The sequence below is a fragment of the Carcharhinus amblyrhynchos genome, unplaced genomic scaffold, assembly GCF_965287045.1.
Source record: "Carcharhinus amblyrhynchos unplaced genomic scaffold, sCarAmb.v2.hapA scaffold_38, whole genome shotgun sequence".
In the NCBI taxonomy this organism is placed as follows: Eukaryota; Metazoa; Chordata; class Chondrichthyes; order Carcharhiniformes; family Carcharhinidae; genus Carcharhinus; species Carcharhinus amblyrhynchos.
The window spans coordinates 4,157,985-4,230,073 of NW_027649779.1; the positions used below are offsets into that span (position 1 = coordinate 4,157,985).

Genomic DNA, 72,089 nt, shown 5'->3' on the forward strand with positions numbered 1-72,089 from the left:
ACAGAGACATGTAATGTTCTACACATTAACACTCAAACATGGAAAATACACATAAACACATTAACAGACTGCACATAGATGGCCAGACAGTCAAACTTTTACATGCAACATATTACCATGCTCAAATAGAACAGAACACCATAGCAGACATTGCTGCACACGGAAGCACAAACATCGTTATGAAGAACTATCAACACGGATATACAGACAGTAACATGTTAACAGACTCGCACACACAAAAAAAGATGGAGGAACAGACTCACACAGAATGGGAAGGAAACCATCCTCGTGTGACAGAAATTAACATATTAAAATAGGCATGAGCACATGCACACATTGTGAGTGGCATGAGTAAACATGTATAGACTTCACACAATAAGAGGCATGCATCCACAATGTCAGCCGAATAAAATATACACAGACGCAGACACACAACAACACAAATCAACGAGCAAAAGCAAATGAACACGTTCATTAACCCTCAAGCACACACATTAACGCAGGACCAAAGGTTAATGCAGACCACGAGATGATCATGCATATGCACACAAACGCAAATTGCATCGATAAACACGTTGAGAAACTGAATTTAAGCTCATGATCTACTAAGCATGTCCACCATCAATGAGAAAAGATCGGAAATTACATCCCGGCTCTTAAACAGCAGCATTCATTGTTTACAGATCAGTAAACATCTGTGAAAACAAGCATTGATCAATGAACGTTCCTTCACATCCGTCATAACATTCTTCAATGCTATGAAATGTTCAAAAATGAACTGACATTCAAGAAAACATCTTCAGTGCTTCTGACATGGACTGTCCAAGGTATGTAAAGAAGAATCAGCTGTGAAAATAATTACGGAGATCGGCTACTGAGTGTCCTGAACTTAATCGTAGATATACACTAAAAATTATACAGATGATATGAAGGAGAACAGGGGAAGAAAAATAACAATAAGATCCCCTGGATCAATAAAGTAATCTAATTTCATTTCCTGGTCTCCATCCCCTAGACTTCACCGATCACATCTGGATTGAAGGCAGTGAGGATAATAACAGCAACATCTGGACAACCGCTTCCACATTCATTGTCCTGTTCTTCCTGAGCATGTGCTACAGCACTGCCGTCACTCTGGTGAAGGTGAGATGATACAATTCACTCACATTTCAAACTGGCAGAATGGATTTGAAAATCTCTCAACGTTTCACTGATTAAAAACTCCAATATTAATGTCCCGCATCGTAAACATCTGCTCCAATATTGTATCTTTCTTTTACAGATCAAGTAATGAGTTGAATTTTGAACGCAGTACGTTTACCACAGATGATTATCAAAATCTCTGGATGACACCGGTACAATATCTGCTCTCATTGACTCTATCAGTAAAAAAAATCTCAGGATGTCATTCTGAATCTGTAACTGAGGTAATGATAGACATTATTTCAGTTTTCAGTGTGAAATGTAAGGGGTATTTTTGTCATAATGTGTGCTTAATAGTTTTAATACCATGTAAAATTAAGAAACTTTTCTCATTCCTCATTCGCATCTGATAATTCCTCTTTCTATTAAGATCCTGTTTTCTCTTTCTGGTGTATGTACCAGATGTACAAATATTGATGGATTCCCTGTGCACGTGTTCAGTTCTCAATGTGAAGCTCGATCGTTATGTTCACTTTTCTAACTTAAAAAAATGTCGCTGTAAAATATTCTCTGAAATTTTTAAATAAATATTGATTGAAATTTTAACCGACTCTGGCTTGGATTAATTCCGCCCCATTTTCCATATTATACGGTTTCCCCTCTTTCCCAGGCAGGGATTTTTCCCAGTCATGTGTGGGATGTGGTTGAACTCAAGACCCTTCAGTGAAAGAGCCACTCTGCCACCCAGTGACCCATCCGTTTAAATACACATTCATCTCTGCCTTTTCATGATAAAATCCAGAGACCTGAGTGAATAATGCGGAGAACCGCGGCGATTTCACGCATAAACTGGTCTGTCACTGACGAGTTTCAGGTAATCCTAAAAAGCAAAATGCCATCTTCATTCGAGACCGATGCAGGACTGTGTTTGGCAGAAGATAGTTTTCTATGCACTGCCTCTTGAAAAAGGCTATCAGTGTCGCTGTAGCGTGGGTTACCAGAGTGTATCTCTCTTTATATCGTCCGATGAAATACTTCCCAGGCAGGCAAACCACAAGCTGGATAGAGGAAACATACAGAACAGATATACAAATCATGACGTGAAACGAAGAAATTGAGGTGTATTTCACTTAAACACATCATCGATTACAAATTTCCAAATTATGACTAGTGTTGTGGGTAATTTGACAATTTGAGATTGTCTTTAACTATAGACAATATAAAACTCACGAGACAGATATCTCTGTGTGAGGGGGTAACATTAATTGAAAACAAAAGCAAAATATACAGCTGCCTGGAGATCACCAAGAGGATTAAGTGGCTCTGGAATAGAGCGGCAAGACCTTTCCTGTGAATCTAACTTGTACAATCAATAACAGATCAATTATAGATGTTCTTACCGATCATTCCCACCTCATATTAGATTAAAACCAATTACATTCTGTCAACATACATCAATAATAATTCCTGACACATTTCTCAGTCAATCACATTTTACATCCCTCTGTAATGAGATCTAATTCGTCCATTTAGTACCAATGCTGACTCCCATTTTGGTTGAACTCACTTCCCTCTGCTGTGTGGCTAAGAACTCTCATTTAGAGGTCAATGTGAAAATACCCGCTGACTCATTCGCAAAACTGGACAAACACGTGATCCTGGGTCCCAGTACGATCTATTCTGTGTGTAAACATTGAGTGCCCCATTCATAAAGTTGCAAAATGTATTCCCTCGCCTGAAACTTTCAGATATTAATTTTGCTAACTACGAAGATTCCCAGGCCATTGGCTGTCAACTCTTCAATTTTACCATCACGTCTTACAGTGACTTGCTTTTGGCTGAAATGAACAACAATTTATTCAAAACATAAATTACATTTAAAGTATGAGCATATATGTTTTATAATCATGACTGTTTATTTAATTCTCCTATTGCATCCACATATGTGTAAAGTATTTCCTTCATTACCTTATCATCATTGTTTCAAGATTTATTTTGTTCTTTTTTTGTAGTGTCTTATGTGTTATGTCAAAAACCTTGTCAATTGGTTAATAATTTCCCCCCCTTCAGTCGTATGTCAGATAAGCACATCATGGATTACAAATTTTCCAATTATGACTAGATTGGGATCGATGGAATTGACCACAGAGAAACAAAAACGCAGACGTTTCAGAAAGCTGGGACCCATTGGATACAAGTAACCACTTATTCTCCGAGACTGGGGCCTTCTGACAAAGATATTTCAGCTTCACATTCGGGTAAAGCAAACGCAGATAGACTTTTTTCTCTTATTGCTCCATGAGATAGGAAAAGACTCCACTGTTCAGAAAACACATTGACTGTCTGGCTGTAACCATTAAACATCCCCCACTGCCTTCTGTTTCTAGTATGCATTTCTCCCTGTTCAGATTCGTTCCCCCTGATACTAATGCCCAGAATTCACTGAACATCACCTTAGGGACCCTCTCTCTGTGTTCTGTTCTCTGTGATACCATCCACCTGAAATCATGGAAATCCCATGGGATCTGCCTCGTTCCCATCTGCAATTTAATGTGCAATACTGTTTTGTCGGTAACTTTTCTTCTGTTACTCCTCATAACCACATGTTAATTCTGAACGTTGCTGTATGAGATTGGTGTTGTCAATGGCTCTATCGTTCTGATGTTAGATGGCAATATTTATTGTCTTTGTGAGAATGGGAGACATTGTGGTGTTATCCTCTGTGTAAGCAAGTCGGGTTTCAAACTTGACTTCTGTCAACAACACATTACTAGTCAGTATCTGGATCATATAATCAGGTTCAACCGAAAGCAAGAGGTGAAAGTGGAGAAAGGGAAAAGCAGAGCCTTCTTCAGTTCATTTCGGAACTTCGTTTGGGCTACAGCATAGATAAAAGAGCTGTTGCATGAACTGAGCAATTGGAGCATGAAGTGCAGGCCATTGAAATCCAGGCTGGTGAAGTAGGCCTCACCCTTAAGTCGCACGAAGAGGAAATCTTCTGTCTTAACTGCTGATGACAGCGGCTGAGTGACAGAATCTCTACGGCCCATATTTGGGTAAGTGTTGTCTTGGCCCGGAGGAGGTGGAGTCGTAAGAAAAGATTCTCCACTCCAGTGCAGTGTAGAAGTTGAAAAAAGAAAACATAAATAAAATCGCGTTAGAACTTATGATCTGAAATCTTTGAACACAAACTTGAGTTCTGAAGGCTCACAGGTGGTAGAAATCTGCACTTTCTAGTTCCATGTCGCGGCCACCAGAGGGCAGGAGGATTCCGTGTTGGGTCCAATGCCGGGAGAATTACAGACTCACTCGCACGGCCAATAACAATATTGAGAGAATGTAATTCGAAGAACAAATGTTGAAACAGAAATATTACATTGGACTTGACAGTAATTTTTTTTTTCACGGAAATATCATTATGAGTTGTTAAACTGTTGATTTGCTGAAACTATTCACGTTCATTGAGCTTGGCGCTCGGCATTCTTTGTGATGTATGGCGGGCAGTATGTGAGCTGCAGACGGAAAAGCGCCACCCATTTCCAAACAGTCGAGTTAGTAACATTGGTGTTTTCAGTTACCAGTGTTTTCAGTCTTCAAATGTTGCGTTTTTTTTTCAACAAGTATATTTTGGTGAAGAATCCGAAAGTGTGGGCTGGTTGTTCTAGCGGTATGATTCTCACTTTGGGTTATTTTGGTCAAAGTGTGAGAGGGTTGAGCCCTTTCATGTTATTTCCCCATTGCCCAAATCGCAGAGTTTACTCATGTCATCCCAGTGCAGGCGGCAGGATTGTTTCACTTGGGGTTTGGTTTGTGAATCTGAGCACAAACTGCAGGTAATCCATCAGCACAACAAACCCGCTTGGAAAACATTTTCAAAAGGGCTGACTTGGAAGGAGACATTTATTTTGTCAACATTCACCTGTTCAAGGGATAGTATAATTGTCCGTTTAGGCAGCTGGCCAAATGTTTCTTTTCATTCATTAACGAGATGTTGGTGTCACGGTTCAGGCCGGCATTTATTACCCATAACTTATCACCCTTCAGAAGATGGTGGTGAGCTGCCTTCTTGAATTGGTGCATTCGATTGTTATAAGTACATCCATAGTGCTGTTAGTGTTTGGTGGGAGTGGGGGGAGGGCGGCGTTTGCCGTTATCCCAGCACCTTGTCCCTGTGACAGAGAAAGAACAGCGATATTTTTCCAAGGCAGGATTCTGATCGCTTTGGAGAGGATGTTCCCCGCGGTAGCGGTATTGAGTTTGGAAAGTGTTATCTCTGGCGCACTTGGTGAAATTGCTATCTAAGGCGTACTAATCAGGCAAGTGGGGAATATTCACTCAGACTCCCGACTTCTCCTTGGAAATGGTGACCAGGTTCGAGGGAGTCAGGATGTGAGTAATTCACTGCAGGATTCCAAGCCTCTTATCAGCTCTGTCACTGCACAAACTGATAAAATGTGTGTTGATTGAAAAATAGGAGCGTTTCCTTTCCTGCGTAGTGTGCAGAGAATTTTCAACACTTTTTTTTTTCTGAATGCATACTGAGACTTATGTAAAATCTAATGGCATATGCAAGCAAAATATTGTGTTCAAGTAATATTCGATTGCCGACTCTCTGAGGGAGTGGTTAGGTCGTCTTACTGTTTTACTGTCACCTGATAAAGAAGCAGCACTCCGAAAGCTCGTGATACTAAATAAAACTATGGACATTAACCTGGTGTTGTGAGACTTCTTACCGTCTTTAGCCAGCAGTTTGAATTCCAACAGAGCGGTTGAACACAGCAACTCAGTTCTATTGCAATTAGGGATGATTGTAAATGAATAAAGACAATCTCAGTGGTGAAACTTTTGTTTACAAGCACTCGTTTTTGACAAAATTTCGGCCCAATTTCGAAGCATCCGACAACATGTAACAACTGGCGTTTGTAGTCATGTGGGCCAGTGGCGTAATGGATAACGCGTCTGACTACGGATCAGAAGATTCCAGGTTCGCAGTAATGAGTTTGGTCGGCTGGAGAATTGAACCTTACAAATCGAAACATAGGAACAACGGAATTCGAAGCCGATGGAGGTAAATTCAACCCTTTGGCCCGGTTCCTCCTCATCTCAGTTTAAAATCTACCGGCCCTCAAATTATACACGTGATCTCTTGTTATAGATTGCCCCATAAAAAGAAAGTTTTGGTCTATCTTTACTTCATCAATTCATCTAGAATTGTATATACCTCGATCAGATTCCCCCCTCAATTCTACCCTTCAGCAGTTTATGAGGCCATTTCACCTCACTATCAATTCCGTGACCCAGCTCAATCCGTGTTGTCATTGGCTGAAGGAGGCAATAATGTTCCATCCAAACAGGACATGTTGAAATAGGAACGTGTCAGAAGTGAAAAAATAAGTTCTGAGATGAAAATAAGAATCAAAGGGATTTGTGTTAAGTCAGTTTGAAAAACACTGTTCACCGATTTCCCTGGTCGTCCAGTGGTTTGTGTTCAGCACTTCCCCACTGATGCGTGGTTTTCATTTCCGCTGAGGAAGATTACAAAAGAACATAAGAACATAAGAAATAAGAGCAGGAGTAGGCCATCTGGCCCCTCGAGCCTGCCCCGCCATTCAATAAGATCATGGCTGATCTGTTGTGGATCAGCTCCACAACGTCGGAGTTGTGTTGCTGACAGGAGGAGACCAGGCTGTAGAGAGTGGGCGGAGACGGTGCGGCTGGGAAAGAATAGCCAATTGAACAAGTTAGACTCTTACTTGCGCTTATTAAGTCATCAAACATATTGTTACAAATAGGTTTCTATGTTATATATACCTCTTGGAGTTAAAATGATGAAGGGATATGGGTAGTAGGTATGATAAGAACATAAGAACATAAAAAATAGGAACAGGAGTAGGCCATCTAGCCCCTTGAACCTGCCCCGCCATTCAATAAGATCATAGCTGACCTGTCGTGGCTCAGTCTCACATTCCCGCCCTCTCCCCATAACCCTTAATCCCCTTGCCTATCAAAAAGCTACCAACCCGCGTCTTAAAAATATTGAGCGAGGCAGCCTCCACCACTTCAACGGGCAGAGAATTCCAGAGATTTACCACCCTTTCAGTGAAGAAGTTCCTCCTCAACTCCATTCTAAACCGCTCCCCCCTTTATCCTGAGGCTGCGCCCTCTAGTCCTACTGTCCTTTCTGAGTGGGAAGAGCCTCTCCACCTCTATCCTATCCATCCCATTCATCATCTTATACGTCTCAATGAGATCTCCCCTCATTCTTCTAAACTCTAACGAGTACAAGCCTAGTTTATTCAGCCTCTCCTCATTGCTCAACCCCCTCAACTCCGGCATCAGCCTAGTAAACCTCCTCTGCACTCCCTCCAAGGCCAAAATATCCTTGCGTAAGTACGACGACCAAAACTGCACACAGTACTCCAGCTGCGGCCTTACCAATGCCCTATATAGCCGCAGCAAGACCTCCCTACTTTTATATTCAATCCCCCTCGCTATGAAGGCCAGCATCCCATTTGCCTTCCTGACCACCTGCTGCACCTGCAAGCTGGGTTTTTGCGACTCATGCACAAGGACCCCGAGGTCCCTCTGCACCGTCGCCTGCTGCAGTTTTTCTCCACGTAAGTAATAATCCTTCCTACCATTATTCCTACCAAAGTGGACCACCTCACACTTGCCAACACTAAATTCCATTTGCCAACTCCTGGCCCATTCGCCCAGCTTATCTAGATCCTTCTGCAGACTCTCCACACCCTCTGCACAATTTGCCTTTCCACCAATCTTGGTGTCATCAGCAAATTTTGACACCATACACTCAGTTCCCTCCTCCAGATCATCTATATAAATGGTAAATAGCTGAGGCCCCAGCACCGACCCCTGAGGCACTCCAGTAGTCACCAACCGCCAATCCGAATAGCACCCATTGACCCCCCACTCTCTGCCTCCTATTTGACAAACAGTCCTCTATCCACGCTAACACCCTACCCCCAACTCCATGTCCCCTGACCTTCTGCAATAACCTCTTGTGAGGTACTTTGTCAAACGCCTTCTGAAAATCAAGAAAGACCACATCCACCGGCTCTCCTCTATCCACCGCCCTAGACACATCCTCATAGAACTCAAGTAAATTTGTCAGACACGACTTCCCCTTAACGAAACCATGCTGCGTCTGCTCTATCAAGCAATTCCCTTCAAGATGCAATTATTTGATCTCAGCAAACCATTAATGATAATCTGATTTACTCTCCGTTCGAAAGTAGATCTACTAGAATCTGCCGAGTGAGATTTGCAAGATTCCAACGGAGCTGGAAATTTCACATGTGCAACAGTTCAATAACAAACACAGAAAGAGAAGGACAGTGATAGACTGCAAAGTACTAACGATTGAGATGATGCAATGTAAAATCTGTGTGCTCATGAGTCAGATTTCACCGTTTATATTCACACTGACTAATGAAACGTTTCCCTCATCTGCATTGAAAAACATTTGGAAATATTTCTGTTCAGTTTCGAACTGTCAGAAGCGAAAGTGATAATTATACTGGAGTGTTCATGTAATGTTTTCAATGGCCGAACACAACATGGTTGAATCAGAAGCTGCTATTTTGCGGGAGAAAGCAGTTTGTGTTGAAAGTGGTCTGGTGTGAAAATTAAAGTAACAAAAGCAGCGTGGATAAAGTAAATTCTAAAACACGCTGTAAGCTGCTGGTCTGGTGGTTAGAGTTTGACTCTTTCCCTGCTGTTCAGATCATTGATCTGAAATTGAAAATTTGTTGCTCCCATCGAAACTCTGAAAATACATGTGAGTTGTTACCTGCATGAACATATAAAGCATAATTTCGCCTCGTGTCCTGAAGTGCAGACTCAGAGCAAATTCAACTGGAGGTTCGCTTGTCATTTCTGGCAGGAAATTGGGAAGAGACAGTTTAAACGATGCCGGCCCTTCACTGCATGTTACTGTGTGCAGCTCATTGTGTTTCTGATGTGAGATGATTTCTGATTGTTACTAAGTTCAGACTTACCTGAATCAGTGAAGGAGGAGGCTCAATCCTCCTGATGGCCTTTCCAAGCTCCATTGCTTTTAATGAATTTCAGTAACATTATCATCAAATGACATTATTGTGACTGTGTTTCATGTGGTAGCGTGGCCGAGCGGTCTAAGGCGCTGGATTAAGGCTCCAGTCTCTTCGGAGGCATGGGTTCGAATCCCACCGCTGCCAAAATGGATTTGAGTTTTGGTCTCACAGGTCAGATTGGATGCAGAAATGTGTCCTGTGTCGTTTTCGTCAAGAACAACGAACAGAAACATTACCAACTGAACAAGTTACTGGGGTAAAGCAGTGTGTGCAAGTGGCCCCTTTCGAGAGCACACACACAGTGAATTGCTGACTGCCGAGTTAAACACTCGGATGAAGGAGCAGGGCTCCAAATCATTGCTCCCTTAGAGATTTGGGAGACGGAAGCTTCCAGCCTACCAGCTCGCCGAAACAGCTCAGTTGGGAGAGCATTAGACTGAAGATCTAAAGGTCCCTGGTTCAATCCCGGGTTTCGGTAGGAAGCTCTTGCTGGTTTTCTGTGCTATCGGCAAATGGAATCCGCGTTTTGTCTCGCACTGTCTTCAAACATCAATTCACACAAACTGCAACAGGCCAAATACCCATCGCAATTTCCACCCTGCCAGGTGTTGTTCTATTTCCTGCTTGTTGGATTTCACTTTTTAAAAACTTCCTCTATTTCTAAACATTCCCAATGTTAACGAAAGGTGATGGAGGTGAAGGTTTATCTTTATTTCCATGTAACGTCCTGAGTTTTTCCAACCTCATCACATTTCAGTGCAGATGTCAGGTCCGCTTTTACATGGTAGTGAAAATACATTTAGTTGACCTGCTGTTTCAACCAAAACAATGTATATTTGCATTACCTCTTTCGATTCCTCCAGAAGGAGGCCATTCGGCCCATCGAGTCCGCACCCACAACAATCCCACCCACGGCCTATTCCCCGTAAACCCACATATTTACCTTTCTAATCCCTCTGACACTAGGATCAATTTAGCATGATCAATCAAACCAAAACACGCATCTTTGAATCGGAAACCGGAACACCCGGCGGAAACCCAAGGAGACACGGGGAGAACGTGCAAACTCCCCACAGACGGTGACCCGAGGACCTGAGCCCCTGGCGCTGTGAGGCATCAGTGCTAATCACTGTGCTACCGTGCTGCCCTTTCTACTGCATTCAATGTTACTGCAGTTCACTCCATTCAAAGTTTTAGCATCAATCTGTGATGCACCATCCTGTGGTGATTCTGCTGAATAACATTAAATTATCACCGTTAATGGACTATCCAACGTTGGACGCCATTGATTTTAAACTTTGCTGCTTTTCTGGGTGAACTCCAGCTCTCCATTCCTCCCGCAATGTCACCGCTCAAACTGAGTCTTTCTCCTTCCCACATTGTTAAACTCACAGTTACTGGTTTCTGAGTGAAAACTGCCTCCACTTCACTGGAGGTGGGAAAGTTTACTATTTCATTTAAGTAAATGTTTTCTTATCATTGAATCAGAGATTTGAACCCAGATCTGCGAGATATTTGTGTCGGCAGAAACAACAAACTTTCCCCCATTAACAGCCAGATTTTAACCCGTATCAGCATTTTGTGTCATCAGCCCTTTCTAGCCTATCGCTCTCTTCTTTTCTTTTTGGTTCTTCACATGTGACTTTTCCAATTCAGACGCAAACAAGGAAATCTCCCTAATATTGATTCTGACAGTTGCAGACCGGGAAGTAACGCAGCAATAAATCTACATTCCTTGGCTGGGAATCGAACGCGGGCTGGGGTGGCGAGAGCGCCGAATCCTAACCACTAAACCACCACGGAAGCCGGTATAAACACTTTAAAATGTTCATTTATCCACGAATCACCTGCTTTTTATTGTATTTCGGACTTCTTATTCACCAAATGCAAGTCTATCTTTCACATTGTCACGTTTATTTCACGCGCAAGTGACTGTTTCTGCCAATGAAAGCAGTGTTAGCTGGAACAGGAAATAGACAGTGAGGTGAAATAGTCCCACAAACTGCTCATGTGACACTTTCAATTTCCAAAACCCACCAACCTCATCACTGTGGCTCCTGTGAAACTTGAAAGGTAACACACGGCAGGAATTCATCACGGGGGGAAACGGGCACAAGTCACTAAGTCATAAGTCTTTGCAGATGGCACAAAGATGGTAGGATTGGCGGATAGCGAGGAGGATTATCAGGTGACACAGCAGGATATAGATAGGCTGGTATACTGGGCAGATAGATGGCAGATGGAATTTAATCCTGATAAATGCGAGGTGATGCATTTTGGAAGGAACAATGCAGGGATAAAGGGTAGACCAATTAAGAGTATAGAAATGCAGACGGACCTGGGACTGCAGGTGCACAAGTCTCTGAAGGTGGCAACACAGGTGGAGAAAGTGGCGAAGAAAGCTTACAGAATGCTAGCCTTTATAGGAAGGGGTATAGAGTATAAGAGCTGGCGTCTAATGCTACAGTTGTACAGAATGTTGGTTAGACGGCATTTGGAGAACTGCGTCCAGTTCTGGTCACCTTACTACCGGAAGGACGTGGAGACCCTGGAGAGAATGTAGAGGATGTTTACCAGGATGCTGCCTGGTTTGGAAGGACTGGGTTATGAGGAAAGATTGGGTAAACTGGGGCTGTTTTCCTTAGAAAGACGGAGATTAAGGGGGGACCTGATAGAGGTGTATAAAATAATGAAGGGTATAGATAGAATAAACAGTGGCCGGCTTTTTCCTCGATTGGAGACAAATATCACGAGGGGTCGCGAGCTAAGGGTGAGGGGGGAGAAGTGCAATTTGGATAGTACAGGGAGGTTTTTCACACAGAGGGTCGTGGGGATATGGAATGCACTACCAAGTAAGGTGGTGGAGGCAGGCACGCTGGACTTGTTTAAGGCTTACTTAGATAGGCACATGAGTGAAACAGGGATGGAGGGTTATAGGGGACGGTTTTAAATGAGGGTCAGAGCCTCGGGACATTACTGGAAATCTAATGCTACATGTGTTGATGTTTTGTCTCTTTTACTCCGCAGGTGTATTGGTCCACCTTGTTGTCTTACGAGGGGCATGCATACGGTGGGTCGTGTGTGGGCTGCTCTTGGATGTTTCGAGAGTGGCCTAGTACTTCGCGTCGAAGTGTGTGCTTAAAACTGGGCCAGCAGATGGGCACCACAACAGCTCAGTGACTATCACTGTTTGCTGTGCGGATACATGGATTTGGGCCAGTGTCTGTGGGAGTTTGCGCATTCTCCCTGTGGTTGCGTGGGTTTCTTCCGGGTGCTCCAGTATCCTCCCACACCCCAAAGATGTGCTCTTAGGCTGATTGGTGTAACAAATTGACCCTAAATTATCCTCCCCTGAATCTGGTTTCCAATGGGGGTACCATACGCATAGACACGGGTCAAGGGAGGTGTAGGAAAAATGTTTTGTTAAGGTGGCGGCGCGGGCTCTATCACATGTGATGTGATAGAAATCAATCGTCATTAAATAATGTTGGTAACACCAGATAACAGTACAGCCGGGAACAATTGACAGGTATGCTTTATGGGCACCCACGGGCCCATTGCCAAGAGGCAACTGTTTACTGTGAATGTTGATGGTGAGAAAAATAGTAAAATTCCGTCCCTGGGTGGTCTTGAACCACCAACCCTTACGGTTAATAGCCGAACGTGCTGACCAATTGCACCACAGAGACTAAGACAGTAAATCTTAAGTATATTCTAAAGTAGTGTGTCAATGACCACAATTCTATTTCTGAAATCCTATTCCAGAACTGCAGCATGACCGCACTGTTTACAATTCTATACAAGTCTCTTTAGTTCCGTTGATCCCTCAGCACTGCTGTAGTGTGTTGGTTATTCCCTTTCTACTATGAACGGGCAGGTAAAATAAATCCACGTCTCTTACCACAGGGAGGAATTCAACGGGAGGGAAAGGAACTGATCACCATTTTTATTATGGGATTGAAACATTCAGGCACATAAATCCGGTCCGTTACAGGAAAGTCCAGTAGATCCGCACTGAGTCTCCATTCCCTCATCTGTCTGAATGGTTTTTCCTGTTTCTTAGTGATGAAAAACGATATATGAGAAAAATACTTCTGTGAAATGTGCGCCATTTCCTCTAGTTCACTTACAGTATCACTTGTATCTGTCTGTTTGAGCACACACTACTATCAGATATTTCAGATGGTGATTAACCATATTAGTCTGCTCCAATAAACCCATTAAATTCTGTTGTAGACTGAATAAGATGCGGATAAATGCTCGGTGTCAAAATCGAACTTCCCTGTCTTTTCGTCAAAATAGCGTGTTTATATTTATGTATTTGAGGGAGATATCAGATCAACGATAACGTGTTTAACATCGAACTTCGGTTCATATTGAACAACAAACTAAGATCAAACAATTTTCTCTTCCACCACACGAGAAAGTTTAATGACTGTTTCTACCCGGTTTCGAACCGGGGACCTTTCGCGTGTTAGGCGAACGTGATAACCACTACACTACAGAAACAGCTGAAAGCACACTATAGCGAATCTGCCTGACTGCAATGTTCAGCTGCGCTATGTTGCTGCAGGTTCCGATAGTCAGACTGAGAACCCATGTCACTGAATTCAGGAAGATAACCGTTACTTTCAATCTGATTGTACAACTTATCCCTAACACCAAAACTTAAAAAAGTTCATCTGGCAAATATCTAAGGGAGCAATGATTTCTGCCCATTCATTAATGCATCATTTTCAACTTTCTTCGAATAATCTCAATCAATTGTACTCAGTGATAAAAACAAATTACTGCGGATGGGAAAAGAGGAAATGCTCCAAAATCTCCCAATGTCTGACAGCACCTGTAAGGAGTGAAAAGGGCGGACGTTTCGAGTCCAGATGACACTTTATCAAACGGAGTTACTCCGATCGAGAAGACAGACAGGCACACAGGCTGAATGGCTGTTTGTTGATATAAGCTACAGAATTGCCAACATTGAGACTGCAATCCCTGCCCAGAGGATGGGTTGGAACTTTATAACTGAGGTTCAAATCCAGTCATTTTCACCTCCCGTCATTTCTCACCGTGACTTATTTTTGTTGGAAATTATTGGAAATAAAGCAATGGGTACAGAGATGGTCAATTCATTACAAATCTCTCACATCAGCATCACTGAGGGTCCAGTGATCAGGATCGGCGCCGTGACGGGGTTTCGATTCCCAGTCACGGAGTGAATCATTTTTTGTTCAATTCTTCATTTAATGAAAACACGCCCCACAGCGTCTGTGAAAGGAACAACATCTAAATCTTCCAGCTGGATGAACTGGCATCGGAGCTGGAGAAGTCAGAGATGTATCACTAACGAAAAACTCTGAAGAACATACATGTCAGATACACAACATACATGTCAGATACGCTCACAGCACACATGTCAAATCATGTGACTTTCAAGTTGCGGCTTTTAACTTTCTGCTCTCCACCTCAGACATTTCCCCATTCATCAAAAATCCCCCACCTCAAACCCCATCCTGCTCCTCATTCCACTGATAATGCTACTCGTACCGGACGTAGCTGGTGGCATTTGGCTCTATAACTCAGTGGTTAGAGCACTGCTCTTGTAAGTCAGGGGTCGCGAGTTCAATTCTCGCTGGAGCCTCCACCCAAAGTTTAGCTAATATAAACTGTACGAAAAAGACAGATAGAGGAGGAGAGGAAGTAGAGTGCTCTTGTGAGTGGAGGGGCAGATCAGGTGCAACTTTGGAAAGCAAAAAGATGTTCTTCTTCGTGAGAAACATAGAAAGACCAGAATATAGTTGACGAGCTGAAAAATATAAATGTTGATATTAAGAATATAATAGATGCGTTTGTACACGGAATGCTTAAAGTTAGCATGTAGGTGCAGCTGATAATTGGAAGGGAAATTATATGTCGGTCTTCCTTGTCGGCAGACTGGAGTTTAAAAATAACGAAGTGTCTGCAAATGATCACTCAAAGCATTTGACCTACTTGTTGTTGCCGCCACATTGAATGAAAAAAAAATCACGTGTTTTTAGTGACGATTTGCATCTGGCGGTTCTGTTCCTGTTTGTATGGTGTGATGGTGAGCTCTCCGGACTCCAAATACAGTACTCGGAGTTCAGAACTTGGTGAAAGATTGTTTTTTTTTTGCAGAACGTGTTATGAGTTTGCTGATATGTTCTTATGTTCTTAAGGCAAGGACAGATAAATTTTTGAACAGTAAAGGAATTAAGGGTTATGATGAGCGGGCGGGTAAGTGGAGCTGAGTCCACAAAAAGATCAGCCATGATCTTATTGAATAGCGGGGCAGGCTCGAGGGGCCAGATGGCCTACTCCTGCTCCTAATTCTTATGAAGGGAATTTATGTTTAAATTCTCAGAAAGTGGAAATCAAACACTGAGGATATTTCCGCAAATTCCACCACAATCACATTGCAGACGATGCAGTGAATGACTCTCCTGGCGTCATTGCATCAGCCCCAGGGAACAATTGCCCAAGTGCGAAGCGTCACCCATGGAATCAACAGAACTCTGAAGGACAACAATCATCCCCCCGCCACCCCACCCCACACGCACACACCTACTCTCCATCTCTCTCACACACACACACACACACACACACACACACACACTTGCTCAGTAATTGCTGGACTCCAGTGGAATGGTTATTATGTGACACCAACTGATTCTTTCTTTCAACAAAGAAGGGAAAGAACGGCGGAAAGATGAAAAACACAGATGTTTCAGGCATCTGGCGCCAGAGGCTCAGCAAATCGAATTCTAACAACAGTTGAACGGGCTGAGAAATTCTCTGGATTAGCACTTGGTGAGAAATTTAAACGAAACGCTCTTCAGGCAATCTGCATTTAGCAAATTGAAGCAAGGTTCCACCGAGATTTGAACTCGGGTCGCTGGATTCAAAGTTTTAGAGTGCTCACCATTACACCACGGAACCCAACACATGGTCTGATGTTGAAAATCGCCGATAAATATTTGTACCATGTCAACAGCAGGGAGAAATTTCAGTTCCGTTGCACAGTTCATATTTATAAATCCGTTGCTGGTTCCTCCTGTAAAAATAAGTAGGCTACCTTCCACTGCATTAAATTTCACTGTAACTGACCACATTCAAATAGTAATGTTTGTATCGAACTGACATAAATCTTACTGCAGTAAATCTACTGAACAACATCAGCTTGTCAGAGCTCTGTTTTCTTCACAGTCCTTGTGAGACTTGCCAGAATTTTCCATTTTCGTTTCCGATTCCAGCATCCGCAGTAATTTGCTTCTTTACTGAATACAATTGATTGAGATTATTCGAAGGAATATGAGAATTCTGAAATAATAAATGGGTAGAAATCATTGCTCCCTTAGATATTTGCGAGACGAGCGCTTTTAAATTTTGCTGTTTGGGGTAAGTTGTACAATCAGATTGAAAGTAACGGTTATCTTCCTGAATTCAGTGACATGGGCTCTCAGTCTTACCATCGGAACCTGCAGCAACACAGCGCAGTTGAACATTGCAGACAAGCTGATTAGGTTTAGTATGGTTGGCGCTGTTTCTGTAGTGTAGTGGTTCTCACATTCGCCTCACAGGCGAAAGGTCCCTGGTTGGAAACCGGGCAGAAACATTCATTAAACTTTCTCATGTCGGGTAGGGGAAAAGTTGCTTGATTTCAGTTTGTTGCTCAGCATTATCTGAACCTCGATGTTAAAGAAATGTTATCATTGCTCTGACATCACCCTCAAATAGTTTCTGTGAAATAAGAAAAGTTTTTTTTTGACGCACTGACAGGAAAGTTCGATTTTGACGCCGAGCAGATATTCACATCTCATTCAGTCTACAACAGAATTTAATGGGTTTATAGGTGCAGACTAATATGGTTACTCACCATCTGAAATATCTGATAGTAGTGTGTGCTCAAAAAGACAGCGACAAGTGATCCTGTAAATGAACTAGAGGAAATGGTGCATATTTCACAGAAGAATCTTTGTTTTAAAATCGTTTTTCATCACTTAGAAACAGGAAAAGCCACTCAGACAGATGAGGGGATCGAGACTCAGTGCGGATCTACTGGATTTTCTCGTAATGGGCCGGAATTTATGCGCGTGAATGTTTCACACCCATAAAAGAAACGGCTCAAGGATCACAAACAGATATATATTTCGATCTAGTTGACTTCTTTAAAACAACTATGTTCAATCTTAAAATTGCGATCTGTATTACCCGGTGACTCCATTCATTTTGTTGGTCACTTACGTTTGCAATTCAGTGATATTCGTGTTCAGAAATATTCAGTTCACAATGGGGACATACGTGTTAAATAATCCGTTGATCCTAAATATTGAAACAAGTACTGAGTACAATTGAAATGATGCATTATCGAATGTACAGAAATGATTGCTCTCTTAGATATTTGGGAGGCGGAATCTTCCTGCTTGCCAGGTAGCTGAAGTAGCTCAGTTGGGAGAGCATTAGACTGAAGATCTAAAGATCCCTGGTTCAATCCTGGGCTTCGGCAGGCTCCCCTTGCTGGTTTTCTGTGCTATCTGCTAAGTGGCTCTGTATTTTGTCTCGCACTGTCTTCAAACATCATTTCACACCAGCTGCAACAGAGGAAATACCCTTTGCAATGTCCACGCTGCCAGATGTTGTTACATTTCCTCCTTGGATTCCACTTTTTTAAAAAAAAACTTCCTCTATTCCTGAACATTCCCAAGTTTCCTGGTTCAAACCCCTATTCCAGCATCCGCAGTAATTTGTTTTCAGTACTGAGTACAATTGATTGAGATTATTCAAAGGAAGATAAGAATAATCCGTTAATGAATGTGCAGATATCATTGCTCCCTAAGATATTTGGGAGACGATCGCTTTTAAATTTTGATGTTGGAGATAGTTCTTCGTTTCTAAACCCGGCAGAAGCATTCATTAAGCTTTCTCATGTGAGAAAGGAGAAAATTGTTTGATGTCAGTTTGTTGCTCAACATTATCCGAACCTCGATGTTAAAGACATGTTGTCATTGCTCTGAGTTCACCCTCAAATACTTTGTGTGAAGTCAGAAACGTTTTTTTTTGACGCACTGACACAAAAGTTCGATTTTGCAAGTCTGCGTTTTAAGCTGTTTCTGTAGTGTAGTGGTTATCACATTCGCTTCACACGCGAAAGATCCCCGGTTCAAAACCGGGCAGAAACATTCGATAAGTTTTCTCATGTTAGGTAAGGGAAAACTGTGTGAATTCAGTTGTTGTTCAACACGATGCGAATCTCGATGTTTAAAGACATATTATCATTGATCTGACTTCACCCTCAAATGTTTTCTCTGAAATGAGGAACACATGTTTTGACGCACTGACAGGAAAGTTCGCTTTTGGAGCCGAGCAGTTATTCACATCTCATTCAGTCTCCAACAGATGGGTTTATAGGTGCAGACTAATATGGTTAATCACCATCTGAAACATCTGATAGTAGTGTGTGCTCAAACAGACAGATAAAAGTGATAATGTACGTGAACTAGAGGAAAGGCACAAATTTCACAGAAGAATACTTTTTAAACTATTTTTCATCACTAAGAAACAGGAAAAGCCCCTCAGACAGACGAGGGAATCGAGACTCAGTGCGGATCTACTGGATATTCATGTAATGGGACGGAATTTATGCGCCTGAATGTTTCACGCCCATAGGAAAAAAAGGCTCAAGATTCACTAACAGATAATTCTTGATTCTCCTCCATTTAAATGTATTTGAATTTGATGAAAAGCTGACAATATTCAATCTCAAAATTGTGATCTGTATTACCCGGTGATTCGATTGGGTCAGTTGGTCAGTTATATTTTCAATTCAGTGATGTTCAATTTCAGAAATATTCAATTCATAATGAAGCCATATGTGTTAAATAATGCACTGATACTAAATATTGAAAGGAACAGTGAGTACAATTTTACCATGAGATTTGATAAAGTGCCATTTTGACTCGAAACGTCCGCCCGTTTCACTCTTTACAGGTGCTGTCAGACATTGGGAGATTTTGGACTATTTCCTCTTTTCCCATCCGCAGTAATTTGCTTTTATCACTGAGGACATTTGGTTGAGATTATTCGAAGAAAGATGAAAATGATGCATTAACGAATGGGCAGAAATCATTATTCTCTTAGATATTTGGGAGACGGAAGCTTCAAGCCGACCAGACAGTCGAAATCGCTCAGTTGCGAGAGCGTTAGACTGAAGGTCTAAAGGTCCCTGGTTCAATCCCGGGTTTCAGCAGGATCCTCTTCCTGTTTTTCTGTGCTATCTGCTAAATGGTTCCGCATTTTGTCTCGCACTGCCTTCAAACATCAATTCACACAAGCTGCAACACACCAAATACCCATCGCAATTTCCACCCTGCCAGATGTTGTTATATTTCCTCCTTGTTGGATTCCACTTTTTAAAAACTTCCTCTATTTCTAAACATTCCCAATGTTAATGAATTAATTCCCTTGCCTACTAAAAACTTACATACCCGTGTCTTAAATATATTTAGCGAGGCAGCCTCTACCTCTTCAACGGGCAGATGCTACTGGAACTGCTGAGATTTTCAAGAATTTTCTCTTTAGATTTTAGACTCCAGCATCCACGATAATTTGCTTTGATATCATGATATTTTGATTGTGTGGATTGGTAAGTGGAAAGTGAGGGCAAATGAGATCCTGCCGCGAGGAAGGAGGGGACGTAGTGTGAGTCGAACGTGCTTTCATTCCTTTTCAACCACAGTAGGGGGCGTGGGGGGCGGGGTTGCGGGAGGGCTCAGTATGAGGAAAAGAAAACAGTATGAGAAAAAAAAACAAGCTCTGTTTTCAAAGGTGGTATCAATGAAACAATCAAAGATCATAGAATCTGCAATGCAGAAGGAGGTCGCTTGTCCCGTAGAGTCTGCACAAACATCATTGCCACCCAGTCCCTACTCCAGGAACACCAAATATTTGCAGTCCTAATCCTCTAACACCAAGGTGTAACTTATCGTGGTCAATTAACCTAACCCGCACATCTTTGGACTGTGGGAGCAAACCAGCACACTCGGAGGAAACCCATGCAGACATAGCGAGAATGTACAAACTCCACACAGACAGTCACCCGAGTCCGGAATTGCAACTGTGTACTTGGCGCTGTGAAGCAGCAGTGCTAACCATTCCACTGTGTCATACAATGTGACAGAATTGGATAAAAGATGGGATGGATCCATTCAGAAATTGGGATGAGACGAGCTTTGGATGGCGCATCTGTTTGAATCAGGGGGCATATAATGAATATGGGTTGCCACTCTATCCTTGGGAATGCAGAGAGAGATAAGGATCTCAGCAGTAACTGATCGTCCTGTAGATGGACCATGTGAAGATTTGATTTGGTTTGGTTTATTATTATCACACAGGCAAATCATACTGTACATAGAGAAGGAAAGGAGAGAGTGCAGAATGGACTGGCAGATGGATGGAAAATGGGCGTAGAAGAGATACAAGTTCCCAGGTCCACAATAGATTATGAGTGACACCAAACATCTTTCAATGGATTTTTTTTGGAGTGCATCTAAACAAGACTAGAACTAAGATGTGTCAAACAGCCTATTAAAAAAAAAACATTCATGTGGCCCATGTGTGTACCCAAGGCATCAACTTTAATTTTCAAGATGTAAGAAAAGTTAAAGGGATTTTTTTTTGAGTAAATGCAGATAAGAGGAGGAGAGTAGTCTTAAACAGGAATTTTCCAAACCTCTGATCGCAGAAAAAAAAAGCGAAGGGTCAGATTTTCAGCCTGTCTCGGTGAAAGATGATGGTGCAGGGGGATTTGGCACCCATTGTGCAGAGGAGGGAAATCGGGTCACTGAAATTGAAAATTATTCAATGACGTAAGACAGCAAATGAATCACGAATGCAAGTAGGAAGAACCTGGACGCGTGTGCTCTCTCTCTATCGTTCTCTATAGACAGATAGATAGATAGATAGATGTAATCTTAAGATCTGTCACTTTAGAGCCATCTAAATTCTCACAGATGGTGAAAAAAAATCTGTCAACACCTAAACAACAGCTGAACAGCTGCTGCACTAATTTGTTTTTTTTTACGAAATGAACAATCTAATTAACTCTCGAGGGCCCGGCTTCGGGTATAAATCTAATTAATTTCAGTGATTTTCAGAACGCACTCAATTTTTTTGGCAGAAATGCACGCAATACCAAAAGGCCTGGTGTTTGCAATTTACTATCCTGTCCTTGCAGCTATCGGCGTTCCAGGTAAAGTAATTCAGTGTTTTGTGTGAGTCATTGCTTTGCTAAGTCAATTGTCTGGTTCGTCTAATGCGGCTTACTTACTTTAGAGATTAGCCACATCCACTGTCAGGTATGCTATTCTCCTCAGCCACTATAATCCATTAAACAGATTTATTCATTTTACCCATATAATAGCACAGCATTGATATTATTATTTCATCACATTAATGTTGTTATTTCACCCATTAACGAGCATCGTTTCCCGATTCGCCGACATGATCTGTTGCCTTTAACGGTCTGTTTTTTTTTTCATTTGCAAATAACCTCTTATGATAGAAACACATTTATGTTGTATCAGTGCTATTCAGAATGAATTAGCACAGAGTTTTCGGGATGCAAATACAATTTAATTGTGCTGCTCTCAAATTTATGTGGCTGAATTCTGGCAAAGTTATTGCAGTGTCAGACAGGTTCTATCTTGAGTTTGAGAACCTTCCTGATTGTGAAATCCAACGATTGCTTGAACGTCATTGAAATTTCATTGTGTTATTCGTGTTGTTACCTCCAGTTAAATCTCACACTCACTGTCAGGCTGTACATGCCATCCGCATGTACAGCAGCTGTTCAGCTGGTGTTTATGTGTTGACAGATTTTTTTCACTATCTGTGAGACTTTAGATGGATCTAAAGTAACAGATCTTAAGTTTACATCTATCTATCTATAGAGACAGAGATAGACAGAGAGAGAGCACAAGCATCCAAGTTCTTCCCACCTGCCTTCCTGAATCATTTGCTGTCGTATGTCATTGAATAATTTTCAATTTCAGTGACCCTACTTCCCTCCCACAAAATAGTTTTGTGCTATTGTCTTTAACCGAGGCTTAGTAATTCTAATAAATGAATCACAGTTTGAAACAAGTGGAGAAGTGAATGACCCAGACTGAAGGTAACGAATTAATGTAGTCAAGGAAGATTTTTAGCACAGAAAAAATATCAAATGGATATACAATTTTGTGGCTTTCACTTAATGCATAAATTACATTTAGCATAATTCAAACATCAGTGTTTGTCTTCTCAGTCTCGAGCACATACTGTTTCAGCCTCTTCTCTTCCTTCATAATCGCTGCTGTAGATGGTTCTAAAGTGCACCACTCTGTTTTGTTTTCTTCCACTACGAATATATGTGCAATTGTTCCTACCATCGTTATTTGCATTGAGTGAAGTTCCAGAACTGTTGACAGCTCGAGCATTGAATGTACAAAGTTAGAACTTCAAGTGTTCACACCGCATTCAGTTTATTCAGAGGAGCACTAAAGAGCTGGACGATTTCTACATTTGATTATTGCAGTTGATTATCCGGTGATTGACCATTACATTTCATCCAAAACCGCTTTACAAACTTGAAGAACGGCTCATTGTGCATTGACTTTATTCAGTATGAAGGTATTTTGGAACAAGTTCTCTGCAGAATTTTCCAACAGCGAAATAATTGAGAACAGTGCATCAAAGAGAGCCACCGTGCATTCTAAATGAATTATAATCCATGTTGTTGCTATTTTCCTAGCGCATATTTGGCTGTTTTACTATTCACCAGTATTGATACTTCCTGTATTTCATTGTTGATATTTTGGCTTATATTCGATTTCTCGAATATTAAAAAAAAAGAAAAATACGTTCGATTTATCCTTGAGCTCAAAGAGGTTTAATTAGAATATAAAGTTTATTTATTAGTCACGAGTAAGGCTTACATTAACATTGTAATGAATGAACTGTGAAATTTGCTCACGTTATATTCTGAATAATCTGTCACTCTGTGTCATTAACCTCCCTCAGTTGTTTTATGAATCTGAATTACTGCTGAGACTTATAGAATAATTCTCAATGGTGCAAAGAACATTGACAAATTTAGGATCACATCTCAAGGTGTTAAATTCCACACAAAACCCTGCACGCTGATTATTTTATCAGCTGTTGAACAACCCAAGTTTCTATCCAGTCTCTTTCTCTCTTTATTGCAGCGAACCTGGCGGTCATTGTGATCCTGTCTCGAAGAAGATGCGGTCTCTCTGGGTGTATCACTTCTTACTTGTTATCCATGGCGTGGACGGATCTCCTGGTCATGATCACAGCTGTAGTATTAAACCGGATTGCTATGATTTACTTTCCATCCAGTTTCCTGTCTATCACACCAGTTTGCAGTTTCCGTGCTGCATTAAACATTGCAAGCATCGATAGTTCTGCCTGGTTAACTGTCACGTTCACCTTTGATCGATTCGTTGCCATTTCTTGCCAAGAACTCAAAGTAAAATATTGCACGACGAAAATGGCAGCATGGGTCATAGGAATCGTGTGTACATTGTCCTGCATAAAGAACGTCTTCATATATTTACAGTTTGAGCCCATTTACATACTTAACAATACACCTTGGTTCTGCAGTATAAAAGGGGTCATTTATACCTCACCTGCATGGGCCGCATACGACTGGATTCGTTTAATTTTAACCCCTATTCTCCCATTCATTCTGATTTTAATGCTCAACGCTCTAACCGTTAGACACATTCTGGCAGCCAATAGAGCCCGCAGGAAACTCCGGACACAGAACAACGGACAGAATCAGAGTGACCCAGAGATGGAGAAGCGGAGAAAGTCCATTGTTTTACTCTTCGCCATCTCAGGGAGTTTCATACTTTCATATTTGTTATTTTTTGTAAACATTCTCTACGTTCGAATTGCCAGAGTTACTTATTTCTCAGGCTCTGATTTCGGTAATTCCACGTTTATTCTCCAGCAAAGCGGATACATGCTTCAGTTACTGAGCTCCTGCGTTAATCCATTTATTTATGCCGGTACCCAGAGCAAAATCAGAACTGAATTAAAGAATGGGGTGAAATATCCTCTCTGCCTCTTTGTTAAGCTATTTCAATTTTATAAATAGGGCATTGCATGATTTAGCAAGTTGTAGATTGTAGCTTGTCCCTATATTGTCCAAGTCATTCTCTAGATTGTTTTCAACGTGCACTCGCAATATTAAATCATTATCCACTATGTGAATGATTGAGGAAAAATGGATTGCCACACGGTTTAGTCGTTCAAACTATTCTCTTTTTTTTCTCTTTCTCTTTCTCTACTGATGTTATGTTTTGCTGCCAACAACCATTAAGGCATTAGAGTCTAATACAAAGTTGCAATCAGCATGTGGTGAGTCAGGCAGGTAGACTTATCAATACCCACGTTATACTTACCATTATCATCATCTTCAACGGATGTGAGCTTTGGTGACAATTGAATTTCTGTTGGTCAATCCATAATATCCGTCTCAAGGCGAACTCTGGTTACAAACGTGGCTGGGATCGGTTCCAGTATCATTCCCCATGAAGCCGTTCCAGATTTCCACACTTCAGCATCTGTAACTGCAGCCTTGCCCTTGACTCCTGAGTCATTTCATCAAGCTGGAGACAAGCATCTTCAACTACAGTTAATACATCTAAATCGATGCAAGTCATTGTCCCTGTTTCTTATTCATTTCCTTTTGTGCAGTCCCCCTTAACATTGACGTTGTTACTACTCCAATGCTACGACCTACCTGCGCTTCTTGAGGAAATAGTTTAAGTTAAATATTGTGTATCATTGGGAATCTATTTCTACGTACAGATTGGACATACAATGTGCAATCAATCTGACTGTTCCTGTTTTTAGTCATGCAAGAGAGAGAACAGTGATCAAAATAACATTAACATTTGATTCCTCATCATTTCCAGAACGAACTTCCCGTTTGTGCACCCACTAACATCAACACTTGTGCTCCACAAAATGTCTCATTTCACTAAAATCAGCAAATCGTTTCGTAATAGTCAAATTTTAGAATGTGCATGCCCTTTATCCATGCCCCCAAGCCCATTGTCTTTTTAACTAACATTATTAATAATGTGCATGAACCACACGTCTCCTCCCGTTCTTAACCTTCCCCTTTTATAGCTCACTGACTGGCGAACACATAAAATTTCACGATTTTACGACAACAAAGAAACAGAAACGTGTAAGGTAGTGGCAGCCTAGTTATCCCTTGTGATTCCGTAGCCATGTGTCCTGCAGGCCACCTTGCTGACACAATGATGTCAGCAGTTTAACACCACAAGACCATAATACATAAGGGCAGAATTAGGCCACTCTGTCCATCCCGTCACCTCCGTCATTCAATCAAGACTGACATTTTTCTCATCCCCATTCTCCTGTTTCTTTTTATTTTCCCATAATCCCTGGTCTCCTTATTCAACAAGAAAATAGCTATCTCTGTCTCAAAAACTCTCAATGACCTGGCCTCCACTGCAAAGAGTTCCACAGATTCACCACAAACTGGTAAAATAAATTCAAATAAATTCCTCCTCAACTTTGTTTCAAAGGATCGTCCCTTTAGCCTGAGGTTGTGCCCCCAGTTCTAGTTTTTCTTACTAAGGGAAACATTCTCTCCACGTCCTCTTTGTCCAGGCCTAGTGGTATTCAGTAAGTTTCAATAAGATCCCCCTCATCCTTTTAAACTCCAATGAGTACAGACACCGAGTCTCCAATCGTTTCTCGCAATCGCCTTCCGAAAGAAGACAGCATGGTTCTGTCATCCACTTCTGGCTCATGGGCATCTCCCATTTGGGTGCTCGCTCCATAATTAATCTTATTGAAGGATGACAGCTAAATATTAGGTGCAGTTAAGACAATTGTCTTTTTTTTCAGTAGAATCATATAATTCGTCTCGTTTAGTATTGTAGCCAGACTGTTAATTTTAACCAGTAAACATGTTCTCAGCTGCTCTGCTGCCCTCTCCTGTTCTCGACTCCTGAACTCGTACTCATCTCAGGAAGACTTTCTCAGACTCAAGAGGCACATCGAAAAGGCATTGCTGAGACAAGGTTTAGTGTTTCCCTGACATCCTTCCAGGTTGCAATATCATGCAGTAACTAATGTCAGACGCTATTTGAATGTAAGTACAACTGCATTTGCCCTTGTCACTGGAGGATAATAGATTGTTCTTTTAGCGTTCATCCATTGCAACACCCGCCACTGAATGTTAAAAGTCTGTTTCCTCCATCAGGAAGGGCCTTGTTAAAAGGCATTCAGATCTTTACTTATCTGTACATCCCCGGCGGCTGTTCTGTCCCTCTCTTCAGCCAGGAATTCTTTACTCTTTCCATATCCTGACCCACCCTCACCAGTGGGCTATCCTCCACCTGCTTCTGATGAATGAAACGAATCGTTCGTACATTTCACAGGAAGAGCCTCAGCCTTAGTCACGTGAAGGAAAGCTTATTTACTGGCCTGACCTTTGACAATTGGTTATTCTGTTGTTCCTCCCTTCTCGTTCATAGTAAGATCCAAAAGGGGATGAAGTGACCCTGGTCCCTGTGTTGTGCATGAGGTTTAAAACAATTGGCAAATACTTTGATTTTACCCTTTTAATTGTGATATACACCTGCCCATTATATGTATTCAAAGTCAAAAACATACAAATCATACGGAAATAATTTTGTCTGTTGCATCTCCCCTAACGGCTGCAGGCAACTGAGCTTCCAAGTAATACATCTGTGCTCTTGTGTTGAATAGAATTGAATGGGGGAATCGAATTTGCTCATATCCTATGGATGAACATTATGAAATGTAAGTTCTTTTCTTAAAAAGATAGTTTAGGGAACATTTCAAATTTGACTCGTGAGGATTTGTAGATGTACCTGTGCTGCAAATTAAAAAAAAAACAAGATTAATGCAATTTGGTCTCTCTTTCACATGAGATTTTTTTCAGAGTTTGTCTTGATTGATTGGATAGACAGGAAAAATCATGTGACTGGGTGGGATCAGGCTTACCCCTTATTCTTAGTCTGTGATCCCTAATTCTGAGCTTCCCCGGCATCAACAACATTCTTTCTTCACCGTGCCTGTCAAGTCCCATCAGGATTGCATATCTTTCTATGAAATTCGCTCTGATCCTTATGCATTACACTGAGTGCAAGCACACTCGATTCAATCTCTCTTCATATGCCTGACCTGCCGTTCCAGGATTCAGCCTGGTGAGCTTTTGCTGAACTCCCTCGAATAGCACCAATGTCCTTCCTCAGAATGAGACAAAAACTGCACACAATGTGTTCTCGCAGGCCCTGTATAATTGCAGCAAGATATCCGTACTCACAAACTCAAATCCTATTGCTATGAAGGCAGCATGCAACAAACTTTCCTCTCCGTCTTCTGTACCTGCGTGCCAACCTTCAGCGACTATGCCCTCATGACAACACGGACACATTGCGCTTCTTTTTTTTAAATTCTGAATTGCCACTATTCGTATTATAACCTTCCTTCCTGCTTTTGCCACCAAAGTGTTTAACCTGACAGTTATCTACGTTAAATTGCATTTGCAAATATTTTGCCTACTCAGTCAGCATGCCCAAGTCACACTCTGAGCATTCTCTTGGCATCCTCCTCACACCACAAAGTGCCACCCAGCTTAGTTCGTAGTCCAGGACGGCAGCTTCCGGTTGTGCTGCCAAATACTGTAACCTATAACATTTCTTACAATTTGAATAACCTGCAATCAAATTATTCCTGCCGTACTAGATAGGTTCACTTTTTTAATCAGTGGAACTCGTTACCTGCCTTTGTGCAGACATAGCGAAATATGCACATTTAATAGTTGGGCGGCACGGTAGCACAGTGATTAACACTGCTGCTTCACAGGTCCAGGGACCTGGGTTCGATTCCCTTCTTGGGTCGCTGTCTGTGTGGAGTTTGCCCATTCTCCCTGTGTGTGTGCGTGCGCTTCCTCTGGGTGTTCTGCTTTCCTCCCACAGTCCAATGATGTGCGGGTTAGGTTAATGGGCCATGCTAAATTGCTCCTTAGTGTCCTGGGTTGTGTAGCTTAAGGGATTAGTTGACAATATATGGGGATAGGGCCTCGGTGGGATTGTGGTCTGTGTAGACTCGATGGGCCGAATGGCGTCTTTCTGCACTGACGGGTTTCTATGATTTCTATAAATATCAGTGTTGTGTAGTAGTGAATTCCATACAGTCACCACACTCTGGGGAAGCAATTCTTCTCACCACACTTCCAAAAGACGTAGTCATTATATTTAATCAATGACCTCTAACTCTGGACTCCCCCACCATTGGGAATATTCTTTCTGAATCAACCTTGTGTAAACCTATTAGAATCGTGTAAGTTTGATTGAAATCCCCTCTCACTCTTCAAAACTTCGATGATAATCTAACCCAATTAGTCTGTCCTCGTTTGACAGACCTGTCATTCAGGGAATCACTCTGATAAAACTTCGCTGTACTTAGTCCATTTTGAGGATATCCGTCTCCAGATATGGATATTAGTGCTGCACACAATACTCCAGGTGTGGCCTCAACAACGCCTGATACAATAACAGAAAAAAAAATATCCCTAATCCTGTGCGCAAACCCTCTCGCTGTGAAGTTAAACAAACTTTACTACCTTTGAACCTGCGTGCTTAATTTCAGTGACTAATGAACGAGGACAAGAAGATATTGCTGAATATCCACCTCCCTCAATTTCCACCCATGGTTGAGGTCCCGGCAGGGATGCCAGCGGTACTCCATTTGTTGTATCTCACCAACCTGATAAGAGTTTTTTTTTGTCTTCTGTTTGCTTTTTTTTTCACTCATAACAAATATGTAAGTCACAGGTTCAGAATGAGTTCTGACACGTGATTATGCAGATATACCAAATCCTTTCTGGAAATACACCGCCTCTACTCTTTCCACTTTATCTAAATTGTTTGCCACACATGGAAAATATTAATCCCACTTGTGGCAATGCGAGGTTGACCCAAGTATTGGAAATAATTATTCAAACATTATCGTTGGGTAACTGTACCATGATGTCAACATATTCTAGTTTCTATCCTTTGCATTTGCTGGAGAGGAGTTTGGTTTTCAGACCAACACACGCAATTCCACTTTCCGGATCATCTTCGCCGCACTACAAGAGCTTTAAGACTGTGGAAAGATGATTCCATATTGTTTGGGTCTTTTATGCTCTTGTTTCAGTCTGAATAAATAGGAGGGGTTAACTTCCAGAGACAAAATACCGATGTGAAATGATGTGTGTAATACAATAAAAAAAAACATTTAGTGATAGATTAAAACAGTTCATTAACAATCGATGCGCAGATTGACAAGACCATTACAACAGAAGCAAAATATCATTTTCATTCTTAGAGAAAAGTACGTGAACTGACTCATTGTGTTACAGTTCTATCAAGTTTGGTGAGAGAACACTTGGAATGTTGTAAACGTACTTGCTATTGATTTCATACATAAACCAATGTATTGTGGTAGGCGGCTGAAGAAGTGGAAAGTGATTCCTAACGATGATACCAGAACTAAGAAGAAAAATACGGATCAGCATTTGGTGAATCAGCGATGACTGTTTACTCCAGTAAACACACGGTGGTACAGTGACTGATAAAGGATTTTAAGGTAATTGAATTGAATTACAAAACGAATTTACAGCGAAATGTTTCCTTTTGTAGGGGTGTCAGAAAAGCAGAGCGGTAATGTAAGGTCATCAGTGACGCACTGATAGAAAGTTAATCAAAAACATTTTTAGCCAAACTGCCCTTTCCATTCTAATTGGGTGTTTTGAAGTAAACGTTCACAGTAGCTTGGCATGTTGTTAAAATCGTTACTGAATACCAGATTTTGCCAGTTAAAGAATAAAAATGAAAACACGCATGTAATGGTGAAGCTGCACAAAAGATTGGTTCGGCCATAACTGCAGTATAGGCACCAAACCTGGACATTGGACTTTTGGAGGGATGTAAATACCTAAGAAGTGGAGCAGAGTTCCATGATTGGTTCCAGGAATGAGGCGACAGAGGGTGGTGGGGGGTGGGGGGGGGGGAACTGTTGCGATAATGGATGAAATGGTTCGTCCTAAAGAAAAGACAAAAAAAGGAAAGGCAGCTTTTCACGGAGAGATGGAACACCATGATGTTTCCAATGAACGGGTAACTGCATTGAGATTACGGTTGAGAACTGGATGTCAGCTAGTTTAGATAAATTGTAAGGAATCTGGGCTGAAAAGGAATAAAACAAAAATCTGCAGTGATTAGTTAAGATCTGGAATTTTTGAGCGTGTGCTGATTGAAGATCCAATCGTGGCTTTCAAAAGGGCGTTGGCAAAAAAAAAATCTGAGTAAAACTAAATAAATGATTTCAGAGCATTGACGTGCAGAATGAATATTGTAAAAATCTGTCACAAAGAGAACAAATTGAATCGTCTGGTGTGCAGTAAAAAGTGTGTTGTTATTCAATGAAAATCCAGAATGAGTCAAGAGTGACTTCGGTTCTTGGCAGGGTTACAATGATCAAAACAGATGGGACAAACTTCTTGTGGAACAAGGTTTGCCTGGACCACTTGAGGTCCAATTGAAATGTGGATTGTGCTGCAGGATCTATATCATTATCTAGTTAAGTTTAACTATGCTTAAGACCTTCAGAGCTCTGTTTCACCTTGGCAGCTGAATTGTAATATATGTTGCAGAGCTGTTATATCCCTCTCGATGCCTGCAGCACCCGTTTATGCATGAGCTATTTCAGCAAACATCATCATCAAGTGACTTGTTTGTTCAGTTTTCCATAACCTAAAATCCACAGCGGTGCCACCTAATGATATCGGGGATTATAAATCAGGGATTGTTTCTGCTACAGGCCACACGTTGGGAACATCGCGACTAAACAGGCTCACGCGGAACATGCATTCTCCAGCGAATGGTCCATTATTTACCATTTACTACCCTGTACTTGCAGCTATTGGGGTTCCAGGTAAGTTACAGAGGTATTTGCAAAGGCAGTTTTGTAACGGTCAGAATATATTTTTCAAATTGACATTTTTGGAGTGTTTGTTTTTTCGGTGAACTAACTTTCTATTGTTTCCTCATGGTTTTGTTTTTTTTAAATTTCTTTGGTTTGCCAACTCACCTTTGTTGTTGCACCCACAGAATCGCTATCTGTGCCTACAATTGTTTTAGATGCAGTGATAACGGATTTTGCTTCAAATTGCAAAGGGCCTGGCAACCCCAATCAGCATGACACAAACAGATTCCAAAAGTAATGTTTTATTCCTTCGTGAATCCTCACAAAATATGTTAGGATCAAGATAAGATGGTGATCCGAAATTAACACTTTAACCTTATATAAATAATGACTTCAAATGACACAAACTTCACCGAGCAGGCAATAAGAATTACATTTTTCTGATCAATTACACAGAGTGAAAGATGACGGGCTTAAAAGTTCAAATCATATTCATGCTGTGTAAACTGACATTCAGTGACACCATTGGCAGCTCACACCAACTGATGTTAATATGCTAATTTATGTGAAAGTTAAGTGTGTCTGCAATGTGTCTGCGTGTGTGTGTGTGTTTGTGTGTGTCAGTGAATGTGTGTGTGTGGTCGGGAGGGAGTTGGTGAGGGGTGGGGGAAGAGGGAATTGGTGCGGGACAGTGTGTGGAACTTTGCTTTTCACATCGACCTGACAGAAGTCTTTTAAACGTATCAAGACCTAGAGACCTATTATGGAAAGGATGTTATTAAACTAGAAAGAGTGCAGAAAATATTTACTATGATGCTACAGGGTGTTGATGCTTTGAGTTATAAGGAGAGGCTGGATAGACTGGGACTTGTTTTTCTGTGAAGGGTAGGGGGCTAAGGCATGATTTTATGGGAGCCTATAGAATAATGAGGGACACAGTTCAGCGAGATAGTCAATATATTTTCCCAAATGTAGGGGAGTCTAAAAGTGGAGGGCATACGTTTCAGGTGAGAGAGGGGAGGTACAAAAGGGCCCAGAGCGGCATTCTTTCAACACAGTGTGAGTGTCTGGAACAAGCTGCCAGAGGTAACATTAGAGTCGGGTCCAATTATGTATTTTAACAAACATTTCGACAGTTACATGTATATGGGTATAGAGAAATATGGGCCAAACACCAGCAATTGGTACTAGCTTCGGGTTTAAAATGAAGGGGTGGCATGGACATGTTTGGCTGACGGACCTGGTTCCATGTTGTAAACCTCTATGACTCTGACTCAAATAATCTCTGCCCTCCAACCACCCTGATAAACTGTTCAAGTTCCATTTTGCGCTGTCTGAAGGAACTGAGAAATCATAAAGGTTGACGTTAGAATGTTTTAGTATTTTTATTTCTGTAACTAATTGCATATTTCAATCCAGTGTTCTGAATTGAGTTTCAGTTACGTATTTAGCTGTCACTGTTTACGAGATCGCCTCAAAATCGAACTGGCATTCTTTCATCTGCTGTGTGTGCCTCTCGATAAACTGTTCCAGCTAAACTGAGTTCTTAATTAACTTTCTATGATTATTTTTTCCCGTTAATTCAAGTTATCATTGGTGCATCTCTCTACTTCATTGTCTGTTTTGCATGAAGAAGAAAAATCTATGCCAATATGAAATGTGTCATGTATAATTTGTTGATGAACTGATATGCTTCTTATTCCAAATTTCTTCACTGTCTAACTGTCGAAACAGTACAGATGATAATTCAAACAATTTCTGCTGTACCGACATGGTGTTCCTTTGATACACGCTTTGTAGGTGTTGAAAAAAAAACAAAGTCAGCAATTCCATGCATCATAACGCGGTGCTGTTCGACTTCATTGTTCAACTCGATTAAATTTCCATGCTGTCTTCTCATATACACTTTCATCAGACAGTTACTTCATCAATGTCCCAGGTACCAACTCAGATCAAGAAACAGTTCTATGAATTATCAAGGAATAATTCACTAAAAAAAAATCTTTCGTGGGAAATGTATGTCACTGGCTGTCCATCATTCATTGTCCATGCAAGAGAGAGAACAGGGATCATCATTCATTGTCCATTCCTTGTTGCCCTTGAGAAGTTTGCGGTGAGCTGTCTTATCAAAATGTTGATACACTTTCCTAGGCCACTTGAGAAGAAAGTTGACAGTCAACAGCATTGCTGTGGCTTAATGCAACCAATGAATTAGTTCATTCATATTGTGCTACCCTGCTGATAATTATAATGGTTAAACAAAAGTGAATAATTAGCCATTCCTTTTAATTGGGCTGCACAGGTTAGAAATATATTTTAACCTTCATGCAATCCACAATAGTTATTTTGTTCTGCTTCCACTCTTCTAAATGACTTCATGGTAATTTATCGACTGCAAATGCTATAAAAAGAGTAACCCCTTCTCCTACCATCCACCGTCACTTATGCCCAACATTTGAAATTTCGATTTTGTTGTCTCCAGTCATCTATCAAATCAGTTGCTACCGAGCACACTCGTTCAAAGGCAATGATAGAGGACTTCAGATGCCTGAGGAGTCTACATTAGATGAGGAGGTTTCTCTCAGACGAGGAAAAAATAAGGCAGGAGTTAATAACTATATATCGAACTGGAAACCCTGTGAAAATGTTTAAAGTACTGGGAACATTTCAAAAACATTCTTAATGCATAGAGTTGGTGGGATCTGAAATTCAGTGGGTTAAAGATGGATGGGAGCAGATTTAATGTTAAACTTCCAAAAAAAATGTATCTACACTTGGAGATGAAAAACAGCTGGACTATGTGAAATGGTGAGTAAGAGAGGTTTATTTGATAGGTCTGTCAAAACATCCACACATGTCAAATGAAAAAAAATGTCATATTGGAATTTATATAGCTCTGTTCGAGACCAAAGGTCATCTCAAAATTCTTTGCGACCAATTCAGCATTGAATTCTCGGGGCGAGTGCAATGTAGAAAACGTGGCACGGCTAAACCCATCTATGTGATTCCCACCAAATCACATGTTCTTGTGTGACGCCGAATGAGAGATGAAAATGGATGGGACACCATGATTGACTGCAATGCTTTACGTAGAAATAATTGTTGTCCTTCTTCCATCCACCATGGAATACCTTTGTTTCAAATCTGCTCTTAGAGGTGACATTCGCGACAAAGGCTTAGCACTGTACTGGTGTCACCAGTTTTGGTACGTTTCCCCAAGTTTTGATGTGGGAGTTGAAATGGCACCTGGTAATTAGAAGCCAGAATCTTATCAACTTGGTTGACGTGACAGACCTTGTCTTGGTCTACAGCCACTTTCCATGATTGTATTGTTTAGGAGTTAGGGCCACAGTTTACATCGACGCACTGACTCAATCAGATACTGAAAAATCAGAAGCTTATTCCAACCTCACCTCCCTTTATTTCCACACCGCCCTCACCCGAGCACCTGTAGGTTCCCGAAAGCCAATTTTGAACTGGCAATTTATAATCCCATAACATGTTACATGTTACATGACCACGTCCAGTTGTCCCTTGAGCGACCCAGAATGAGAGGTGATTTAGTTACAGTGATACCTGACCCTATCTCCCTCTCAAATTACGAGGAGCGCTGAAGCATCTGTACTCTCTATCACTGGTGACACAGAATCCTAATACAAAGTTGCACTTTATTTTTCGTTCTTAGTATTAACTTGTTTCGTGGCACACTGAAAGCATGATACAACTATTGGCAGAGTTCTGAATAATAGTATTTCAGAGTAATTTGTGATTACGTCATTTTGTGATTCTACCGATATCTTCATATCAGAAGATACCCCTCTTTCTCAAATCGATGAAAGACAAATTCCATTGATCCGAAGCAATACTATTGTAATGTTAATGGATTTTTTCTCACAACGATTTTGAATTAAGTTAACTTTCTTTTCGTTATGAGCAGATCAGAGGATTTCATATTTTGTCATGTTAGCACACAACCTTTTCTCTGGTACCACACGTTCCTAACTCATTGAACCTGGGCCGAATGCGAGCACATATTTAAAATAAGGCATCTTGCAAATATCTTATCGAATGCAACCTAACTGAAGCTATCGATTGAATTATAATCTGTAACTTTCCTCTTTTTTTTTGCAGTGAATATCGTGGCTATTGTGACCCTGTCCCGAGGAGGTTGTGGTCTCTCTAGATGTATCACTCGGTACCTGGTGTTCATGGCGGTGACAGATCTTTTGGTTATTATTACCGCCGTGATATTGAATAGAATAGGTGGCATCTATTTCAGAAACAGTTTCCTGTCCAGGACAATAACATGTACCATCAGTACTATGCTTATTTATTCATCCCGAGACTCTTAAGTCTGGTTAACTGTTGCATTCACCTTTGATCGATTTGTGGCCATTAGTTGCCAGAAACTGAAAACAAGATACTGCACTGAGCAAACAGCAGCAATGGTGATAGGTATGGTCTGTGCTCTGAGCTGTTTGAAAAACATCCCTTTCTGCTTCACATACGAGCCGTTGTATATAATTAATAACGTGGCCTGGTACTGCAATATAAAGGCTATATTTCATATTTCACCCGTATGGGCAGCATTTGACTGGTTTGATAGACTTTTAACACCATGTGTTCCATTCTTCCTGATTATGTTGCTCAACATCCTCACTGTCAGACACATTTTAGTAGTCAGTAGAGCTCGTAGAAAACTCCGTAGTGACAAAAATGCAGAGAATCAGCGTGACACAGAGATGGAGAGTCGAAAAAAATGCATTGTTTTACTCTTTTCGATATCTGGCAGTTTCATCCTCCTCTGGTTAACATATGTTATCAATTTCTTGTATGTCCAAATTAGGAAATCAAGCAGTTTCTATAGCCCAAACTTTATCCTGCAGGAAAGTGGAAACATGCTTCAACTTTTGAGCTGCTGCACGAACACATTCATTTATACAGTCACTCAGAGGAAATTCAGACAGCAGTTATGGAACACTGTGAAATACCCACTGAACGCAATTAATAAATTAGCTCAAAAATGAACAAAAATGAAATGGTCAATCCCATAAATATTCCGCCTAGTGCTTTTGTCTCTCAACTCTCCATAGTGTCTGTAACTTGCTTCTATTTATGCCCATATTAAGTGATAAACTGATCTTTACTTTGCACTGATCAGTCAAATGTAATCTATTCTCTGCCCTTCTGGGACCTTCTGTATGACTAGAAATATTGGTTTTGCAATAATCCTTAATTCTGTGATGTACATTAAGATGTCAACTACTTACCAGTGTGTGGAGCAGTTTAAAATGTACACTATATTTCAACCCATTTGCTCCTTTCTTGTTTATTCTGATGGCCAATGTTTTAACTGTTAAATGCATTCTGCTGTCGAGCAAGCACTTCGAACTGAGAAGCGCAGGGAGAGCCCGAGTGTCTCAAAGATAGAGAAGTGAAGAAACTCCATTATCTTTCTATTTGCTCTTTTGGGGGAGAAAATAATCCTTTTACTGTCCTATTGCTGTTCCATTTATTTTGTGAAATATTCTATAACTTAGATGTGATTAAGTTCTATGTTGCCGTATTTGTTCAGGAACTGGAAATTACGCTCCACATCTTGAGTTGCTGCACTAACACATGCATTTGTGTAGTGACCCGAACATATTCAGAGAGGAATTGAAGAATGTGCTGAGATTTCCATTTACTCGAACTGTAAATGTCATCAAATAGTGATCAGATATTCCATCATCACAAATGTGTTCATCTGGTGTTCTGAAACTCATCTCATTGAGACCCAACAGTCTGTTTGTTTCTGTCTTTTGTCATCCAGAAAAAAAAACAATGGACAATAAACAGAGAAACAAAAATAAAAGGAAGAAATTAAGTAGTGAATGATCCTGGATTTGAATCAGTTAAATTTCCTGACTCAACAATGACTCGAAACATAGAGGTTCAGAGTGGAATATCAGCATGTTAAATTGGGAATGTTGTTCATGACTCTGGCATTTTGCTTCAGCTCCAACGCACAAAGAACAAGAACCCACTGTCCCTGCCCAAATCTCAACTCCAACATTGACTCCACACTTCCCCCCCCCCACACCTTACTGTGCACCCCAACACAGACCCACCACCCCCACCTCCAAAACACTCCTAGTTAATTTGCGTCCTGAAATTGTAAGCTAAATGTTTCGACTTCTAACTTTGTAATGACAGTTTTCTGATAGAACGATTAGATCCCTTAAACTTCACCAATAAATTTCACTTTGCAAGCCGTTCTTAGAGAATGGAAACATTCCGTTTTTTTTCCTGACTTATATGTACTCCAAAGTCAACAGTTACAAGCCACAGGAATGTATGTTGATAATTATTTAGTATTTCTTTATTTGAAAATGTTCTGGAAAAAGTATTAATTTACAGGGTAAAGAACTATCAATGCAGACTCCATATTAAATTAGAAAAAAGCATAGAAAAAACACTCGACCTGACATTACAGCAGAGAGTACTCGCTTCATCGAGATAATTAGTTGATTGGGAATTTTAAGGCGTTATTTTGCTCAAAATTCAAACCCTGTTTTGCATTCCGCTTTTCATTTGACGGCAAGTTGATTTGCAAGTTATTCCCCCTTTCGCCATGATGATTGATTTGTTTCAATTTCTCCCAAAGTACCAACTGAAAGTACAATTTTTCAGCAAGTTCAGTTGGCGCCAGATGTAACATCATTGATTATTTTCACTGCCCTTTAATTCCTCTGTTGAAAGAAATGAGAAGTTGGTGTCATACATCAACAAACATTCGACTACAGTGGGGCAATTATTGAGCAAGTGCATGTATGTGTTTGTGTGTGTTAGTCGGGCAATTATTGAGCAAGTGTGTGTGTGTGTATGTGTGTGTGTGTGTGTGTGTGTGTCTGCCACTACTGACGTGCGAAAAACTCAGTAGACGACGCTCCCGCTTCCCTCCGCCCCACCCCACCCTCACTCCCACCACTCGCGCGCCCCCCTCCACCCCCCACCCCGCCCCCACAAATGTACAACAAATAATTCCACTCCAGTATTGTGTGATGTCAGTAGAAATAATGAAGTTCCACAAGGGATCGACTCACAGAGGGCTTCAGCAAAGAAACATAATTTCGGACTATCGCATCCATGCCAGTCAGACCTCTCTAGTCTAATCCCATTTTCCAGCATTTGGCCCATAGCCTTGTGCGTCTTGAAATCGCAAAAGCACATCTAAATACTCATCAATGTTACCAAGGTGTCTGCCTCCACCTTGCTTTCAGGGAGTGAGTTCCATTCTCCCACCATCCTCTGGGTGAAAATATTTTTCCTCACATACCCTTTAAATGTATCGCCTTACAACTTTAACCGTTAGGCATTGAGCCCTCCACGAAGGGGAAAAGTTTCTTCCTGTCTACTCTTGCCCTGGCCCCCACAGCTTTACGCATCTCAATTATGTCTCTCCCTCCCCCCACCCCAAAGAACCTCCCCGTCCCCCCACAAACGCACCTTAGTTTCCTCTGCTTCAAGTAAAACAACCGCAATCTTTCCGACCTCATTTCATAACTGAAACTCTCAAGCCCTGGTACCATCCTGGTAAATCTCTTTTACACCATTTCCAGTGCTATAACAACCCTCCAATCATATGAATTCCAGAACTAACACAATGCACTAGCTGGGGCCTAACCAACATTTTATACAACAGAGCTCAATGCTGGGACATCACACATGCGTGAACTTCATATAGTCCCAATTTTTTCATCTCTCTGTGGATTTCAAAAGCAAGCTAACACCAATCAGCATCCTCATTGGCAGAAGAAGTCACTTTTTATCCATGTCTGTTGCAGAAGAAACGTACAACACAGCCAAGTTTTTTTTTTCCATTGTGGTTTAATGGTTAGGATTTGGTGTTCTCAGTCCCGCAGCTTGACTTCGATTGCTCGTCAGGAAGTGGCCTTTTTATATAGCTTTCTATCGAGTTGTGAAAATGAACCCGAATTACCTCCTGGATGTAAACCGGAGACAATTCTTTCAAAATCAGGGGAATTGTAATTGGTAGCTTCGCATCAGAGCTGGAAATGTCACCTTGCAAAAACAAATCTGGAGACAGAAAGGGCAAGAAAAAACAGAAACTGTAAGAAAACAGAATGGAGCTACCATCGAGAGCATTTCATCAAAGTTTTAAGCTCAGTAGAAATGTCATTTAAATCGAAGTGTTAGCTCTGTTCTATCTCCACAGATGCCGTCAGGCCTGCTGAGATTTTCCAGCATTTTTGTTTCAGATTTCAGCATTCACAGATCTTGGTTTTACAAGATAGACACAGATCGGCTGCCACCGCTGACGATGGAGAAGCTGATGTAAAGTAAAACCTGAGTGGTAATGGTCTTGATTTTACAGTTAACACTAACACAAACATGTCCAAGATCTGACATCAAATCTCGGGCTAATAACAAGAAAATTTCTCACTAAAGTTATTCACTTCCATGAGGTCACAGGAGCAGAACACAGGAGAAGATTAACTTTGCAGAATGGGTTGTAAGACGATAGAATGACTGTGAAAGTACAAACAGTAAATGAAAAGTTACAGAACAGAAAGACGCCACTGACCTGGTGTGCCGCTCTGAAACAGCAGTTATGATTGACTGATCAAGGATGAGAAGCAGACCCATTTTTCATGCATATGCTGCGTTCACCATTTGTCACCAACTGGTCGAGTGAACCAGACAACGTCGTCTCTGGATGCTTTCGAACCATCAACCATTCTGCTAACAACCAAAAGTGATGACTAATTGCGACACAGATACCGATGAGACGTCAAGGGGTTAAGATCCGATGAATCTCCTATGATATTGACCATTTGTGAAAAAGAAGTTTTGCAATCTGAGATCCTGCAAAATTGCAAAAAGAGCTGGTTTCTTTAAGATAAAGTAAAATGTCTCCATTAGCTTAAAAGCTGTGATTAACTGCAGCTCGCTTGAAACAACTTGTGCTGATATCAGTACATACCTATTCTGAACTGTCATCCTAGCCTTGTAAATAACAAAACTCTTGCTTTATTAAATCAGTCTAGACTGGACTTGGCTAAATGCTGTCCTTGTTTGAAAGAGATTACATTCGCTTTATGGGAAAATGGTGGACGTGCAGTTCGATGGCAACTGGGGGCGGGTATTTCGTCATATTTTTATTCACACACTGCATTTGTACTTACTTTTCCTGTTGCTAAGCGCGTGATCTGGGTGAAGTTATATTGTGTGCAAGTGACTAATTGTTGTAAAAAGATTATAAAGGGAGAGACTCCCTCCAGTTCGAGGTAATATTGCTCAGCTAAGCTCAGAATACTGTGCTGGCTTAGTAAAACGATCCTCCAAAGAGCTTGTACTTGCTTGAAAATTAAGGACTGAGTTTTCCTATACAGATCGGTGTCGTGCATCAACTATGTAAGGGTCTCTGAAAAAAATGAACCTGACACAGAGATGCCAACAGTATCCGAAGTAAAGGTGTGAGCGGGTTCCCTACATGTCTGACCCAAATTTCTTTTTGTAAAACCTAATTCAGCATGACCTTTTTTTTTTAGAATTCTAAAGGTGTCATTTTGACTATTTTAGCTCCACAGTGTTGTTGATGTTTAGTGGATACTCCATGTCTCCTAACTAGGGGAAAGGGCCGTTTAATAGAACAGATTGGGAAAGAGTGTTTCTACTGTCAGGAGTCAGTAACCAGAAGGCTGAGATTGAAGATATTTAAACCAATCAGACTGAAGTTTATATTGCGCTGGAACACTTACCAGCAAAGGGTTTCGGTAACATGCATCCAAAAAAGGTAGAAACTGAATTAAGTACCGTGGGCCACTCCTCAATGACACCGGCAGAAATAATTCTTATTGTACGTCGTATTGGCAATGAAGAAAATAAATAGTGTAGGATTGGTTCATTATCACATTGAGCCTCCCCCGCTCTTTAAGGCAGGTGCAACGGTGGTTAAGCACAAAACTAACCGAATTCCAGTGAACTGGATGCAGCTTTCACCAGAAACTCGGAACTGTGAGAATAGCAAAGGGGGATGGATAAACACTCAGTTTTAGTGGTGATGCTACCGGAGGAATGGAGAGCTGGAATTCATCCAGGAAAGGAGCAAGGTTTAACAACGTGGGGCTCGAACCGAGTCCCTGACATAAAGTGTTTCATGCGCTATCGACTGTGTTAGCCGGACAGTTGCGGCCATGAAATATATTCCATACTCTAAATTTCTCCTACAAAATAACATGTTTAGCGAGAACACAGTCGATTTGTTCAGGAACTGGAAATACTGTTTTTTTTTTTGGCTGGAGCACAAAGTGCGCTAGTCCCGCATGCATAACTTTCAATTTCTAAAAGCTAGCAAGCTAATGACTGAGGCGTCAATGAAAATACAGGGGAACACACAGCATACCCTAATTACTGTAAAAAAATGACACTCAAGAACTACCTTAACACATCCTTTCCCTTTGAGTTATCTCCAGGTCTATCAAATGCAATTCATGTTCAGTTATGTCCAATGTCTCTGTTCCACTGATTTTGGTCGATTTGCCAGGTATAGTTGCTCGCAACTGGTTTCTTAGCTAAATAGTTAGAATTGATTGAATCATATATTAAAATAGCTCAGTCCTGCTGTGAGTGGAAGGGTATTAGTTGCATTACTGCTTTTTTCTTGTTTTGGCGCAGATTCAAAAAAATCTATCATTAATTTGAAGGCAATATAGATGAAACTCCTTTTGAAGGAGTAAAACAAAGGAAAACTGAGAATTTCACTCTAAGAAAAAGTGTATGGAGGATTGCGGAGTTCTCCACAGAATAAATGGTAAAGACGTACCAAAAGATAAGAACAAAATGTGGCTGACTCACGGTTATTTTATTGGAACAGTGTTTGAAAAAAAAACTATTTGAGTTTATTTCGACGAGATCAGGGCAACTAAAACATAACCAGTGGATATAGTTTGTTTAAAATTACAGAAGAAATTTCCCAGGTTGCAAAGGACTCGTGGCTATACTAGATTACGAGAGTTACCTGTCAGCATTTTGTGCTGAAAGCTTCCGACCTAACCTGACGTTTTCTACACAAAAGAGTAACTGGCACAGCTAATGAAATGCTCATTGAAAACAATCTTTTTGAGCTGTGACAACATTGAATGGACAGGCAGAGAATTAAACACATTTACAGCTTTGAATAATGCCATTCTTCACATTGTGAGCAGACCAGGCAATCGACTTCAATAAAGTCTGTTTACACTTTCATAACAATTAGGAATAAAGGGTGTGAATGGTCACTATGCAAACTGAAGATGAACAGTAACCAGGAGCGAGAACGTTAGTGCTTCCCGTTCCCTCATTGTCAAGGAAATTAGCTGATAATGAAGAGAACGTAGCACTGGTGGTTCCTTTTTCTCAATGTTCACTTTCACCTCGGAAATGTCTATTAAGCGTTCATCGTCACAGTTATTTCGGGATAAATGCTTTGAATTGATACTGAAGTCTCTCCGTATTTCATATTAGAACATTTCAATGATTCTTAAAACATTTCGTTTCAATTCTCTGGTAGCAGCTGCGCTCACGTACCTCCACCAATTAGCGTCATTTAAATTAAAATAATCTAATTATTTCCCTGGAGCCCAGCATCATGTTGAAATACAAGGATTTTTAAGGGAAGTTGAGAGTACGATAAGAATTCCGAAGAAAATGCATGGGCCTGCAAAGGGACTGGTGTTTGCCATTTACTATCCTGTCCTTGCAACTATCGGAGTTCCAGGTAAAGTGATGAAAATCGTTACGAATTACAGAAATGATCCTTAAAAAGCCGAATGTTCTCATTCATTTTTACCGTTTCCTTTGCAATGTTATTATGTGCATCGTTCCACAAGAACGTTTAACTACTTTAATAGGAGTTTATTTTTCTTTCTAATCAGTATAGCTTCTTCCTTTTCACAGAATCACCTTCTCCACTTTAACAACATTAATTTTGCATGTTAACTAACTCTTTTCCCCTTTATGAATAAGATTCTCCCCTTTAGAAGTGTCATCACCACACAAATGTCAAGCTGCTCACCTCCCGTTACCACTCACATCTTGAATGGTATAATTTATCTTCTTCTCAATTATAATTATGTACATATCTGTACACGATGTGCCCAGTTTGTGTCTACTGTTCGACTGTGTAAATTAAGATCAATTGTGTCATGACAATACTATGGCATATGCATCAAATGGCATATGCATCATAATATAATTATTGGAGCATAAACATTAATATAATTACATTACTAACGTTTGGAGCAATTAGAGACATACTGCATTTGTTTAGACTGAATTTGGTGATTTGTCATGACTCTTTGAATATATAATAATTGTGCTATTGTCACTGGCTATCTGTTTTGCACAAGTGACTCAAAGATGTAATAGTTAAGGTCTGAATAATTCACATCCCAATTTAACTATTTAAAACTGTCAGTGCTGTTAGGGAGGGAAGTCCAGAAAATTGACCCAAGGAGAGTGACTGAAAAGCGAAATAGTCCAAAGGTAGGATAGTGAGTGGCATGGATGGGGTGTTCATATATCTGTTGGCCTTGTCCACTTGCGTTTGGACAGCGCTGTGGTGAATTCCTTCAGTGCATCTTTGAGATGAAACATAAGACCGCCATGGTTCAAAAGTGATGAAAGATGTGAATTTATGAATGGGGTCACAATCAAGCAGAGTGCTGTCTTCTAGATTGTCTCAAGAGTCTTAAGCGATGCTGGAGCTGCACTCCCCCTGGCAAGTTCACAGCGTTCCATCGTACGTCTGACATACCCATCTGCTTTGCATCCATGAGCATGCTGCAGTAGTCAGAAGATGACAACTTGCCGCAAGATTCTTAGTTTCTGAGCAGCCATTTATATGGCAAGTCAAGTTCAGGCTCTGGTTAATGATCACCCCAAACATATTCATAATGGGAGACTCAGAGACAGTCATGTCACTGGATCTCAAGGAACAATGCTTAGCTCCTCGCTTGAAACAGTGGTGTCGTTGAGACTAGCCAGCCCAATTGAGCTATTATTTAGGTTTTGTTGGAATTTGACATGAATTGATTAAGCCTATGAATAATCGGAAATGGTGCTGACTGATTTGAGCTCATCATCTAACATTCAACTTCTGATCTCATGATCAGAGGACTATCACTTATTCAGCACTGAATACGTTTGGACTTGGGACGTTACCCTGAGGAACTGCTGCGGTGGAATTGGACTGACTGGCCACCAACCACAGCAACCACAATCATTCTGCTTGATTCCAGGGCTTCTTGTTGCTACCTTCGCTCAAATATGGTCCAGATATCAAAGGAATTCGCTCTCAGCTCATTGGAATGCGACTATTTTGTACATGTTTCAAATATAATTATGAATAGTAACATTAATGACCCATCATCTTCCAGAGAGTTGCTTAATTTTCCACCACCATTGACGAGTGGAGTGACAGGATTGCAGATCTTAGTTCAGATTTGATGGTAATGCAATTACATCGTTCTGTGTAATATTTGTGCTTATGCTGTTTAGCCCCAAAATAGGCCTATATTGTAGCTTCACCAGGTGGAAAACTTATTTTTGATATGCTTGGCACGTTTCCAGATCTGCCCACTTGGAATCTTTGCTCAACTATGTTTGGCTCGCTTGGTGCTGATGCTGTGCCTGCCCATGATGTTCTGGACTATGTTCAGATGGGTTCTGATGTTAATGGCCCTCAGCAGCTTCTGGGTGCCCAGACTTTAATTGCTAGGTCTGGTCAAAGTCTCTTCGATTTAGCACGGTGAGAGTGGCAAACAATAAAAGAAAATGAGTATATAGTCAGTCAGGACAGTATGGCGGTGGTTCCTACCTGTGTTGTCATGAACATTTACATCTGTGGCAGGAAGTTCGTGATGATTAGGTCGGATATGCTTTTCCCTCTGTTTGGGTCCCTCACCACATGACACAGTCATGGTCAAAGTTCTGTCCTTTTGGAACTGCTCAACTCAGTCTGCGATTGTACTACCAAACCATTCTTACTGAGGATTTTGAAGTCCCCATTCCAGCGTGCATTCTACTCCATTGCTACCCTCAATGCATCCTGCAAAGGGAGTTCGCCAGGAAGCAGCCCTGATCAGCTTACAGGAGAGTGGAGGCAGTGTGTCGTAACTGATATGATGTTTAGTTCCTCATATTTGACTTGGTATTATGTTGATGCTGAAGATGTGCTGCCGTATGTTTTGGCTCTATCCTGATGGTGGGAGAGGATATACCCAGGAAGGGTCAAGGCAAGAGAGGCGATTGCAGAGCCTCTGGCTCTGATCTTCAGGTCGTCGTTGGTCACAGGTATAGTGCCAGAAGATTGGAGGATAGCGAATATTGTCCCATTGTTTAAGAAGGGGAACAGAGACTTGCCCGGGAGTTATAGACCGGTGAGACCTGATCTGTGACATAATTCCGCGAGCCTCACCATGCCAGACTAATGTAGTAGCACCAATGTTGTCAGAAGTCCTGACGAGTTACTTGGAAGGATTTTGCAAAGCTGGTTTGGCCTTTCCGAATTTTATTGATGCTGGGTGGACATTCTGTTTAATACCATTTCGGAGTTGGACACATTTGTCTTGTTGGGATTAAAATCTGCATTACCTGATACATGTGGATTATCAGTCCTGTTGAAATGCCACTCCGCCACCAATTTTCCTCGAAAAGTATCACAGGTTGCATTACTCTAATCTTCAATAACAGAGAATTAAATGATGAAGGCGTGACCATTGCCGTCCTGAGCACTAACATCTAAAATAGATATTCTGAAATAGATAGATCTGAAATAGATAGATAGTGTTAGATATTCTTGAGGGTTTGAAAATAGGTAAGTCCCCTGGGCCGGACGGGATTTACCCTAGGATTCTCTGGGAGGCAAGAGAGGCGATTGCAGAGCCTCTGGCTCTGATCTTCAGGTCGTCGTTGGTCACAGGTATAGTGCCAGAAGATTGGAGGATAGCGAATATTGTCCCATTGTTTAAGAAGGGGAACAGACTTCCCCGGGTGTTATAGGCCGGTGAGTCTTACTTCTGTTGTGGGTACAGTTTTAGAAAAAATTATTAGGGATAGGGTTCATAGTTATTTAGAGAGTAATGAATTGATTGGAGATAGTCAGCACGGTTTTGTGAAGGGTAGGTCGTGCTTTACTAACCTTACTGAGTTTTTTGAGAAAGTGACCAAAGAGGTGGATGGGGGTAAGGCAGTTGACGTGGTACATATGGACTTTAGTAAGGCGTTTGATAAGGTTCACCATGGAAGGCTTCTGCAGAAAATGCAGATGTATGGGATTGGGGGTGATTTAGTTAATTGGATCAGGAATTGGCTAGCAGATAGGAGACAGAGGGTGGTGGTTGATGGAAAGTATTCGTCATGGAGTTCGGTTACAAGTGGTGTGCCTCAGGGATCTGTTTTGGGGCCACTGCTGTTTGTAATTTTTATAAATGATCTGGATGAGGGTATAGTTGGGTGGATCAGTAAATTTGCTGATGACACCAAAGTCGGAGGAGTGGTAGATAGTGAGGAAGGGTGTCATAGTTTACAGAGAGACTTGGACAAGTTGCAGAGCTGGGCCGAGAGGTGGCAGATGGAGTTTAATGCGGAAAAGTGTGAGGTAATTCACTTTGGCGGGAATAACAGATGTGTAGAGTATAGGGCTAACGGTAGGACTCTGAATAGTGTTGATGAACAGAGGGATCTAGGCGTATGTGTACATAGATCCCTGAAAGTTGGGAATCAAGTAGATAAGGTAGTTAGGAAGGCATACGGTGTCTTGGCGTTTATTGGCAGGGGGATTGAATTTAGGAGCCATAACATCATGTTGCAACTGTACAAAAGTCTGGTGCGTCCGCACTTGGAGTATTGTGTGCAGTTCTGGTCCCCACATTATAGGAAGGATGTGGAGGCATTGGAGAGGGTGCAGAGGAGGTTTACCAGGATGTTGCCTAGTATGGAGCGAAGGTCCTATGAGGAAAGACTGAGGGATTTGGGGTTGTTTTCGTTAGAAAGAAGGCGGCTAAGAGGGGACCTTATTGAAACATATAAGATGATTAGAGGTTCAGATAGGGTGGATAGTGATAGCCTTTTCCCTCGGATGGAGAAAGCTAGCACGAGGGGGCATAACTTTAAATTAAGGGGTGGTAGTTATAGGACGGATGTCAGAGGTAGGTTCTTTACCCAGAGGTTGGTGAGTGATTGGAATGCCCTGCCTGCTGCAGTTGTAGATGCGCCTAGTTTGGGAGCGTTTAAGAGATCCGTGGATAGGTTTATGGATGGAAAGGGATTGGTTTAGGTTAAAGGGTCATTGCTTTTTTAATTGGTCGGCGCAACATCGTGGGCCGAAGGGCCTGTTCTGCGCTGTAATGTTCTATATTCTATGTTCTATGAAATCACTTCAAAGACCAATTGATTGAACAAAATGGCGGTTCAATGCTATCGGTTCAACTTCAATTAATGGTATTTAATAAATAATGGTTCTGCAATAAAAACCGTATTTGATGTGTTGTTTTAACTTTGATATCTCTCGTTCCCATTCATTTTATATGAATTCAACTTTCAGCATTAAACTAATTGATCATTTATCCTGTGACAGAGCACAATACTGAGGCGGGTTGTGTTAAAGGAGGTAATTTCTTTTCCCAAAAATGAAACATCAGATGCTTTTAGTGTCTTTTTTTGGTTCACATCCACAACTAGAATCCTAGGTGACTTCTGAAGAAGAGCTAGATATTATCTCCATGTCCTCCTCACACACCCTCTGAGCAGGCAGAACGCATTCTGTGCAATCGTTTCTTCTCTTTTCCATCATTTTCGCTTTCAGGTTGTCCAACAGTAAATGTCTTTTTTTTTAAGTTATTGATTCAATAAAAGATAATTATAAATTTCGTTCTCAACTTGTTTTTCCTGCATTCTAATTAGCTTACACTCTTATTGCTGGCTGTTGTACTTCTTATCGATGCCTTCGTGGTCAGCACTGCTGCCTCACAGCGTTAGGGAGGCGGGTTCCATTCCTGGCTTGGGTGACTGTTTGTGTGGAGTTTACACGTTCTCCCTGTTTCGGTGTAGATTTTCTTTGGGTGCTCAGGTTTACTCCCAAAGTCCAAAGGTGTGCAGGTTTTGTGAATGGGTTATGTTAACTTCTCCCTCAGTCAACCAGAACTGGCGCTGGAGTGTGGCGACTTGGGGATTTTTCACCGTATATTTACCGAAGTTTGAATATAAGGCAGATTGTGACTAATAAATATACTTTAATTATTTTTAACTTTAATTTTACTGCCTTGAATATCTATAGGATTGGTTAAGTTTTTTCTTCTCTTCTCCAGATCTCCCATATTTGGTTCAAACATTTTTATTTTGTTTTCCTCGTCTGTTTTATGTTATATTGTAGCACGATACTGGCCAATGTTATTCACCATATTTTTAATGTGAATGATTTCATTAAAAGCAGAAATAAGAGCCAGCAACTATTGTTTTCTTGCTATCGGGCGCCAAATGTATAGAATTCACAGGAAGTTTTCAGATATAGATAATTATTTGAGAATTTCTCGTTCTAGCTGCCAATGATTCGTACACCTTTCCACTTTCTCACATTGCTTTTCTACATGTGTTTTTGATACAGCGAACTTGTCAGTGATTGTGATCCTGTCCCGAGAGAGATGCGGACTTTCCAGATGTATCACTTACTACCTGCTATCCATGGCGGTGATGGACTTGCTTATCATGTTTACCGCTGTGATATTCAACAGGATTGCTGGAATGTATTTCCCAATTAGTTTCTTGATCATTACGCCAGTGTGCAGTTTCAGGTCTGTCATAAACTATGCAGTCATAGACAGTTCGGTTTGGTTAACAGTCGCATTCACCTTCGATCGATATGTGGCAATTTGTTGCCAGAAGCTGAAAACAAAATATTGCAACGTGAAGACGGCAGGCCGTGCGATAGGCATTGTTTGTACGCTGAGCTGTTTGAAAAATACCTTCCTATATTTTATTTATGAACCGTCGTACACAATTAACAACACACCCTGGTTCTGTAACATCAAATTAATATTTTATACGTCACCTGCATGGGCCGCGTATGACTGGATTCATCACATTTTAACCCCTTGTCTCCCATTCATTCTGATTTTATTGCTCAATGCGCTGACTGTCAGGCACATAGTAGCGGCCAACAAAGCGCGCAGGAGACTCCGGATCCAGAACAATGGAGAGAATCAGAGTGACCCAGAGATGGAGAAGCGGAGAAAATCCATTGTTTTACTCTTTGCCATATCGGGTAGTTTCATCCTGCTCTATTTATTAGTTCTTATAACATTCCTTTATGTGCGGATTGCAAACGTTAGTTACTTCTCAGGTACAAATTTCAGTGAATCAAATTTTATTCTTGACGAAAGTGGTTTCATGCTTCAGTTACTGAGCTCCTGCGTCAATCCCTTTATTTATGCTGGAACTCAGAATAAATTCAGAGAGGAATTAGTTAAAGCAGCAAAATATCCAGTGCGTCTAATATTAATGTTATTTAGCCATTAAACAGGGCGCAATCTTCTGCGTAATGTACATTTGAATTGGGCATTTCCTCTTATTGGTTATGTCATGCGAAACTTCTCCTCTTAGAGGCATATACATTCTCTTTGAGATCCATAAACAGGCTGTCAATTTAGTTATGCCTATATAGCCTATGTAACTATGGCAGGACATTTTTGATGCATGTTTTAATCTAAATGTCGGTTGGTCAAATCAGGTCGATCAAGGGAGCCTTGAGGAGGAGTTCATAGGATATATACATGATAGCTTCCTTGAATAGTGTGTACTGAAACTTACGCGGGAGTAAGCTATCCTAGATTTGGTCCTGTGTAAGGAGGGAGGAATAATTAATGATCCTTACTTTCATTACCCTTTCTCCCCCTTTGGTTTCCTTAATCCCTTTTTCTCAATTTTACCTCTTTCCCACCTATTTTCCCCCACCTCCATCCCTCCCCCCCCCACCCCCATCTTATCTGTCACAGTTTACCCTCTGACTTCAGCTTCTCTGTTGTTTGGCCATTCACACATTCTATTCTCTTTATGGATTGTCATTTGGAATCTTCCCCCTGTTTTTGCTTTGTGGCTGCGGCTCACCTTACATTCCTCCACACTATAGTATAAATATCTCCTAGTTGCCAAAAATTTTAATTTTGACAAAGGGTTATCTGGACTAGATACGTCAGATTGTTTCTCCCCTCACAGGTGCTAGCCAAACCTGCTGAGGTTTTCCAGCATTTTCACATTTGGTTTCAGATTCCAGCATCCATACTAAATTTTTTTTTTTAATCCCAAAATAAATTATGTTACAGTGATGGATACTCGCGGAAGGAGAGATCACAGTAAGGAGGGTAATAAATTGAAAGGAAATGCATACAAAGTGGTAAAGATTTGTGGAAAACTAGTGGATTGGAAAATCTTTAAAGGTAGAACGAATGCCACGAAAAAAAATTAGAAGTAAAATTAAGATACATCATGAGATTGAGAATGAATATGTAACAATAGATAGCAAATGTTTCCCAAATGTATAAAATAAAAAAGACTGGCTAGGGAAACGTTGGTCTTTTAGAGGATGAGAAAGGGGATTTAATAATGAGAAATTAGGAAATGGCCGCAACATTGATCAGGCATTTTGTGTCAGGCCTCACAATGGAACACATACAAAGATGCCAAAAATTGATAAAGGCAATGTGAGGTGAGGAACTAGGAACTATCATTATCGCTGAAGAAGTAGTGTTGGGCAAGCTAAGCACAGTTACATAAGTCTCCTGACGCTGATGAAAAGCATCATAGGGTATTAAAAGAATGGCGGGTCAATGAGCAAATGCTCTGGTAATTTACCAAATTCACTGGAGACTGGCGCGTTCCTACAGACTGGAAAACTGTCTCACCACTGTTTAGAAAATGAGGTACACAAATGGTGGGTAACAACAGGCCGGTTAACTTAACTTCTGTCGTGGGGTAAATGATTGAATCTGTCATCAAGGATGAAACAACGAGTTACCTGAGTATAAATTGCCCCATTGGGAAGACGCAGCATGGGTTCATGAAAGGCAGGTCAATGTTTAATTAAGTTGCTGGAATTTTTGGAGGACATTGCAAGCGTGGGTTACGGTGGGAAACCGGTGGACATGTTGTGTTTGGATTTCCAGAATGCATTCGATAAAGAGCCGCAAAAAAGGTTGATGCTTGAGATAAAGGTGCACGGACAATGCATTAGCGTGGTTGGAGATTGATTAATTGAGAGGAAGAAAATAGTGGGGGTAAATGGTTGTTTTTCTGATCGACGATCAGTGAATAGTGTTTTTGTCTAACGGATCACTTCTGGGACTACAAATTGTTTGCAATTTACAAAGAACAATTTGGAGTTGGGGAACAAATGTAGAATGCCAAATTTCGCAGATGACACCAAGATGAGTGGTAAAATGTGCAGAGGGCCTGAAGGTATACAAAGGGATTATAGATAGTTTAAGGGACTGGGTAAGTGTCTGGCAATAAATTCGAGATGTGGATATGCTGGCGTTGGACTGGGGTAAACACAGTAAAAAGTCTGACAACACCAGGTTTAAGTCCAACCGATTTATTTGATAGTAAACTCATTAGCTTTCGAGGTTACCGCCTTCGTCAGGTAGGAATAACTGCAAAATGGGCTATTATTCAAATGGTAAAAAATTGCAGCTTGCTGCTGTGCATAAGAACCTGGGCGTCCTTGCGCATGGATTACAAAACATGGGGTGCAGGCAAATTGAATTTTGCCTTTGCTAAAAAAAGGGGGTTATGTTTCACTTGTATAAGGTGCTGGTTAGGCCACAAATGGAACATTACGTACAGTTTTGGTCTCCATAATTGAGAAAGGATATACTGGAGCGAGTGCAAAGGAAATTTATTATGTTGATTCTGGAGCTAAGAGTGATACCTTCTGAGGAGAGAATGAATAGGCTGGGACTGTAATCGTTGGAATTTACAACAATAGCGGGGTGGCGGGGTGGGGGGTGAGTCGTTACATTTGGGGGATCTTATAGAAATGTGTATATATATATATATATATATACACACACACATACATACATTTCTATAAGATCCCCCAAATGATTGAACATATATATGCATATATATATATATACATATATATATATAACTACCACTGGAATAAATAAGATAGAATATGCAAGGCTGTTTCCACTGGCGAGTGAAGCTAGCATTAGAGGGCATAGCCTCAAAACAAGGAGGAACAGATTTAGAAATGAGTTGGGATAGAACTTTCTCATACAAAGGGTTGTGAATTTGTGGAATTCCCTGCCCAGTGAAGCAGTTGAGGTTACTTTATTGAATGGTTTCAGGAAAAGTTAGCCAGATGTTTTAACAGTGAAGGAATTAAGGGTTATGGTGAGCGGGTGGATCAATGGGCCTGCGTCCCCAAAGGATTAGCCATGATCTTACTGAATGGTGAAGCACGCTCGTTGGGCATGATGGACTGCTCCTGCTCCTATTTCTTCTGGTCTTGTGCTCTTAACTCCCAAATTATTGTGTATTAATGTTGAAATTTGTCGTAGTTATTATCAGGGTGCATTGCCTGCTCTAGCTCAATCCTGATATATTCCTGTAAGTCCCAAGGCCCCACATCCGTGGAGTAGATGAAGCGACTGAAAAGTGTTTTGTTACTGAATATCGTATGGTTACTAATGAATAATATAATTCTAATATTCTGCTCGGGATGTTTAGAACCTTTACATGCAGGATAGCCTCTGAAACTGAACGCTTATTTCGTGATTTTTTTCTACGGTCCACAAACAACTTCCCTCAGGCATATGCCTGAGACAAGAATATTGCAGGAATAGAATTGTTGAAAGAAACCAAAAACACAAAATAGTTTTTAGTTCACCGTAAACGTTTATCTTGTGAGATAGGATTACTAAACTATAGTTATTATACGAATAATGCCCAACTATCCGAAATATGGAAAATAAAAAATGATTTCCAACTGACTGTAACAATCTTCAAACTTTAATCTTGTCGCGTGTCTTGTTCGATTTCCACCATGCTTGCAGTTCAATAACACGATAATTAGTTTTATTCATTAATTGCAGCAATAAGTCGTTTTAAAACAGTTCGCAGCAGACCAAGCAAAGAAACTAGAAACATCCAGTAGGTTTAGGAATGATCAAGCAATCGTATACACAATACATAACTTTGTCTCAAGTCCGACAGCAATATATTCAGTGGAAAAATCTCTTCAAATTTCTTGGTGAAAATTGTCTCCAAAATGGTGGCGGGGGGGGGGGGGGGTGGCGGGGGAAGGGATTGGGGGGGGGGGGTGGAGGGAGGGGGGTGGTGGAATTGAATGTTGATATTGGAATAGAAAAACAGAATATTTTAAATGGTTTCAAATTTGGAATGAAAATGACAACCAGAGACTTATTTTCTGTTCCAAGGAAATCTACAAGTTCGCAGCTTCAGTAAGCAATTAGGAAAGCAAACAGCCTGTTTGTACTTACTGCAAAATTATTGGATTAAAAGAATACATAAGTAAGTCTGTGATTGTGCTGGGTTTCTGCAAGACTGCACCTGGTATACAATGTGCAGTGTTGATCTCCACATTTAGTAAATAGAGTGTAGTAGAGTGAATGATCATTCGATCCATGGGATGAGGGTGGTGACGTTTGTTGAGAGAGTGAGCCCATTGAATTCACATTAATAGAACCAAAGTAACTAGCTATTTGTCACATTACTCCTATTCCACCATTCAATGTCATTGTAGATGCTTATCTATCTCAATGCCATATTCCCTCTTTCTCTTTATACCATTGATGCCATCAAAACCTAAGGCATTTTTATGCATTGTTGATTTAACTCAGCCACTTGGCCTCCACAACCTCTTTGACCGCGATTTCCACACGTTAGCCACCGTTTTAGTGAAGAAATGTTTACTGATTTCAATGCTACAGAATGTGGACCATTTTCTGAGACAGCCTCTTGGTTCTTGATTCTCCTACCAAGAAAATGATCCTCTCTGAATCTTACTGCATCACGTCTTTCTCTATGGATTTCGTTTGTCTCATGTTCAAAAGTGTTCAGTGAGATAAGCAAGACCTTGCCTTTAACTGACATATTTTGCTGAAAATTTCTATTTCTCCTTCTGTCCAGATCCTTCACATTTTTTCCAACACTATGCCTTTCCACTACGATAATCTTGAACTGTACACTAATTCACATACTGTAGTTTACTGATATATTTTAGCAAGATACTTGACGAAAAAGGAACAATAAACACATTGTAATTTTCGAATTTGCCTGGAGCCTCTACAGAATATATTATTTCTCATAGATTGATGAAAAAGACTTAGCTTGCATCCAAGAAGATCCTTGGATTGTATGTAGGCCCCGGATTGCTTCAAATGAATTTGTACAATCATTTCGCAAGCATGACGTTGGTAACGCAATAAGAATTTTCGATGAAACTCACTGGAATCTCAATTCCAGGTCAAAACTTTATTCTAACCGTTCCCACTTTGTTAGAATATGAAACGAAAAGATGCATAACTGCATCTTGTCTCGCAACAATTCTCATGGCTTCACTGGATCAGGTTTTCATGCTTGGACGAATAGTTTTTTTTAGTTGAAATATCATATATGTATAGTGGCATTCTTTTATCATAACTTACTGGTTATGTTCATTATTATCAACACGTATCTTTGGTTATCTAGGCATATATTTGAGGATACACTTCATGTGCTTAACTCACTGCATCACCTATTATTACCATTAAAATCCTGGGGCTAAGTCTTTAAGTTCACTTGTTTTCATCAATGCAGGAAACAAATGTCAATATGTAAAAATAAAGGCCGCATGGAGTGCAGTTACCTTCTGAGGAAAACAAAGTTAATTAATAATGCAAGGCAATTACATAATTAACTGGATTGGCTACCATTCATTGACTTATTTTGCAAATGTCATAAACACTTACATTGAATATCTACAATTCTTCAGAAGTTCTGTGTGCATTCATAACAACGGAAATCATATGACTGTCTTTATAAAACAGGTTGCTGCAGGAATTGGGTGGTTGCAACATAGTGAATTGGCTTTAGAATGTTCAAAGTAGAGAGATAGCTCGTTTGGTTGGAATGCATGGTCACATACTGAAACAATGCGTGTACATATACAAAAGTCGGGAACCATATTGTGCACTGAGCTGATCATTTGCGCCAAAGAAGGAAACGTTCAGACAATGATCAATACAATAGGAGAAAATCTATCTCCTCATAATTTCGGGCGACATGGTGGCACAGAGGTCAGCACTGCTGCCTTACAGCACAAGGGACCCTTGTTCAATTTCGGTCTCGGGGAGCTATCTGTCTGAAGTTTGCATATCTTCCCCGTATCTGCGTGGGTTTTCTCTCACAGTCCAAAGATGTGTAGGTTGAGTTGACTTGCTTTTCCTGAATTGCTCCTTCACGTCAGGGGGACTGACAGAGTAACTATATGGGGTTACAGAGATCGGGCCTTGATGGGATTGTTGCTGGAGCAGGTATGGGCCTGCATCTGGACTACAGTGATTCTATGATTATCTTTTACGATTGTATGTTTAATGGCATTAACATTAACCGTGGTTGTATCAGAGGCCTGAAGCTGAACAGTACCAGCTGCAGGCGGTCAGTGTAAAATGACACATCGGGACAAAGCTGCTGGCAATTCATCCTTCAAGGCTGACTGGAAACTGTGTGTTATTTTTGTTCAGTGACTCTGGGTAAAAATCCCGAAACTTATTTCCAGGTTCCATCCTCAGTGCAACTATATCATTTCGAATACAGCCTTCAGAGAAATTGGCTCTCTGCTAGTTGTTAGGTACAGTTAATGATTGACATCAAAACCCATGGCATAATTATTAAATTATGTATTTGCCATATAATGAAGAAAACACGTTTCAGTAAGTATTAAATGTTATTCTGTGAAACAAGATTATGGAGCGTTTGTACATGTATTTATTTGTGACTGATTTAGTTAATTTGCATACATTTCAGGTGAAATGTTTAAATAATCAAAATAACGAAGTGTTAGTAACATATACTTGAAGTGGAAATGACCAAGCTATGATATCAGAAGATTGCAGAGTTGGATCAACAGCTCAGCACCAATGGTTTAAGAAGGCGTCAAAGTCTTCAGAAATACAACTTGATGATGATGCGCTGGGTTCACCCATCATTGAGAATCGGGAAATGTTTTTTGAGACTATGGTGCCGATTTGTCGTTCTTTTTTTTCTGATTTCCACTAACAGTTACAACTGTTTGGGGTATGACTGCGAAGATGATGATTTTGATCTGTCGAGCAAATTTGCATGTTTATGTCACTGGTGCAGATGATCACGAATCAACATATGGTTATGATTGTCACTGATACAACAAGTAAACCTATCAGTTGTTTCATTGATTGTTTCATTGGTAAACACGTTTTCTTGAACCTAAAGTGGAAGATTTAGGTGAATGGCGCAAGGAGATCACCTATCTACACATTGCAATGGTTGTTCAGTGGGCAGGAGGCTCAGCTGTTCATAAATTTAAATCTTTTTCTTTCTGGTTCAACAAGGTTACTTGGAAGTAAGTTGGAATGTTTCTTTCCTCGGGTATCGGAAGGTCATCTGTCAATAGATTGTGATATAATTCTCAGTAACATAGGAATGCCAATCGTTATGAAATTGGTCTAGTAATCGATCTGCTGCAGGACTATCGTTCATCAACGAAGTGGATTTCTGTGGCTCTGGCTCTGATTGGGTTACCTGTCAACACACTGTGATGTATATGTGTCTACCAGTGTAGGGTTTTCTGTCAATAAATTGGGATATTTGTAACTCTATTTTAAGAATGTTCCTGCTCGTGAATTCGAATTTGTGTTTGTGTGTCCGGTACAGGAAGATCTAAACTTGCCAAAAAACACATCTGAAACAAAGAAATCGTGCGAGCAATCTTTATTGCCCAAGTATAAAGCAACTCAATGTCGCCTACATAATGTAGAAATTTGATATATATTGTTTTCATTATTTGAACAATTTACCGATTATAGCTCAGCGAATTGTCAACATACTTTTCAACTGTTCTCTAAATTTCTTCTGCGTTATTGCATAAATAAACGTGTTTGTGCAGCAGCTTAACATCTGAAACATGTTTCCACTTTCTTGGAAAATAAACTTAGGGTCACTAAATCCATTTATTTTATAATTCTTTATAAATCGATGACAAAAGAACTCCACAACATACGTCATCCACAATAGGATGAAACTACCCGAGATAGCAAATAGTAAAACGATTGATTTCCTCCTACTCTCCATTTCTGTGTCATTCCTATTCTCTCCTGTACCTTGGATATGGAGTCTTTTTCGTGATCTGCTTGCAACCAGAATGTGTCTGACAGTTAGGAAATTAAGCAGAAGAATCAGAAAGAATGGGAGACAGGGAGTTATCATGCGGTCGAACCAATCAAATGCTGTCCATAACGGTGAAGAATAACGTGCATCCTTCTGTTTGCAATACCAGGGGATATTACCAATCACGTAAATAGGTTCATGCATAAAGTACCAAGGGATGTTGATTAAAACAGCCAACGTGCACACTGTTCCAATAACAACAGCTGCTGTTTTCTGGGTGCAATATTTTGTTTTAAGTTTCTGGCAACATATTGCTACAAATCGATCAAAAGTAAAAGCGACTGTTAACCATATAGAACTGTCCCTTGCTGAATATATTAGAACAATGCTGAGACTGCAGACAGGAGTAATAGACAATAAACTGCCTGGGAAATAAATTGCAGGAATACGGTTCATTATCACAGCAGTGATGATGACCAGAAGATCAGTCACTGCCATGAAGACTAGATATCGTGAGATGCATCTGGAGAGACCACACTGTCCTCGGGAGATGACCACAATCGCCACCAAATTAACTGTAAGAAAGTGAGAAAAAGCGTAATTCCATAGAAATAGTTAATAACCTTATATGATGGAGAGACTTTTGAAGATGTCACTGGATAACGACGATTAAAATGAAATACGCATAAAATGTGGTTGATGGAATCTGAAACAGTGCAGAGAATTCTGGAAAAACACAATAGGTCTGATAACCTCTGAAGGATTAGAAAATGGGTTAAATAGTTTCAATCCATTTGACTCTTCCTCAGAATGAACGAGAGGGCGAATGAGCTGGATATTAAACTTTAGATGGGAGAATTTGCTACATTTTGAAGGAACATTGAAAATAAAAGGCAGGTAGCCTGTGGCAGCAAAATGGGGAAATTAAGGGTTGTTATACAGAGACAACAAACGTATGGGACATTGAAAAAAGAGGATTCATATGGGGTAGAAAAGTGACAGCTTAAAATTGTTAAAGTCAATGCCGATTCCTAAGGTATGTAGTAAGAGTAAATGGATGTTGCAGTGGTGTTCTTCCAGCTTGTAGTAGGCTTCACTAGGTCATTGCAGCATGCCCAGGCTGGATATGTGACCATGAGAACAAGCTCATAGATCATAGAACCCTACAGTGCAGAAAGAGGCCCTTCGGCCCATCGAGTCTGCACCGAACACAAGCCCACCCAGGCCCTACGCCCATATCCCTACATACCATACCCACTAATCCGTCTAACTTCCGCTACCCTGGACACTAAGGGGCAATTTCTGAGAATGGCCAATCAACCCAACCCGCAAACCTTTGGACTGTGGGAGGAAACACACGCAGACACGAGGAGAACATGCAAACTCCACACAGACAGTGACCCGATCCAAGAATCGAACCCAGGAGCTGTGGAGCAGCATTGTTAACCATTGTGTCACCGTGCCGCCCCAAGCTAGTCAGAGAAAATGTCTTGCCAATTAAGTTGCAGCGGGAAACCTTCCGGATGTTAGGCATCATAGAAAACTGGATCAAGTTGTTATGGAGGTAACCATCCTTTGAAAATTAGAGCGGGATAAAGGGAATGTCTGTAATAGGCACGAAGGGAAGCTTGTACTGAGCTTCACTGGATCATGGGCGTTGAGCCGATAACATTTAAAGGCCAGAAGATCGGAGGACAACGCTGCCAGCCTTGTCAGCAGCTGCGACCACAAGGGTCAATTTGAATTTGAGTGAACAAGTGCAGGAAATTGAGAAGGAAAAAAAATAGTGTGGGTGAGGGGAACAGGAAAATTGAGCCCGGCCAGTGCCGCGACGACAATTTTCATTGAAAGGATCAGCAGCAAGTAGAAGGCCAGCGAGTGGGTTGCAAGTTGTGGGAGGAAAAATGATGGCACGTGAAAATATCAGTCGAATGGGCTAAAGACTCCTACATAAGGAATCGAGAACGGAAATGAGGGTAACCAAAGAAGAGTTGAGCCGAAATGCATTGCGGTGAGGAGGGAATGAGATTAACTAAGTAATTATCTGAGTGCTTTGTAGTTTACATGCATTCAAGGACATATAATCATTTTGTTTTAAATACAACTGACCTTTCCTGATCCACCGCCTATCAGCAAGGATGTTATCACATCCTGCAGTCAGAATGGAAATAAAATGTTTCTCCCCCTCATGCACGCTAAAGTCTGCCGAATACCTTGAACCAATGAAAGCTGTTTAATCGCCTCTCTGGTAACTATTATTTCCAGTCCTTCATTCAAAACCTCATTACTGTGTATATTACAATTTCGTCTCACAAAATCCACCTAGATTCAAGTTTATATTTATAATTTACATAAATCCATGACAATTCCTTTCAATAGGAATTTAAATCCTATTCTGTCAAAATTTCAGAAAGTTTTTGTTTTAACCTTGCTAATATCCTCAGCTCCTCTCTACCATAACGAATCCTTTGAATAATTTTGCAGAAGTGGTCTTGATGACTACGTTGGGTGATCTCATCAATAATTTAGAAATCACATTTAAAGAATTAAATTCGTCAGAATTTAATCATTTAAGCTCTGGTAGCCGCAGGCTTCTACCCAATACGTGTCTTCCAGCACCATATATGCTTCCGAGGATGAATGTTCGGAACTTATGATAATTTTCTAGACGGGTTCTACCAATTCTTTCACAGACGAAAGTAGGACTCCAATCTTTCTGCATTAAGTGACTACTTTATGCTTAGTTTTCAATGAGATAACAAAAACAAAACATTGTCAACATTTTACCTGGAACAGCGATGACTGCAAGTGCAGTGTAGAAAACAGCATATGCAGGACCTCTTGGTGGAGTATGCATTTTGTGTGAGCAGTCCAGACGTCCGTTTGAGAATTCTGAAGCAAAATTCAATGTACCCCTTTTCATATGTGCTGCCAATCCGCCAGAGACAGACTTGGATTATGTCACCTTGAAGTTAAATGCACTAATTGAACAATTCTATTCGGTTACACCATCACTTCTGATGTTTACACTCATTAAACAAATTGATACAATTGCATCATCATCAATGTTAGTTACATTTATTGAACACATTGAGCTCGATACAAAGGCAAGAAAATAATCTATTTCAATAATTATTGTCATTTATTTTCGTGTTCGTGTCCGTCCAGAGGTATGTATAAAATGTGGTTTTCTGAACGTCATCGCAACGTTGCATGCCATGGTGGAGTTGCATGTACTCTCCATATCTGTGGGGGTTTCCTCCGGGTGATCCAGTTTCCTTTCACAGTCTGAAAGGCTTGTTGGTTAGGTGCACTGATGATCTGACGTTTTTCATCAATGAACTCAAACTCTAGTGACTGGAATATGGTGACTAAGGGATTTTCAGAGAAACTTCAATGTAGTGCTCATGCGAGCCGACTTGTGAATAATAAATTAATTTCAAACTTTTCTTTAAAACTGCAAAATACCCCATCCGATCCACGGGACTTGTTTAACTTAATACAATTTAGGATAATCACCATTTCGTCCTTCGATACATTGACATTCTCGAGAGTATTCACACACCTCTCTCTGACCCCAACATCTATCATGTCCTTCTCATTGTTGAATACCCACGCAAAGTACTTATGAAGGATCTCACCCAATTCATGTGACAACAGGCACAACTTGCCACCTCTACTGATGATTTTTTTTTCATTCAGTTCCTGGGACATGGGCGTCACTGGCTGGCCAGCATGTATTGTCTACCCCTAATCGTCCTTGACAGAAGGCAGTGGAGTGTCCAATACATTGCTATGGATCCGGTGTCACATGCAAGCAAGACCAGGTAAATAAGACTGTCTTTCTTCACTGAAGTGTTTTCGTGAACCGGATGTGCTTTCCCGACAATCGACAATGTCTTCATGTTCATCAGAAAATTTCTTAATTCCAGAGTTTTTGTTTATGAATTCAAATTCCGCCATTTGTCATGGGGCGATCCCAAAATGTGTCCCCCACACATTGGCTGATTTCCTGAATTAATAGTCTAGCAATAAAACCATTGGATATTATTATCACCCCACCAACCTACTTTTTTTTTCTTGCTGTACTCCAGCTCTTCATGTATAAAAAGCCTTGGGATTCCCTTTGTTCCTGTTTGCTAAATACATTTCTTGGCCCATTTTTTGCCGTCCCGATCCTGCGTTTAATTTCCTTCCTACGTTCACTATACTCCTCAAGGGTCAGTTTTCAAATGCCTAGATCTACTGTATGGTACTTTATTTCTGCTGACAAACCTTACAATTTCCCTGGTCATACATGTTGCCCGAATCTTGCGAATTCTATCCTTCCTTTTTGTGGGCAGGCCTTCCTCTTCTGAACTTCAATCAACCATCCTTTAAAAGCCTCCCAAATGCAGACATCAATTTGACCTGAAGTAGGCGCTGTCATTCAACATTCCCCAGTAACTGTATAATTTGGATGGAATTGGCCCTCGCCCAATCAAGCAACTTCATCAGCCGGCCACTCTTGTCCTGATCCATGACTGTCCGAAGTCTTACCCAATTATGTCCACTGCCTCCAAAATTCACTCCCACTGAAAAGCCCACCCTCTGGCCCTGCTCATTCCCCAATACCAAGTCTATTTATGGCCGCTCCCTGGTTGGACTATCAACATGCTGTCTTCTGGACTGTTTTGACAAATTTCTCTCCATCAGTGCCACTGGCTGTAAGGGAGTCCTAGTCAATGTGGGGGAAGTTGAACTCACTCACCAGCACACAACTACCTCCCCCCCACCCCAACCAAACATTGTTATATATCTGACTACACAACTGCTCCTCTTTCTCCTGTGGGCTGTTGCAATGACTATAGTACACTCACATCCTTGTCCTTTCACCCTTCCATTTCCTGAGCTCCACCCATAATGCTTCACTACAAGATATGGCCAATGTGCCCATACTAAACACTGCTAATGTGTGTTCCCTAATCAGCAACGCAACTTCCCCACCACTTTTCTTTCCACTTCTCTTCCTTCAATAACAACGATATCCTGAAATGTAAAGCTACTATTCCTGTTCCTCTTTTAAGCATGTTGCCGTAATTGAAATAACATCGTAACAGTTGGCTCTGGCCTGGAACGCCTTGAAGTGTGATGGAGGCAGATTTATTCGACACATTCATTGATTATTTGAATAACATTTAACAAAGGAACAGAATAAAGCAAGAAATTATGCATGTTTGAAGAGGATCTGCAAACGCAATGGGCTGAATAGCTATCTTCTGTGCGGTAATGATTCTGTGAAGATGTCATTAAACACAAAAGAACCAGAGGAGAAAGAGAATATCCACCCGATCAGGTTCAGTTATTCAATTGCAATCTGCTTATCTCTATTTTCACTCAGGCGTTCACAAATGCATTATTGACCATCCAGGGCTAGTGTGTGGTAACCTATTATTTCAAATGCTTCGTTAATTGAGTCATCTCAGTTTTTTTGTGAAATATTTGCCATTAGACAACCTTTTCTCCGGGGAATCATTTGCAATATGACACTGGCATGGCGCAGCTCTGAGGTCAGTGTCACATTTTCCTCACACTCTATGATCCAGTTTCTTTATTTCTATCAAAACAAATTACCTAATCACGCATACATTGTCCACACTGGCAAACATACCGAATTGCGAACAGAAGTAGGCCCCTTGAGGCTGCTGCCTAATTCAATAATGTCCTGGTGAATCAAATTGTAACATCCACAACACATTCCTGCCTACCCCGATAATAAATCAAAACTTGATAACCAACAACCTCTCAAGCTCCGCCTTGAAAATATTCAAAATATCTGTACCTCTGAGGAAAATAATTCGGAACTCACGACCCGCTGCCTTAAATTTGCGGCCCTTTCATTTAAATCAGTGACCGGAAGTTCCGGATTCTCTGACAACAGGGGACGTCCTTCCCACGTTAAAGTTGTCAATTATTCTCAGGACACTAAAATTTTCTGTAAATTCGCCTCATCCTCCTGAACTCTAATGGATACATAGATAGCTTATCTTCCCTTTCCTGAAATTCAGCCTATTCCTCGTAGCTTTGTATTAAAAATTGTTTATTTTTTCTTCCTGAACTGTGATTAATGCAATTATATACTCTGTTAATTGAGGTGTCTAATATTGTAAATCCTAGGTACCATTTGAACTTAATATCGAATTGTGTTCTTTTGAGAAAGGAACCATATGGGTGAAACGATAATCAAGCAGAAGATAAGGCTAGTACATGGCACTTGAGTTATGCTGACGTCTGCGATCGTGGTTTGCCTAAACGAGGATAAAAGACGTGGGAAGCCAATAAGTTTAATACTCTGCTTTTCCTAATGCAAAATTTCAAAGCTACGTCCGCCTTTTGGCTAAGATGAAGCGATAGATCAAACCTACGAGACAGGTGCGCCCTGCTAGCGCGGATTTAGATAGATCAAACCCAGATGCAATTCAATGCCTTACCTTGTGGTCTCTTTGCCCATCATGCGTGAATTGATGTTTGAGGACAGTGCGAGGCCAAATGCGGTGCTAATTCGCAGATAGCACAGAAAACCAGCAAGGGAATCCTGCCGAAACCCGCGATTGAACCGGCAACCTTTAGATCTTCAGTCTAACGCTCTCCTAACTGAGCTATTTCGGCCGTCTGGTACGCTGGTAACTTCCGTCTCCCAAATATCTAAGAGGGCAATGATTTCTGTCCATTCGTCTTTTCATCTTTCTTCAAATAATCTCAACCAAATATCCTCTGTGATAAAAGAAAATTACTGCGGATGGGAAAAGAGGAAATGGTCCAAAATCTCCCAATGTCTGACAGCACCTGTAAGGAGTGAAAAGAGCGGACGTTTCGAGTCCAGATGACTCTTTATCAAAGCTCATCGTACAATATTACTCACTATTCGTTTCAGTATTTAGTATCAATGCATTATTTAACACATATGTCTTCATTATGAATTGAATATCTCTGAAATTGAACATCACTGAATTGAAAATATAACTTACCAACAGAACCAATCGAATCACCGGGTAATACAGATCACAATTTTGAGATTGACTATCGTCAGCTTTTAAACAAAGTCAAATACATTTAAATGGAGATAAGTCAAGAATTATCTGTTAGTGACCCTTGAGCCTTTTTTATTATGGGCGTGAAACATTTAGGAGCATAAATTCCGGCCCTTTACAAGAAAGTCCAGCAGATCCGCACTGAGTCTCCACCTCCCCATCTGTCTGAGGGGCTTTTCCTGTTTCTTAGTGATGAAAAACGATTTTAAAAAAAGGATTCTTCTGTGAAATGTGTGCCATTTCCCGTAGTTCACTTACAGTATCACTTGTATCTGTCTTTTTGAGCGCACATTACTATCAGATTTTCAGATGGTGATTAAGCACATTAGTCTGCACCGATAAACCCATTAAATTCTGTTGTAGACTGAACCAGATGGGAATATGTTCTCGGCTTCAAAAGCGAACTTTTCTGTCAGTGCTTCAAAAAAAGCGTTTCCCATTTCACAGAACACATTTGAGGGTGATGTCAGAGCGATGGTAACATGTCTTTAACATCGAGGTTCACATAATGTTGAACAACAAAATGAAATCAAGGAATTCTCCCTTACCCGACGTGAGAAAGTTTAATGAATGTTTCTGCCCGGTTTCGGGCTACGAACTTTTCGCGTGTGAGGTGAATGTGATAACCACTACACTACAGAAACAGCTTGAAACACGTTAGAGCAAATTTGCCTGTCTGCAATGTTCAACTAGGCTGTGTTGCTGCAGGTTCCGATGGTTAGACTGAGAGCCCATGTCACTGAATTCAGGAAGATAACTGTTACTTTCAATCTGATTGTAAAACTTATCCCCAACATCAACATTTAAAAGTATTCGTCTCGTAAATATCTAAGGGAGCAATGGTTTCTACCCATTTATTACTTCATCATTCTCACCTTCCTTCGAATAATCTCAATCAATGAGACTCAGTAAGAAAAGCAAATTACTGCGGATGCTGGAATCGGGAACAAAAAGGGAAAATTCTGGCAATTCTCATAAAGACTGTGATGAAAGCAGAGCTCTGACAAGCTGATGTTGTTCAGTAGATTTACTGCAGTAAGATTTATGTCAATTCGATACAAACATTGCGATTTGAATGTGGCCACTTACAAGAAATTTAATGCCGTGGAAGTAGCCTAGTTATTTTTACAAGAGGAACCAGCAATGGATTTATAAGTATGAATTGTGCAACGGGACTATAATTTCCCCCTGCTGTTGACATTCTACAAATATTGATCGACGAATTTCATCTTCCTGCCATGTATTTGAGTTCCGTGGTATAATGGTGAGCACTCTGGACTTTGAATCCAGCGATCTGAACTCGACTCTTAGCGTGAACTTTTCTTTAATTTGCAAATGCAGATTGCCTCATCACTGAGGCTCCTGTGTAATCACAATACAGTTCACCCACCGGTTCCCTATTACCCACAGCACATGGGACTGCTTCAATGATCTTGTGAATAGTCCCATTCTGTGGCACAAACATTGTGTGATATTCCGCTTTCCTCACGCTCAGGCCATGGGGCCCACAGGAGTCGCCTTTGTCTCTCCTGAAATGCTCGCTATCAGAGCCCTTCCTGTTGTTATGTTGCCTGGCTCCTGGATTTCACGTGTTTAAAACTTCCTACCTTTCCAACCTTTAACTATTTGAATGAAAAGTTATGGAGGTGTAAGAAGTGAATCCCTTCCCTGTGCACCCTTGCTTCCTGGCTTCCTCAGTACTTTTTTCCAGCGCTTCCAAATTTCACTGCAGCTGTCTGATCAGATTAAGATGACAATATCAGTACCCGCATTTGCACTAGCGGCTCGTTGGTCTAGGGGTATGATTCTCGCCTCGGGTGTGAGAGGTGCCGCGTTCAAAGCGCGGACAAGCCCCACTGTTATTCATGGCCAAGCCTTGCTCGTTTCTTTACTGTGTACACAGTAAGATGAGTTTACTCCCGGTTTGGTTTGAGAACCTGATAATGCAGCGAATCCAACAACACAACTCACTCAAGATACTTTCAAAATTTGAACGTGCTCATGGACGTTCCCTTCATCCCAAATGAACGAGGACACGGTGCTTGTGGATTCCGGTCCCTGGTTGCATTCATACATGTGATATGGATGACTACTCTCTTTCTGTCTCTCCTTGCTTCTCTGTATCGACCTCGGTCTTTTTCACTCAGTCTCTCTGTGCCTATATCTCATTTCCCTGGTTTGCTCTTATTTCCCTCTAAGCTCTCGCTGTCTGTGTGACCAAGTTTCATTGGCACAGTTGTCCTTGGAAAGGGGATTTAATGCGATGACGCTGTTCGCTCTGAGGTTTGGAATAATGAGAAGTGAAGTCATTGAAGAGTCTGGAACTACGAGAGAGAGTTTGGCAGTGTACAATCTGAGAGATTGTATATGCCTCTGATTCTGTGTGTGCTCTTGTATCTGTGTATGCTCCATTTCCACTGTTTGTATACCCCTGATTCTGTGTTCACCCTTGTACCTTTCGAGTTACCAGTATCTCTATATGTCTGCACCTGAATCTTGGTGTATCTGCATCCATATGTGCCCCTGCATCTGTATGTGTCCCTGAATCTGTGTGTGCCCCCCCCCCGTATCTCTGTACGCCCCAATTCCTGTGTGTGTGTGTGTGTGTGTGTGTGTGTGTGTGTGTGTGTGTGTGTGTGTGTGTGTGTGTGTGTGTGTGTGTGCTCCTGTATCTGTGTGTGCCCCTCTATCTTTGAGTGCTTCAGAACCTGTGTGTGCGTGTATATGCATGACCCCCGAGATCTGTGTGTTTGTGTGTGTGTGTCCATTCCTGTAAATGTCTGATTCTTTGAGCCCTTTTTTAAGACGAAACCTTGAAACTGTCTGCCAGCGAATTAAAGAGGGCAGAAATGTTTACCCACTAAGATTCTGAATTTGATTAACATCTGATAACTGCATCGAATGTACAATTTGCAGTCTGAAATAATCCCAACTTCAATCTCCAGACATTATCTCCCAATGGGAAATGAAGAACATTATTTATCTGCGGTGTCTGGTTATTAAAAAGGGTGAATACGCCAGCCGAGATCCTTCTATAAGCTCCAATCTCGGACAATATCTTTCAATATTCATTTTTCAGCAACCGGCTCGCAGACTCACAAGCACCAGCGCCTGCAGTCGTTGTGGCCCGCCAGCAGATGGTGGTGTTGTATCATTTTAATCTCAAGTGTAGTGCAGCAGGTTTGAGGAGGTATTTGAAGAAAAAAATATTTCCTTGTTTCCATGGAAAGGGAACAAATAGTAAAGCGAGAGGGGATCTAATGGAAATAGTAGACAGTGTGAAGGGAAATATTGTCTGCCTACAATGTCCTGCATCGGCCCCTGATGAAGCAGAGCCTTTGCTGTTTAGAATTACCTGAAACTCGTCAGTGACAGATCAGTTTATGAGTGAAATCACCGAGGTTCTCCTCATTCTTCACTCATCCTGTCTCTGGATTTTAACCTAAAAAGGCAGAGATGAAGGTGTCTTTACACGGATGGGTCACTGGGTGGCGCAGTGACTCTTTCACCGCCTTGAGATCAACCACATCTCACACATGACTGCGGGAACATGCCTGTCTGGGAAAGGGGGTAAACCACATAATAGGGAAAATAGAGCCGAGTGGATGAGTTTCGGAGAACGGAATTAAGCCAAGCCAGAGACAGTTTTTTTTTATTTAAAATTTATTTTAAAAATCAGAGAATATTTTACAGCAAAATTATTTTTTTTTAAGTTAGAAAAGTGAACATAACGATCGAGCTGCACATTGAGAACAGAACACATGCACAGGGAATCCGTCAATATTTGTACATCTGTTACACACGCCAGAAAGAGAAGACAGACCTTAATAGAAAGAGGAATTATCAGATGTGAATAAGGATTGAGAAAAGTTGCTTATGTATACATGAAATTTAAACTACAGGAAAACTATTAACCAGAGTTACATTATAACAAAAATCAAGTCACGTACTTTTCACACTGGAAACTGAAATAACGTCTATGATTGCCTCAGCTACAGATTCAGAATGATAAGCTGAGAGAATAGAATAACCGACAGCACATATTGCATTTGAGTCATAGAGAGATCTTCATAATCAGCCCAGAGTCAAAAATTCAACCCATCATTTGATCTGTAAAATAAAGAGACAATAATGAAGCAGATGTTTATGATGCGGGACGTTAATGTCGGTGTTTAATCAGTGAAACATTGAGACATTTTTCAAATCCGTTCCGCCAGTTTGAAATGTGAGTGAACTGAATCATCTCACCTTCACCAGAGTGACGGCAGTGCTGTAGAAAATGCTCAGGAAGAACAGGACGATGAATGTGGAAGCGGTTGTCCAGATGTTCCTGTTATTATCCTCATTACTTTCAATCCACATGCGATCGGTGGGGTCTAGGGAACGGAGACCAGGAAATGAAATTAGATTACTTTATTTATCCAGGTAATCTTGCTGTTGCTTTCTCTTTCCCCGTTCTTCTTCATAAGCGGTTAGTTTATTCTCTTGTATAATTTTCAATGTATATTTACTGTTAAATTCAGGACACTCAGTAACCGATCTCCGTAATTGTTTTCACACTTGATCTTTACGCACATTCCTTGGACAGTCCATGTCAGAAAGCACTGAAGATGTTTTCTTGAGTGTTAGTTCATTTTTGATCGATTTGGCACTATCCTTCATTGAAGAATATTATGACTGATATGGAGGAACGTTCACTGATCAATGATTGTTTTCACAGATTGTGACTGATCTGTAAACTGTGAATGTTGCTGTTTAAGAACTGGGATGTAATTTCTGATCTTTTCTTATTTGTGGTTGTAATGGTTAGAAGGTCACGAGCTTAATCCAGTTTCTCAACGTGTTTTCGGTGCAATGTACATTGGGCTAGTTGTCGGTAGATATGTCCATTAAAATTCATGTTTAAATTTTACTTTCATCATTTACCTACCATTTGTATTTAAGATGTTGCATTTGTGTGCGTGCACATGTTCATCTCGTGCGGTCCGCATTAATCTTTGGCTGTGAGTTAATATATGTACAAGAGCTTTAATGTACACGTTCATTTACCTGTTTTTGTTGATTTGTGTAGTTGTGTGTCTGCATCTGTGTGTATATTTTATTCTATCATTGTGTATGTGTGGCGCTACTATTGAGTTAAGTTTATGTATATGTATTAATGCCACTCTTAATGGGTGCACATGCGTTTCTGCCTATTACTATGTGAAAATTTCTGTCCTTCTAGTAATGTTTGTTTCCCTTTCTGTGTGCGTCTGTTTCCCATGTGCGTGCGTTTGTACGTGTTAACATGTATGTATATACGTGTTGATAGCTCCTTATAACGATGTCTTAGTGTTTTTGTTTCGATATGTCGTAATATGTGCTATGGTGTTATGTGCTGTATGAACATGCGAATGTTTGAGTCTACATGTTTGCGTGCAATTGTTTTGCTGTCAGTTCATCTGTATACAGTCTGCTTATTTGTTTACTTGCATTTCCAAACATGTTTGTTAATGTGCATAACATTTTGTGTCTCTCTATCCATATTTCTGTCAGCGTGAATGTGTGCTAATATACATACATATGTTATGTATATATATAATTATTTGAGTATGTGTTAGTGTTTGCGTATTTATGTGGATCTGCATGCATGTGTATCTGTCTGTGTTGTGCCTATGAATGTATGTGTTTGTGTTTGGGTCTGTGTACCGGCTCACATAAATGTATGTACTTGTGTGATTTATGTGTATATGTGTGCGTGCGTTCGTATGTACTTGATTGTATGCGTATGTTGCTGTTTTATTGCCTGTTTGTACAAGCGCGAGTCTATATATTAGTGTGTGTGTGTAACAGAGAGAGAGAGAGAGAATATGTGTGTGTGTGTGTGTGTGTGCGTGCCGATGTTTATTTGTGTGTAGATGCATTTGTGTATGGGTGATTTTTTTTCTTGTGTGGGTGTATTTGTGTCTATTTGTGTACGTGTGTATTGGTGTTTATGTATGTGTTGTCCATGAGTGCATTTGTGTGCGCATTCATATTTCTCCGCATGTATGTTCGTTTGTGTAAGTATTGCATGCGTCTATGTTGTGTGAAGTTGTATCGTTGTGTATGCACGTATCTGTGTGGTTTTGTGCATGTGTATGTGTTGTGCATTTGTGTGTATCTGTGCCTGTATTTGAATGCCCCTGTCCGTATTTCTGTATTTGTGCATGGTTTTGTGTGTGCGTATTTGAATGTGTCTTTCTATATTTGTGTACATGTTTATTTGTGCATATATTTATGCATTTGTGTCGATGTGTGTGTGTGTGTGTGTGTGTGTGTGTGTGTTTGAGTGTGTACGCCTATGTGTGTATTTATAATTGTGACAGTTTTGGGCAGTATTGTCAGTGTGTGTATTTGCTAACTCTTGCTTCAATTTTCACCACCAATCAATAACTGAACATGATCCAGTCAATACGAATAATAGAGCACATTTTCAATGTGTTGCTGTATAAATTTATTTTGTGTGAGTGGCACCGTGATATCAGGAGAAAGAATAAAATAATTCATTGATGCATCTCAGAAATCTTAGTGGCAGAACAGTGAAAATCGGGGAGGATTCTATTACTTGTTTAAATTTGTATTATGGGGAATCAATGCCAGCACATGAAAAAGAATGTTGAAACATGTTTAAATTGTTTTGCGTAAGGTTATGTGTATTACAATGATGAAGGTAATGATATTTAAATATCAGCAGCGAGTAAACTAATTTGTGCTATTGGCAACTGGGTCCTTATAGTAGAGAGCTGGTCCCTTCCAAACACGCCACTTCGGGAGAGGGAGGACAGTGAGCTCAGAGTTTCCCTCTCTCTACCCGGTGATGCGATGTATCTGATGGTTCTAACCACTGAGGTGATGGAGGTGCAGTGGATTAAGTAATGACATTTCTCCTCTCTTCATTGAGGAAGTTGTGGAACATGGGTTTGGTATTAATCCTCCTCTCTCTTTGAGTAGGAATCCGGTAGGTTAACAATTTCACTCTCCCTCTCTCTGATGGGAGGATTGTTGTTCCATGTTTCTGTGTGACCCTCACTTCAGTTCCCATGAGATGCGGTGTAGCAGCAGAAAGCTGACATCAATGGATAAAGGCATGGACAATGAGGGAAGCAGGAACTCAGAAATATACATGTTGCGTTTGTCAGAAATGTTGAAATTGTCGGATTTTTCCTCAGCGGGAGGAAAGTCAGTGAAGTTACTTTGCAGAATTCTGTAATAAATGTGCTCTACTCTATTTCTAACCCAGGGTGTGTCTGTGCTGGGAGCACTGATTCAACAAGATTTGGGCTCGGGACCCTAAAATATCTGACTCAAACCAAAGGTA

General features: G+C 40.8%; 1 protein-coding gene and 9 non-coding genes across 10 annotated transcripts; 6 read left to right on the plus strand and 4 right to left on the minus strand.

The window, feature by feature from the left end:
* Window positions 1-9,277: 9,277 nt before the first annotated feature.
* Window positions 9,278-9,359, plus strand: trnal-aag (transfer RNA leucine (anticodon AAG)). The gene has a single exon. It is a non-coding gene; the product is annotated as a tRNA-Leu (tRNA).
* A 261-nt stretch (window positions 9,360-9,620) lies between these two features.
* Window positions 9,621-9,693, plus strand: trnaf-gaa (transfer RNA phenylalanine (anticodon GAA)). The gene has a single exon. It is a non-coding gene; the product is annotated as a tRNA-Phe (tRNA).
* Window positions 9,694-12,829: 3,136 nt separating this feature from the next.
* Window positions 12,830-12,904, minus strand: trnan-auu (transfer RNA asparagine (anticodon AUU)). Its single transcript has one exon. It is a non-coding gene; the product is annotated as a tRNA-Asn (tRNA).
* A 747-nt stretch (window positions 12,905-13,651) lies between these two features.
* On the minus strand, window positions 13,652-13,724 carry trnav-aac (transfer RNA valine (anticodon AAC)). Its single transcript has one exon. It is a non-coding gene; the product is annotated as a tRNA-Val (tRNA).
* A 1,056-nt stretch (window positions 13,725-14,780) lies between these two features.
* Window positions 14,781-14,853, plus strand: trnat-ugu (transfer RNA threonine (anticodon UGU)). The gene has a single exon. It is a non-coding gene; the product is annotated as a tRNA-Thr (tRNA).
* Window positions 14,854-16,772: 1,919 nt separating this feature from the next.
* On the plus strand, window positions 16,773-16,845 carry trnav-cac (transfer RNA valine (anticodon CAC)). Its single transcript has one exon. It is a non-coding gene; the product is annotated as a tRNA-Val (tRNA).
* Window positions 16,846-17,663: 818 nt separating this feature from the next.
* On the plus strand, window positions 17,664-17,736 carry trnaf-gaa (transfer RNA phenylalanine (anticodon GAA)). Its single transcript has one exon. It is a non-coding gene; the product is annotated as a tRNA-Phe (tRNA).
* Window positions 17,737-18,336: 600 nt separating this feature from the next.
* trnav-cac (transfer RNA valine (anticodon CAC)) lies at window positions 18,337-18,409 on the plus strand. The gene has a single exon. It is a non-coding gene; the product is annotated as a tRNA-Val (tRNA).
* A 38,971-nt stretch (window positions 18,410-57,380) lies between these two features.
* LOC145362409 (putative G-protein coupled receptor 139) lies at window positions 57,381-60,537 on the minus strand. The gene is made up of 2 exons (XM_080218451.1): window positions 60,468-60,537; window positions 57,381-58,255 (listed from the first exon to the last, which is right to left on the minus strand). The coding sequence occupies exons 1-2, from the start codon at window positions 60,535-60,537 to the stop codon at window positions 57,381-57,383; spliced, it is 945 nt and encodes a 314-aa protein (XP_080074577.1).
* A 3,718-nt stretch (window positions 60,538-64,255) lies between these two features.
* trnaf-gaa (transfer RNA phenylalanine (anticodon GAA)) lies at window positions 64,256-64,328 on the minus strand. The gene has a single exon. It is a non-coding gene; the product is annotated as a tRNA-Phe (tRNA).
* Window positions 64,329-72,089: the final 7,761 nt, after the last annotated feature.

Excerpts from the sequence above, each read along its gene's own strand:
- LOC145362409 (XM_080218451.1), bottom strand. The coding sequence starts at position 60,537 with ATGCATACTCCACCAAGAGGTCCTGCATATGCTGTTTTCTACACTGCA. Across the intron at positions 58,256-60,467 it reads TGCAGTCATCGCTGTTCCAG|TTAATTTGGTGGCGATTGTG; the intron begins GTAAAATGTTGA and ends ACTTTCTTACAG.